The sequence below is a fragment of the Beta vulgaris genome, chromosome 5, assembly GCF_026745355.1.
Source record: "Beta vulgaris subsp. vulgaris cultivar EL10 chromosome 5, EL10.2, whole genome shotgun sequence".
In the NCBI taxonomy this organism is placed as follows: domain Eukaryota; kingdom Viridiplantae; phylum Streptophyta; class Magnoliopsida; order Caryophyllales; family Amaranthaceae; genus Beta; species Beta vulgaris.
In genome coordinates, this window is record NC_079206.1 from 39,515,157 (window position 1) to 39,587,245 (window position 72,089).

At 37.4% G+C, this 72,089-nt stretch overlaps 1 protein-coding gene across 2 annotated transcripts; it reads left to right on the plus strand.

Annotated features, from left to right (window-relative positions):
* Window positions 1-33,609: 33,609 nt before the first annotated feature.
* On the plus strand, window positions 33,610-52,860 carry LOC104893668 (oxysterol-binding protein-related protein 3B). 2 transcript variants are annotated; one of them, XM_048637456.2, is made up of 11 exons: window positions 33,610-33,712; window positions 33,838-34,001; window positions 41,978-42,071; window positions 45,326-45,442; window positions 45,530-45,602; window positions 45,742-45,860; window positions 45,980-46,101; window positions 47,670-47,846; window positions 50,195-50,339; window positions 50,682-50,860; window positions 52,250-52,860. In XM_048637456.2, exons 2-11 carry the CDS (start codon window positions 33,889-33,891, stop codon window positions 52,494-52,496), a joined length of 1,386 nt encoding a protein of 461 aa, XP_048493413.1. In that variant the 5' UTR covers window positions 33,610-33,712; window positions 33,838-33,888; the 3' UTR covers window positions 52,497-52,860. The 2 variants fall into 2 exon arrangements, with proteins under 2 accessions (XP_048493413.1, XP_010678099.1); XM_010679797.4 differs by having other exon boundaries at window positions 33,633-34,001.
* Window positions 52,861-72,089: the final 19,229 nt, after the last annotated feature.

The window sequence follows — 72,089 nt, forward strand, 5'->3', positions numbered from 1 at the left end:
ATATTTTCCTACTTGATAGCTTTATTATTTATTATTTTGGTTTCCTAAATATTGTCATGTGCGTCTTTCTTTATGAATGGTTCTGATTGTGGCCAGAAACCTACAACATTTACAGTGAACTTCCAAGAACTTCATGTGTTACCAAGTTCATTATGTGAATTCCTAGAAAGTAAGCAAAATGTACTCCATAGAGCAAAATGAAGTCAACTTTGCAAGATCCTATGCTTTGATCCTAGTGCACTTTAAAGTTAAATATTTACTTAGAACTTTGATTAAAGGACTTTAAAGTTAAATATCTACATCATTATGATATTTAATTTTGCCATCGTTTCAGGTTTATGGCAAAGGGGCGAAAGCGTGACATGGTACCTCAAGAGAATGCAACCTCGGAGGCCGAGTATGATGATGATGGTAGTAGGGCTGAATGTGAGGACCGCAGAGGTCGCACAGTATGTGCAACAGTAGGGAAGGTAATTCATGAGGGTTGAAAAATTCCACTTGAATGGAATAGAAGAAAGGTTCCATGTGGGGATCATCGAACGGCATTTTGCACTTATCTTGGTGTACTTGTTCGTGAGCGTGTAGACATCAACTACCTACGGTGGGGTGATGTTCCTAAAGAGCTAAAGAATTCACTTTACGAGTCGATAACAGTAAGTAAATGTTTTACTTTGATCAATTTGTATGCATGTACTTGCGATATTGTTAATCTCATAAGAATACATTTGTCATAATTATCTTATCGTATGTTTGATGGAATAATATTATTCTCAGTGTTATATATGATATGTATCTGAAAACCCTGTTACACATGGAATGAGCTAAAGTAAACTTCTTGTGTTATGTTTTAGTTGCACTAATAAATGACCCTTGCATTATGCAGAAAGGGTTCACAATATTAGAAGGTCGTAAACGTTGTACCTTATCGCGAGCTTCTATTGCATTTCGCATTTTTAAAGCAAGATTGAGAAAGGAGTGTAGGGAATAGGATTAGCATGAATGCATGATAGGTCTCTAGAAATTAAAAATGAGAGGAGAGATTTGTGATTATGATATATATATATATATATATATTAATTTGTGCATGATTAATTATAATGTTTAATTACTTTTCATGTTTTTGTATATGATTACTTATTTTGTAATTACCTTTATTGTAGTATTACCAAGACATTGGTCCAAACTATTCTCAGGAGAAAATTGATGAACTCAGGGAGTTGTGGATTACATATGCCGGAGATCAACACGAAGCACAAATGATGAATGAGTACTTATAACTTTTTGCCTAATTTTTTAAACCTTAATCCACTTTTTGACATACATTATATTTTTGGATCTGGATATTGATATCATGTGGATGTGACTATATATAGGATAGATTTAATCTTGTTAATGATTTAGATTAATATTGATATGTATATATAGTAGTTTTTTTTTTAGAAGTTTAGATTTATGAATATTAGTTGAATTAATTTGTAATATAAAGAATTTTGGATGTTTGGAATATCAATTCAATTTATTGGTTAAGATCTTATGGGTTGAGTATTATTATACAACAGATACAGGTATTATACTGTCAATGTCTGCGTGCTGCCTACGGCCAATAATATATGCGTGAAATGATAATTTCATTATTTTAAAATAAATATAATAGATAACAGTTATAGGTAATATATGTTATATATATTGTAGGAAAACATAACAGTTATTCAGGATAAGTGTTATATATAAATAGCAAACATAACACTTATTTATAAAATGTGTTATCTAATGGCATAACATGTATTGTAAATAACTGTTATGTTTTCTCTGGCAAACATAACACTTTCGTTAGGTGTTATGTTTACTTTACATTACATTGACTTGGATAACACCTCAAAACTGTTATGTAAAGCCTTATTTAATAGTTATCTTTTCCCTTTTTTGTAGTAGTGTTCCTTTTATGCACTGCATCTTCTGCCTCTCTTTTTTGTAATTATTCTCTCAACATTTGCTGCCTTATCATACATCTCTTGGTATCTATGGCAACTATGGGTGGAAAGTCGATCACATAGTTCCAAGTTAAGACCCCTCTCAAATTTATTGATTCTTAACTCTTCAGTTGCTACAAGGTGTAGTGCAAATCGAGACAATTCCATAAACTCTGTTGCATACTCCATAATAGACCTATTACCTTTCCCCAATTGATTAAATTCTTCCTCTTTCTTTCTTTTTAAGGCTGGTGGGTAAAATTTTGCTCTCTTAAGGTCTTTCAACTGAGTCCATCAAAAATCTTAATTATTTTTCCTTCCCTTCACATTTTCCCACTAAAGGTATGCCTACTCAACTAGATAATAAACAACAAATCCTACTTTCCATTTGCCAGGGTAATTCATAGCATCAAACAGTTTATCCATACTTCTTACCGAATCCTCAAACTCTATAGGGTTAGGTTTTCCGTCATAGGTTTTTGGATTATAACTAGCCATCTTTCTAAAATACCTTGCACTGTGTTCTTCTTCATGCTTTTTGTTACTTTTAAGCATTTCAATAAAAGCGATGTGACTTGCCTAACATTTTCCTCTCCATTATCATGGTTTGAGACTAGTTGGTTTTCTTGCGTAGATTGGTTATTTGTAGATTCCATTTTTCTAAATACATAAAAGATCAAAGTTAAAATCGAATTCTCGTCATCAGAGACAAATACTATGTGGTCTCTCTCATAAGCCATCAAATTCTCCGGATAATTCTTCAAAAGTTGGGGTCCATCTTGGCCTATCTGATACAAAACTTAAGTACTTTTCCCAGTTCAAAAATCCATTGAATAGGTGGTCATTATACTTATTGTTAAAAGAGTCCCACACGGTAGTCATTGGCAATGTTTCTAGTAAAGCAAAACTGAAATAGGGTGTAGTCATTCCACATTCACGATAAATATCATGAAATAACATTAATAAATAATAAACTATAAATACTCCAATCCTTTCTCTATAATAGGCTACTAATGTAATTATTAATATTTTATTATATTTACCTTTATTTATAACATAATATTATTTTAAAAAGTGGCTCGGATACTAAACTTAACACCCTGTAATTTATATAATTCTAATAAAAGAACATTACATGCCAGTGCTAGGATCGAACCAAATATTACATCTTTATTTATTACAAGATAAAATAGAGTTTGTAGGACATTATTGTAGTATTCCTAATAATAGACACTAGTGGAAAAAACGTCAAGGGCTTCAATCAATATAGCCCTAAGAGCTGCGTTTTTTTCCCGCAGCGTAGCAACCCTTGCGTAACATGAAAGGGTTGTGGTTTTTGATCGTAACCCTACACTCGGAGGGTCTGTGATGTTGGCAAAAACCTCAGCCTTTTATGCGCATAAAAGGTTGTGGTTTTAGTCAAAATTGTAGCCCTTTAGGCGCATAAAGGGTTGCGGTGTTGGTCAAAACCACAGCCCTTGTGACCCGAAAAATGTAATTTTTTTTTTTTGCATTGTATATATATAATATTATTTTTCATTGCAAATTATGTTATTTATACAAATATAGAGAATGTGTGTGTGTGTGTGTGTGTGTGTGTGTGTGTGTGTGTGTGTGTGTGTGTGTGTGTGTGTGTGTGTGTGTGTGTGTGTGTGTCTCTGTGTGTGTGTGTGTGTGTGGTGTGTGTGTGTGTGTGTGTGTGTGTGTGTGTGTGTGTGTGTGTGTACGTATGTAGGTACGTACGTATGTAGGTACGTACGTATGTAGGTACGTATGTATAGGTTACCAAAAAAAGCAGAACATCATTAGAACTGGACTTAATCTCTGACTAAACGTACGCAAAACAGTTGGCTGCCTACCCAAGCCATATACAGTATAGCACCTCCCCGATTGCTTCTTGTGCAATTTGACAGATGTAGCGTAAAGCCTTTTATAAGGAATATATTTGGTTAAATTAGGTCGTAGCGTGGTACTTTAAACCATTGTTTACTAATGTCTATTGAAGCCACTAGTGGCATGTCATTAATTCATTCTTGATCTGAAGTAGAGTAATGAAGGATGAGTATCATAAAGGAATTACCCCCCATATTACTCTCCATTACAGTCAAAAAATACCACAGCCAAAAAACAACCATGTGAAGGACAATATGGCTATACCACTAGCAAATAATATTAAATGTAGATGCAAACTTATACAGGTATAATGGATGTAACACCTCTGGCACAACTTTGGATGATTGGTATAATGGTTGTAACACCTCTGACACGCCCTACAAGATTTATACAGGTAAGCTTTTCTTCAAAAAAAAAAGCAGAAAACAATATAATTGCTAAATGACACACAACAAACCTCAAGGTTCAGGTGGTCTACTCTATGGATAACTGAACCTCCACGATCACATGGCCTAATGAGATAGCCACTTGGAAGCATATCAACTCTTATAAACTGAGGAGCAGTAGTGTTGGGTCCAGAACCAGAATCGGACCAATCTGCAAAAAGTTAAGCAAGTAAGCTACTGAGACTACTATGTTGTATTGGTACAAGATCAAGGAAGTCATCAACTTATTTACTAATTAATTTCCTAGTAACTGAAAGGCAAAAAATTAAGCACCTTCATCCGAGGCATCTGGACCCAATCAACAGTAGTCCGCGTCGCCTTGGAAAGGAACTCTCCCAATGTCTCCTTGGCAGTAGACAGGAGTCTGTCAAGAAACACAAACAAAGGGGTATAACTCATTACCAATGCCATAACAATCGTTAAAGCATAGAAATGGACCAATTCAATGTAATGCACTGAATCTTTACCCAGCAGGGTTATTAGTGTCTCTAAGAGAATGTTGCGATGTGGTGACAACAAACTCACAGCTTCCATCGGTGGTCATAGTCGGCGCCTGACCAAAAATAAGAAAACATTATTAAATTCAATGAGATCCTAGATTAATGCAACAGAAAAAATCTGAATTATTTCTCTACCCTAAACATCTTCAACATAACTTGCATAACTTATCCACTCTACCCACTTCATATACTATCAACACAATCCCACAAGTAAAACATTGTATATTAATTTATACCATAACTACAATGCATATATTGAAAGCAGGAAACAAAATTAAAACATAGATTGAAAATTTGCAGCTTTAGAACATTTTTTTGGTTGTATAACCCCCCCCCCCCCCAAAAAAAAAATATGTATCCACGACGAAATCAATAAATGCACAATATAATTAAGTCTCGCCAAAATTAATTACAGAAAAAGAAACCTGATTTGTAAAACAATGGTACCAACAAGGCCCAAAATTACAACATTCTTTTTCCCTTTTATTAAAAAAAGAAGAGGAATAAGAAAAGAATAAGTCATAGAGTATGAAGTTGTTCACGCATAAACACATTTTCACAAACCAACTGAGAAACATGTTTCTGCAACTGATCATTCTCTTCCATCAATAATTTGTTCATCGCAGTTAATTTCCTATTTACTGTCTGTAACCTCGACGATTCTTACATCTGTTTTTCCCTACACCCGCAGAAGAAGTGTCAAATTCTTCAACTAAAACCCTTAATTTAAAATGAAAAAATAACATAAAATTAAATTAAAATCTACCTATACAAAAATGCCTCCAACGGCAGCGACGAGTAGAGGAGATTGTAGGAACTTAGATGCATAATGCGGAAAACCAAGTATCATATACTTGAACATCTATCCCAAGATCATTGCATAAACTAGTATGAATCAAATGATAGTATAGAAATATACCTCTTGATGCGTGAATTCCTTTGCACACCACAACCTTCTAGTGGAGATCCTTTTAGAACGTCAAGTGTCGTTCCTCTAGTATTGGTCGACGAACAACACTTGGATCACCACGTATGCTAGTACGGAAGAGAGAAAGCACTCTCTTACTCTTTGAGGTGAGGGCCGAAAATGGGTGTGAAAAACTAAAGGAAAAATCAGATTTTTTTTCCTTAAGAAGATGTAATGTGACAACACCTTTGTAACCCCATATCATTATATAAGGTGGTTACAAGAGAGGTGTTTCATGAGGCTTTATTTTGCCTCATAATGTCATACATTATGAGCCTAATAAACTCATGAGTTACAACTCTTCCCATCCATCATAAAACCACCCAACCCATTTCACAAATGGGTTTGAGTAATATCCAAGTGTCATTACTTGTGTGACCTCATAGGACTCAATAATACTAGTAGTTCGCCCAATCATATTAGTCCAACAAATCACAATTAGCTTCTAGAAAAACGTTGTGATCACCTAATATTATTGAATATATTATCTCCATAATTTATCCTAATATTATTTAGTTTATTACACTTGATCGAGGACAAAATCCTTCAATCTCCCACTTGTCTAAGAACAAGTGTGTAACCTTCAAACTCCTTAACTCGCTTAATGTTTAACTCGATGATATGATAACATCATCTGTTCATCATACCAATATTCAAGTCGTTCCTTGAAATCTGAGTTCGAACTGTCGAAACAAATAATTAACTTCTAAATCCATTTGAGCACGGCCATGCATTTTCAGTTCTGACTCTTCAAGAGGCCAAGACACCAACCCTAACTCTTAGGAGGATTTTATCCAATCTTGTAAGACCAAAGTTCCCACTCAATTCATAGCAGTTCCGATCGCTGCCTTTATAACCTCCACGGCACGACGTTTTGCAGCGTCAAAAACATACTAATCCTCAAGTAAGAACAGTGTTATACTCATGTTAAAGGAATCCACTAGACATATTAATAAGAGTCTCATAAACCTTTTAGAGAACTCCCACTAGGTCTGCCCAGCGTCTATCAACTATACAAGCCTATGCAAATGACTTAGACATCTCCATGTCCCCATAGCCCATGAAATTGCGCTACTATCAATCAACTTACAATCTAGTCCATGAAACTGAATCATTTATGTTCAACCTAATGATTCGGACTACACACTAAGGTATATTATAACTCCTGTTCACTGGATAGAGTTCCATTTGTCAAATCACGTATTTGACAATCCTATCAAACATTATAAAATACTTTGAACATTTATTTAATACTAAACCAAGATTAAATAAGAACAAAAACTTTTATTGATAAACATAAACATAACATATCAAAACGAGTAGTTATAACTGTGGACTAATTAAAAGAAAATAGTACACAATTAAAACCACTCTCCTATATGCTTAAGTCCTATAGCCCTAGTATGACTCTCATGCTTAGGCTGAGGCAATGGTTTAGTCAAAGGATCAGCGACGTTGCTATCCGTATGAGCTTTGCTAACTATTACATCTTTCACTACTACATTTTCGATCAAAGGCAATGATTTAAAGATAGCTAACGCAACGGTTTTTTAATACCGTTGCAATAGACATCTATTGCAACGCCCCATTGCCGACTACATAATTGATTGGGCTACTGCAACGATTGAATTATAGTCGTTGCATTAGATTGAGAAAAGGCACCTATTAATCTTAAGTTGTTGCGTTAAAATAGCTACTGCAAGGTAAGTGGCCAAACAATTTTGTTTTATTAATTTTCTCGCAACGATTTCTCGAATAAGATGAAACTTTCTAAGTGCGTGTTTACACCTTTGATGTGATCTTGGTTCCTTAGACTGAGGTATGGCACCATTGTTATCACAATGTAAAACAATATCATCTCTAACACTAGGCACTACTCCTAGCTCTAAAAAACGGCTTCCTTTGTTGCAGCTGCCGCAGCAATGTACTCAGCTTGTGTTGTAGAATCAGCAATAGTGCTTTGCTTTGAACTTTTCCAGCTCACTGCCCCTCCATTTAACAAAAGATGAAACCAGATTGGGATCGAAATCATCTTTGTCAGTTTGGAAGCTCGCATCTGTGTAACCTTCAACAATTAACTTACTCTCACCTCCATACACTAAGAAATTATCCTTAGTCCTTCTCAAGTACTTTAGGATATTCTTAGCTGCACTCCAGTGGGCGTCACCTGGATTTAATTGGAATCTGCTACACATGCTTAAGGCATATGAAACATTTGGGCGAGTACAAATCATGGAGTACATAATGGACCCTATAGCTGACGCATAAGGAACATTACTCATTCGCTTAATCTCATCAGGTCCAGAAGGACACTGAGTCTTGCTAAGCGACACGCCATGTTGCATGGGTAGGAAACCTCTCTTAGAGTTTTCCATGTTGAACTTAGTGACGATCTCATCTATATAAGTTCGTTGACTAAGTTTGATCATCCTCTTAGACCTATCCCTATAGATCTTGATCCCCAAAATGCACTCAGTGTTTCCAAGGGCTTTCATAGAAAAACAACTTTTTAACCATGCCTTGACTGACTCAAGCATGGGGATTTCGTTTCCTATGAGAAGTATATCATCTACATACAAGACCAAGAAGACTATGTTACTCCCACTTTCCTTTTTGTAAACATAAGACTCTTCTCCGTTTTTGAGAAAACCAAACTGTTTGATTGTCTCATCAAAATGAAGATTCCAACTCCGAGATGCTTGCTTCAATCCATAAATGGATTTTTGAAGCTTACATATGCTCCTAGGATTTTCCGGATCCACAAAACCCTCCGGTTGTGTCATATACACATCCTCTTTCAAGAACCCATTCAAGAAAGTGGTTTTAACATCCATTTGCCAAATCTCGTAATCACAAAAGGCGGTGATTGCTAGGAGTATCCGAACGGATTTAAGCATGGCTACCAGTGAAAAGGTTTCGCCATAGTCTATACCATGAACTTGCTTGAACCTTTTTGCAACCAACCTTGCTTTGTAAATCTGAACGTTACCATCCTTGTCTGTTTTCACTTTGAAAACCCATTTGCAACCAATAGGTGTAACCCCATCGGGAAAATCTACCAAGTCCCATACTTGATTTTCAGACATGGATGCCATTTTGGATTTCATGGCTTCAAGCCATTTTTCGAAGTCTTCACTCATCAAATCTTGCTTGTAAGTAGTAGGTTCCTCAAATTCTAAAATCATTATCTCAGAATTTTTGGTTAACAAGAAATCAACAAACCTCTTGGTTGGTATTCTTGTTCTACTAGACTTACGAGGGGCTGCAACAGGAGAAATTTTCTTCTCAACAATTTGAGAATTTTCGTGCGAATTAGATTCGAGTGGGACAGTAGGAGGTTTGTGTACGGGATGCACGTCCTCCAACACTTGGTCAGTGATAGGAGAAGATTCCTTCAAAGGAGGAACTACTTCTAGCTCCACAACTGGCACTTGTGTTTCTGACTCTGACATAGGTTGAACTATGTCCATTTGTTGCTTTTCTCGAACTTCTTCGAGAAATACATTACTCCCACTTGCCTTTTTGGAAATATAATCTTTTTCCAAAAAGACACCACGACAAGCAACAAACATTTTACCCTCAGTTCGATTGTAGAAGTAATAGCCCTTGGTTGCCTTAGGATAACCCACGAAGAAACACTTATCTGATTTAGGGGCGAGTTTGTCTGAAAGTAAACGATTTACATAAACCTCACATCCCCAAATACGTAGAAAATACAAGCTTGGAACCTTTCCACTCCATAACTCATATGGTGTGTTTTCTACTGCCTTTGATGGGGTTCTATTAAGTGTGAAAGTAGCAGTTTCAAGAGCATATCCCCAGAAGGAGATATGAAGATCAGCAAAACTCATCATACATCGAACCATATCAAGTAGAGTTCGGTTCCTCCTTTCAGATACACCATTCAACTGAGGTGTGCCAGGCGGAGTGAGTTGTGAAAGAATTCCACAACTCTTTAAGTGATCACTAAACTATTGGCTCAAAGATTCACCACCACGATCGGATCGTAGTGCTTTAATTGTTTTTACCAAGCTGGTTTTGGACTTCATTTTGGAATTCTTTGAACTTTTCAAACGATTCCAATTTATGCTTCATTAAATAGACATATCCATATCTACTTAAACCGTTCGTAAAGGTAATGAATTACCCAAACCCTCTCCTAACTTTTGTGCTCATTGGTCCACACACATCAGTATGTATTAGGCTCAATAGATCACTAGTCGTTTCACCCTTTCCAGTAAAAGGTGACTTTGTCATTTTACCCATCAAACATGATTCACACACATCAAATGGCTCAAAGTCAAAGGATGTTAAAAGTCCATCTTTATGTAACTGCTGAATGTGTTTTGCATTTATGTGTCCTAAACGACAATGTCATAAGTAAGTAGGATAAGTATTGCTTGACCTATGTTTTTTGTTGTCTATGTTAAGGACATCTTTGTCTAAGTCTAGGAAATATAGACCATTAGAATTTTTTAGCAGTGGCATAAAACATTGAATTCAAATAAACAGAGAAACAACCTTTCTCAATTGTAAATGAAAACCCTTTGTTGTAGCCCAAAAATCAAGGGCTATCAAGATGACAAGTGGCCTCATCGGAGCCCTACACGTGGCAGGTGCTCATAAGGGTAAAAGTACAAAGGGCCAGAAAGCTGCAGGGCTAAAAGTATATCTCCTGAAGGAAAGTGTACTAAAGTCCCTCTCTTGGCCCAAAAGATGTACTTAGGCCCAGCAAAAGTAGTCTGCACCTTTGTATGAAAGTGAGGTGTACTGACCAATCAATTACTTCCACGTGTCACCATTTTATTGATTAGCCAATCAGATGCTCCCAAATTAGGGTGACATCAAGGTACAACAGTCATTTCAAACAGTATAAATAGTCCTTGATTTCAGGGTGAAAGGTACGTTTTTCAGAGCATAGTACTGTTATTCTGCTATAAATTCTTCTCTCTCTCTCTCTACTTTCTCTCTCTAAAAGTTCCTTTACATCCCTGACATCTGACTTAAGCATCGGAGGGGGAAATACCACCCAAACCTCCAAGGTGGGTCCCTTTTTTGCAGGTTGCTGGTCAGAAGTTTGTATCGGGATTTGAGCCAATCATTGTTGCACAAGTCTCCAGTTTTAGAACCTATCTTTGGGAGTTGTGATATTTAATTACTAAGTTTTGTACTACGTAACATTTGGCGCCGTCTGTGGGAAGACGCAGCAATGACGGACTGTCATTCATCGAATGTCGCAAGGAACAGAAGTTTTAGAGTTCAGGTAGAAGACACTGTGGATGACGAGAGGCCACCTCGTGGACGAGATCATGGCCATGCTGCCGTCCATCTGGAGGGTAGGATTGTGACTCCAGTCATTCAGGAGAATCTTGACCGTCTAGTGACAGCTGGTCACTTGGAGAATGTGTTGAATGACTTCCAGGCAAGAATGGCTGCTGTTATGGAAGAGCAGATTAAGAACAATATGTTATTCTTTCAGCTGAGTCCAGGAGGAGAGGCAGCAGCGCCGCTCAAAGGGAGATCCCAAGAGGGTTGTCCAGGACCTAGTCGGCCACCTCGGCCAGAATTGACCAGGCCGCTTTCCAAAGGGAAGGGGCCAGTTGTTAGTGACCATAGGAGAAAGATGGACTGGAGGTTGGTAGTCCGTCCAGGCGACAATATTCCCCCTACTGGCCACAAGATGGAGACTGATGCCAGGGAATATTTGGAAGCCAAGAGGGCAGTAGCTCAACAGTGTTCAGCCTCTGGTTCCACTCCTTATATGAAGGATCCGTCCTTAAGACTTCCGTCCAGAACTGTGGCACGAAGCCGTGGACCATCAGCTTTTCAGCCAAGGCAGGAAAAGACAGTTTTGCAGCCAATGGTGTACAAGCGTTAAGCCTTAGCTAACACCTCATCTAATCCGGTACTAAAGGAGTATCGTCAGGAGCACATACCCATTGAAGGTCAGGTTGCGGCACTCCAGATCAATTGGCCAACTCCTTTCTCGGTCAGGATTATGAAGTCCCCTCCTTTCCCAAAGTTTAAGCTCCCGACCATTGAACATTTCGACGGAACTACTGATCCAGACGATCACCTATCAGCCTACAAGCATCAGATGTATGTCAAAGGGGTGGACGATGCTACTTGGTGTAAGAATTTTCCAGCTACTTTGAAGGGGGTAGCGCAAAAATGGTTTAACAACTTGCCGCCTAACACAGTGAACAATTTTACTGAACTTAGCATTCTATTCACCAGTCATTTGTGGCTAATCGTCAGGAACAAAAGACAAGCATGCACTTGGGTAAAGTCATCCAAGGCCCTAAGGAGGCATTGAGAGGTTATGTGAAGAGATTCAATCTAGAGGCATTACAGATCCAAGATCTAAATGCGGGAGTGGCGTTTGACGCCTTCATCAGAGGTTTGAGACCAGGAAGCTTTAAGTTTGATTTGGTTAAGAAGAAGATCACTACTTTGACGGAAGCTTTGAAAGAGGCTGAGGCCTTCATCCATGCCACGGAGGTTTGTGCTGAGGCAAAACAGCCAGAGGTGAAGAAAGTGGAATAGGTTGTTCAGCCAAAGAAGAATCCGCCCAAGAAAGCTGAGACTTGGGCAATGATTCTCTGACCACCTCGTCCAAAAGAAGTAGGCGGTCTGAGCCGGCGGCCTCAGGTGAACCAATAGAGTTCAACAAAGATCAATATTCCATTTTGATGGAAATAAAGGATCAGCATGAGCTAAAGGCGCCGGCTGAAATGAAGACGCCATATCGAAACAGAGACAAAAGTAAGTATTGTCACTTCCACAAAGATTGTGGGCATGAAACTAATGAATGCAAGCACTTGAAGAGAGCACTAGAAGAGTTGGCTCGAAAGGGTAAGATGAACAATTACCTACCTTCGTCAGGAGGAAATTCCAGAAAAGAGATAACCGTCAAGGAAGAAAGATGGACGGAGATAGCACAGATGATGATGTAGTAATGGTCATCTCAGGAGGATTTGCGGCAGGAGGTCCAACAAATGCGGCCACAAAAACTATTTAAGGGAGTCAGTCAGGTTATGCTCACTAACCAGCCGAGTCTGATCCTTTCAAAAATAGTGGTCAGCGAGCTGGACCGAGGGAAGATAAGGACGCCGCACGATGATCCGCTAGTTGTGGAAATGAAGATTGCCAACCTTAGGGTTAGGCGAATTCTGATTGATACTGGAAGCTCCACTGATATAATCAGTGCTGATTGTTTGTCTCGGTTGAAGTTTGATAAAAAAGATTTGATGCCGGTAAATCATCCTATAATCGGTTTTGGCGGAGGGGTCATCCATCCCATGGGGACTGTCACACTGCCCGTCAGGGTTGGGGAAAAAGATGCTGCCAGGACGCTTTTTGTGAAATTTTTGGTAGTACGAGACTTGACCGCTTATAATGTCATTCTCGGACGACCTACCTTAAATCACATAAGGCTTCATTGTGACCCACCTAATGTTAATGAAGTTTGAGTGTGATGGGGGAAAGATTGGATCTCTCTATGGAGATCAGCAAGCTGCTAGAGAATGCTACCTCACCACTCTTAAACCTTCATCCTGGAAAGAGAGGGCAGAGCGTCCAAAGGTCTGCGAGGATGATCCGGCCGAGAAAGTAAAAAGGCCAAGTTGTTGAGTTAAAGCAAGAAGTTGAGAAAGTTCATGAGCTACCTCTCCCAGAGAGCAAGCCGTCCATGCTCTTGCCCAGCAAGAAGAGAAAATGTTTGGCAATCAAGGAAGAAAAGAATTCGTTTGAGGAGGTCATGGCTATAATGAGTATGGGACTAGAACGTCCAGAGCCGGTAGAAAGTCCGGTAGAAATTTGCTTAAATCCAGAGCATCCAGAAAGAACATTGAAAATAGGATCAGTTTTGAGTTCGGAAATCAAGGATGCCTTAGTTGCGTTGCTGCGAGAATTTGAAGATGTGTTTGCCTATGCTGTAGAGGAGATGCCTGGGATAGATCCTGAGGTGGCCGTCCATAAGCTCAACATTGAGCCAGGGAAAAGCCTATTCGGCAGAAAAAGATGCACTTAGGGCCGGCCAGATTTAAGGTCGTTGATGAAGAAGTTCAAAAGCTGCTCAAGTCTAAGTTCATCCGGGAAACATATTACCCAGATTGGGTAGCAAATGTTGTGATGGTTCCAAGCCGAATGGCACCTGGAGAATGTGTGTTGATTATACGGACCTGAACAAGGCCTGTCCTAAGGACAGCTTTCCGTTGCCTAAAATCCGGCCATGCATTGCTGAGTTTCATGGACGCCTATTCTGGCTTCCACCAGATTCCCATGTGGCCGGATGACCAAGATAAAACTTCCTTCATTACTGAGAAAGGATTGTATGGATGGCTCAGAATCCCTTGGCCTAAGAAATGCGCCGGCCACATTTCAGAGGCTTATCAACACGGTGTTTCAGCCGCAACTTGGGAGAAATATGGAAGCCTATATCGACGACATGATCGTCAAGAGTAAAGAAGAAAAAGATCATCTGGACGATTTGAGGGAAACTTTCCTCACTTTGAGGAAGTTTAAGTTGAAGCTCAATCCGCAGAAATGCGTGTTTGGCGTAGTTGCTGGGAAATTTCTGGGATTTTTGGTTGATCAGAGAGGGATTGAGGCAAATCCCGATAAAATTCAAGCTATTATGAATATGTCTTCGCCGTCCAAAGTCAAAGAAGTTCAGCGATTGACGGGTTGTTTGGCTGCTCTTGGACGGTTTCTCTCGAAATCAGGGGACAAATGTCACCATTTCTTTGCAACTATTAAAAAGAATGCCAAGTTTGAATGGACGGAAGAGGCTGAGGTGGCGCTTCAGCAAGTTAAGGATCATCTCCGGCAGTTGCCCAGATTGATCAGCCCAGCCGAGGGAGAAAAATTGTTCGTTTACCTGGCCGTGTCTCATTCGCGGTAAGCGCTGTTCTCTTGGCTGAGAGAGACTCTGCAGATACCCGTCTACTTTGTGAGCCATGTATTAAGGATGGGAGAGAGGTATTCGTCCATTGAAAAGTTCGGCCTGGCTTTGTTGATGGCCAGCCGGAAGTTAAGGCCTTACTTCTTAGCCCACAGCATTCTTGTTTATACAGATCAGCCGCTGAGGCAAGTATTGCATAAGATGGATGCATCTGGCCGGATGTTAAAATGGGCCGTCGAGCTCAACATGTTCGACTTGACATTTGAGCCTCGAAAGGCAATCAAAGGGCAAGCTTTAGCTGATTTCATTGTAGAGCTTACCCGGCCTACTGTAGAACCCGTCCAAGATCCAGCAGAGGGAAAGCGTCATTGGACCCTGATGGTGGATGGATCCTCAACTGCGAATGGATGTGGGGCAGGGATCATCTTTCAATCCCCAGAAGGAGACAAGTTTGAGTATGCAATGAAGTTCAAGTTCCAGGCTCCAACAATGAGGCAGAGTATGAAGCTCTCTTAGCCGGCATTAAAATGTGCAAAGCGGCTGGAGCCTTGGAATTGAAGCTAAAACTGACTCTCTGCTGGTCGTCAGTCAAGTAAATGGTGATTTTGAATGCAAGGAAGCGTCCATGAGCAAATATATGAATTTAGTCAAAAGAGAGATCAAGTCTTTGAAGAGGTTCGTCCTGGATCAAGTGCCCAGATCTGAGAATCATCAGGCTGATGCCCTTTCTAAGCTGGCCAGCTCGGCTGAAGGAGACGTTCCTAGAACGGTCTTCTGGGAGGTTAAAGCGGCCAAGAGCATTGAGGCCGGGGAACTTCTGTTTCTCAGTCGAGAAGATGAGTGGATGAACCCAATCATTGAATTTAAGAAGACTGGTCGTTTGCCTCTGGATCCCATTGAAGCCAAGTATGTGAGAGCAAGGGACAAGTGGTTTGAGTTGTGGAATGAGACTCTGTACAAAAATCTACAACAGGCCTCTCCTTAAATGCATCAGCCGGAAGGAGGGATTAGATGTTCTAAAGGAGTTGCATGAGGGAGCTTGTGCTTCCCACATTGGAGGAAGAGCTTTGGCAGAAAAGGCTCTCAGGACGGGCTACTTTTGGCCGTCCTTGAAAGAAGACGCCCTGCTATACGCCAAGAAATGTGATAGTTGCCAGAGCATGGTAATATCTATCAAAAGCCGTCCAATTATTTAACTCCAATTCTTTCCCTCTCCCTTTGCTAAAGGGGGATGGACATTCTTGGGCCTTTTCCTATTGCTGCCGGCCAGAAAAGTTTGTAATAGTAGCTGTGGACTACTTTACAAAATGGGTTGAAGCTGAAGCATTAAGAGGCATCACCACTAATGACGTCAAAGGGTTCATCTGGAAAAACCTGATTACAAGGTTTGGAATGCCCCAGTCGATCGTCTTTGATAATGGGCCACAATTTGAAACACCGAAGCTCCGTCAATGGTTGGCTGACCAAGGAATCAAGGCTCACTTTGCCGCAGTGGCTCATCCACAGGCTAATGGGCAAGTTGAGGCTTTTAACAAGATCTCTCGGCCGGGATAAAAAGAAGTTGGACAATGCAAAGGGGCTTGGGTAGAAGAATTGCAGCTGGTCTTATGGTCAATAAGGACAACGGCCAAGAATTCCACAGGAGAGACTCCTTCTCATGATGGTCTATGGCTCTGAGGCCGTCCTTCCTATTGAGGTTGAAGAACCCACCTTAAGGGTAATGATGTACTCAGAAGATGCTAACTGGGCAGCTCTTAGGACGGCTTTGGACTTAGTTCCCGAAGTCAGGGGCAATGCTTTGCTGAGAATGCAACTATACAAGTTGAGAATGGCAAGGGAGTTCAACAAGAGAGTTGCAAGGCGTCCGTTAAAGCTGGGAGACCTCGTCTTAAGGAAAATGGAATCGGTCGGCCGAGCCAAAGAGTTAGGCAAGCTTACCCCTAACTGGGAAGGACCCTACCAAATAATCGAAGTAGTTCAGAATGGCACCTTTCGTCTGGACGGACGTCCCGATCCTAGGACGTGGAATTCTGACACTTTGAAAAAATACTTTGTTTAGGGCATCCTACCAAATTGTAATCTTTTACTAATGCATTACAATGAAAAAGTAGAATGTATACATGTACCTTGACTATTCGTCAAGCAAACTTCATATAATACAGCTCTACTTCTCTATGACTTTGTTTGATTTGTTTGCTTAAGTTATATAATATCGTCCAAAGCTAACTAATTTAACAGAGCAAAAAGACAATGCACCTTTCATTAGGAGGATGGCTGAACATGTTATCGTCCAAAAATGGATAAATACATAGTCTTGGCCGGTTGTTTACTTAAAGAGTTAAACATCTCCTAAACAAGGTCGGCTGGAATTAGGACGCCTTAGTAAAGGTATTCTACTTTCCGTCCAAAAGCCAAAAAACTTAGAAATAACAACCTTAGTAAAGGAACAAGTTATTTCATAATTTAACAAAGATGGACGAGTTGCAATCACTCTTAGAAAAACGTCCAAGTTATTTAAAAATTATGGTCTTAACTCCTTCTTGCACAGAGGAAAGTTATAATAACTCCTCGTCCAAGAAGGGGGGCATATAAGGGCATAATTTATAAATGACTAAGTCTTTGTCAAATGACGAATGATTACCCAAGTTCTGGCCGAGCAAACTATTAACTTAGCAGATTTTTAAAACTCAAAATTTAAAACAAGTTTTTGCTTGGGCATCTGGTGATGAACGTCCAGAAAAGAACTAATGGGTCAGATAGAAAATGTTGACGAATTGATTTTATACCTATCCATCTAAGCCTGGGACATAAATAAAGGCTTTAAAACGACCGGCCAAAAGAGCTGAGAGGATCATCTGAATCGAAGTATGTTATGACGAGTTGCTTTTGTACTTGGCATAAATATGGAATTGTAATGCAAGGCGTCTTAAACAATAAAGTATAACACAAAAGAAATTAAGAAAGATAATTTTCCATAAGTTAAGAGAAGTTTACAAGCTAGTCTAAAAAAAAAAAAAAAGGGGTACAAGTGGCTCACTGCCAAGATACAACAAAGGGACAATTAAGCGGCAGGAGGACCATTGTCATCTTCGTCTTGAGCCTCCATATCTTCTTCTCCTTCTTCATCCTCAGAAGATTCTTCGAAGACGGGAGGTTCTGCCCCTGATATTGTGGCCTTGTGCAAGCTTTCTTGGAACTCCAGCCGACGAGCATATCTTGGAATATCCTCTTCTTCGGCCATCATACCAAAGGCCTGCACAGCCCATTCTTTTGAGGTATCTATGACGGTGTTCATAGCCTCCTTGGTCGCTTCAACCGTGGTCGCGACCTCAGCTCGGAGAGTTTGATTTATATAACCTTCAGGACGAGGTTTTCTTTGTAAAACTCGGCAGCCATGGTCATGACTAAGTTCCTCTCGTCCAAAAGGTAGCGTTCCAGAGACGCTCTCTCGTCCAACATTTCGGTCAGCCGAAGTAGATAACTCTTGTTTTAAGACTCAATATCGGCTGACCGCATCTCCCAGGCCAGCTTGGACTGCTGATGCAGACTTCCTGCTCGGCCATTTGAACTGAGCTAGGTCCGCAGCCGCGGTCACATCTTGGACGAGCTTTTTATTTTCTTTTCTAAGCTCCTTCGCCCAATCTTCAGTTATTATGCTGCGAGCAAAGAGCTGAAAATAGGAGGACAAAAGAGTCAGGACGAATGCAACTTGGAGAAAATATATATCTAAGTAAAGAAAATAAACGTCTAAAGAAAGAAAGATGTACCTCGGCAGCAAGTTGAGACATGTATCCTACATGCCCTGATGATGCTCCCCTCAACCCCTTAATGTAGGGTTCAGGAAAGCACTTGAAAAGCTCCAGCTTGAGCTTCTCGCGGTCGGACGATGACATCTTTCCAAAAGCCGGAGAAGATTCATCGTCAGAAAGAATAGGAGAGCCGTCAACAGCTGGACCCTTCCCTTTATCTGAAAGATTAGACTCGTCAGTACATCTGATGGGAATAACCACGGCCTGTTTGTTGGACGGACTCATCGGACGCCCGCCAACCCGTAGTGTTCTAACTACGTTTGAATAATAAGACTCACCAGAAGAACGGGACGCCGTCCTATAGCAGTAGGCATCTGGCCTACCAGCTTGGCCACTGGTCCAGAGAAAGCGGACCCGTCTGCAGCCGCGTCCGGCTGAGAAGATTGTCCTGCATCGTCCAGAACACAACCTCGTCAGGTTGTGAAGTGCAGGCTGCTCGGCAGGGCCGGCGTAGGTCACCAGGGCCAGAGAGCCAATCTCGGCCGGTTCTTCCTTGGCCTCTTCTTTGGCCGGTATATCGATCACGGCCTTAGGAACCGGCCGTGTCGATTTCTTCTTCTTGGCAGTGAATCCCTTTGCCTTCTTAGAAGGAGGAGCTTCACTGGTACCAGCCGGCCGCTTCTTCGCTGCCGCCTTCTCAGCCAAGGCTTTGGATGTTGGGGCATTTTTCTGAAAGATTGGAAATATGTAATAAATTAGAGGCCCTTCAAAGAGGGAAATCGTCCGGATGAATCCGGACGTCCTGCTCATCCTGGAGGCAGACCGTCCAGCCATCATCTGGACGAGTGGCTCGTTAAAGAGGCAGCCCGTCCAGCCATCATCTGGACGAGTTGCTCTTCAAAGAGGCAGCTCATCCAGCCATCGTCTGGACGTGTTGCTCCTCGAAGAGGCAGCCCGTCAAGCAATCAAACTGGACGAATTGCTCCTCAAAGAGACAGTTCGTCCAGCCTTCATCTGGACGTGTTGCTCCTCGAAGAGGCAGCCCGTCCAGCAATCAAACTGGACGAGTTGCTCCTCAAAGAGACAGCTCGTCCAGCCTTCATCAGGACGAACTGCTCTTCAAAAGAAGCAGCTCGTCCAGCATTGCTTGGAGCTTTGCTCAAAAAAAAAAAAAAAAAAGAAAAAAAGAGTAATCTTACCAGGGTGTCGGCCCTCTTTTGGCACCAGATTTACTGTATTCCTTCCAGAGAGTATCTGCAAATCTGGACGAGCTCATGTCTCCTATCCAAGATTTTCTCAGTTTACTTCTGGCCGAATCTGCAAAAAGGAAATAAAGAAGCAGATGTTAGACGAACGATAATAAGGCCGGGAATTCTACTTGGAAAATTTTTAGTAGTTATACCTCTGTCCTCGTCCTGCCGCAAACCGGCAGCGACTAAGAAGTTATCTGATAGAACATCTCTTTAAAGGGATCCAATTGGACGGACCCTTGAAGGAGACGTCTTCCATGGAATACTCCGAAATCCGGAAGTACTCCACCATCTCCTCGGCAGAGTTACTCTCTAGCTCCAGATACGAAGCCATCCGTCCAGTGTTAGTGTTGGATCGGCTAAAATACCGAAGCCGATTAGCAACCGCTTTACTGGGCGCTTGGACGAATAGGAACTCACCCTTCCAAGAGTGCATTTTGGATGTCTTATCCCAAGACGTCAAGAATCCTTGACGGTTGCATACACTAGCCAGCTTCCTCAACGGTTCTAGGAACCTTGGCAACGTAATGAATGTGGGTGAAGGCGGCCAGAGAAGGGTCCTTTCCTTTTAAATTACAAACGGCCAGAAAAGTAAGGATGTTTTGCCAGGAGTTTGGGGCAAGTTGATTATGTCCTATGCCATAGTAATGAAGAAGCTGGCTGATGAAAGGGTGAAGAGGAAAGCGCAGGCCGGCATCTAATGCCAGGCGATAAACAGCAAAATGGCCCGAGGGGCACTAAATATGGTATCCTCTCGGCCAGGGAGGACGAATTGGTAGCCCGGCATGGGCATAGCCATCGAAAAAGGTCTAAGGTCCGAGCCTAATCGTCCCAGCCAAGTGTTATCGGCCAAGATAAATCTAGGGTCAGAAAGAGGACCTAGCCGCCGTCTTATTTCAGACGAAGTTGTCGACGGCTCCTCTGAATCGCTAGCAGGATTGGAAGAGCTGGCCGTCTTTGGCTCATCCGAGACCGTCCTACGTATGGACGGGCTGGGATCTGGGGAGCCTCTAATTTCTTGTTCCTCCTGGACGTATTCAGGGGAAGGACTCGGGTTTGCTGGATGAGCGCTCGGACTTCGCGCTCACCCTCGTGGGAATCCGTCCAGTGGATCCCTCCATTTCTGAACTGGAGGTCGGCAGGTTAACTCCTCGTCTGACACGAGTTGTTTGCTTGACGCGCACCAGATTACCCTGCACAGGTAAAGACTGGATCGTCTGACTTTGCCGGCCATGAGAAAAGAAAAAGAATGCATGACCGGCCAAGATGGGTCCAACTCTAGAAGATGCCGGTGAAGATTGGCCCTCTGTTCTAGGGCTAGTACCAACCCTTGAGCGGCCGGGATTGTTCGATGAAGAGGACGAATCCATTTTCTTAAAAAATGCTTGAAAAAATAAAAAAGGAATAAGGAAATACCTGTAGACGAAAGTTCAGACGGTAGTCAAGGACGAGTTGAATTCTCGGATGAGTGAAGTAGCAGTTGCAAGAGCTTGGACAGGAGTAGTTTCTCTCTCTAAAAGCTCAGTAAAAATTGCGGAGCCTCTCTCTTTAGAAAATTTCTCAGCAATGTTAAAATGATTCCAGGAGCGACTAAGTCACCTATTTATAGAGGGGTGAAAATGACCCCCCAGCCGGTAAAAAAATAACCGTTGCTCTCAGTAGTTGACCTGTGGAGACCGGCAAAATGGCGCCCTTTTTTGAAAAGGAAAAAGAGCAGTTCCAGGTCGGTTAAAAGAGGAAGATTAACCGTCTTGGAGCCTAGAAAATAATAACTCCCTCTTTTAAGGGGCAAATGTTGTAGCCCAAAAATCAAGGGCTATCAAGATGACAAGTGGCCTCATCGGAGCCCTACACGTGGCAGGTGCTCATAAGGGTAAAAGTACAAAGGGCCAGAAAGCTGCAGGGCTAAAAGTATATCTCCTGAAGGAAAGTGTACTAAAGTCCCTCTCTTGGCCCAAAAGTTGTACTTAGGCCCAGCAAAAGTAGTCTGCACCTTTGTATGAAAGTGAGGTGTACTGACCAATCAATTACTTCCACGTGTCACCATTTTATTGATTAGCCAATCAGATGCTCCCAAATTAGGGTGACATCAAGGTACATCAGTCATTTCAAACAGTATAAATAGTCCTTGATTTCAGGGTGAAAGGTACGTTTTTCAGAGCATAGTACTGTTATTCTGCCATAAATTCTTCTATCTCTCTCTCTACTTTCTCTCTCTAAAAGTTCCTTTACATCCCTGATATCTGACTTAAGCATCGGAGGGGGAAATACCACCCAAACCTCCAAGGTGGGTCCCTTTTTTGCAGGTTGCTGGTCAGAAGTTTGTATCGGGATTTGAGCCAATCATTGTTGCACAAGTCTCCAGTTTTAGAACCTATGTTTGGGAGTTGTGATATTTAATTACTAAGTTTTGTACTACGTAACACCCTTCATTATCCAAAACAAGAATAGAAATAATGTTTTTGGTAATAGCAGGAACATAATAACAATTATTAAGCTCTAATATTAATCCAGAAGGGAAAGGTAGACTATAAGTCCCAACTGCAACAGCCACAACTCTTGCAGCATTTCCAACGCGCAGTTCTACCTCTCCTTTAGCCAAGGTTCTACTCCTTCTTAGTCCCTGCACATTCGAAGTAATGTGAGAAACACAACCGGTATCAAATACCCAAGAAGTAGATGTTGCTAAATTAATGTCAATGACATAGATACCTAAAGAAGAAGCCCCATACTTCTTATCCTTCAAGTACTTCGGGCAGTTATGCTTCCAATGACCTATTTGATCACAATAGAAGCACTTGGCATTTGCGGCCACCTTTGGCTTTGCTTTGTCAGTGGCTTACCAGCAGTCTTAGTGGCAACTTGCTTGCCATTGTCCTTCTTTTTATTGCTAGCCCGTTTCTTCTTGAAACCCTTTCTCTTTTGAACCATAAGAACTTCCTTCTTAGGTGCAACGGGGATGTTTTGCTCAACAGTCATGAGCATCCCATGTAACTCAGCAAGGGTTTTCGACACCCCATTCATATTGAAGTTCAACCAAAACTTATTGAACCCCTCATGAAGTGAGTGCAGAATGATGTCATTAGCCAACTCTTGGGTATAAGTAAAACCCAACCTCTCCATGGCCTCGAAATAACCGGTCATTTCGAAGACAAGAGTGGCGACCGGCTTGCCTTCGACTAACGCACACTCAAGAATAGCCTTGTGAGTTTCATACCTCTCTATCCGAGCTTGTTGTTGAAACATGGTTTTCAGTTGTCGCATAATATTGTAGGCATCCAAGCTTGCAAACCCCTTTTGAAGGCTTGGTTCCATAGTCGCGAGCATAAGGCAAGTAACAATTACTGACCTTTCTGCAACGGCCTTATGGGCCGCCTTTTCGGCTTCAGTAGAGATGGTTGTTAAACCGGGATCGGGGTTTCAAGAACATCCTCTCGACCTTCGGATCTAAGAATAATTCTTAGGTTCCTTTCTCAATCAAGGAAGTTGTTCCCGTTCAACTTATCCTTCTCAAGGATTGAACGTAAGTTAAAAGGTGAATTATTGTTGTTACCAGACATGATATCTACATAGAAGATGCAAAAGTAATAAGTATGTTTATCATAATAGCTTTTAACAAATTTTAAACACTTCAAAATAAAAGCTATGCACTTGACCAATTTTTCAATGTGTCCCCTTTTTGAATCAAGTGGTTCTAAGATCCTATCAAACATGATTTATAAGTGGACTTTGGCCTCAACTTAAAACCAAGTTTAAAAGGTAAGTAAACTCCTTTACTAATTACAACAATTGTAATTCTTAGTTAGTGGGTGATTGCTAAGGTGATGAAAGCTCCCAAGTAAGGAAGTTACCCACAACGTTGGGGAGAGCCTTCCTAATCCTAGACAGAGCTTGTCACCCAAACACAAAACGCATAAACTTTGCTACAAAATCCAAAACCTTTTTGATGATTTTGTTGGGCCAAACCAAACTAAACTTGCAAATTTCGGAAATTTACTCCACTTAGCCCAAGATTGAAAGTAACACTCTGCTTTGGCAGATGCTATTACTATCGATCAAGTTTTAGTAGGTGTTTATTTAGAATAGCAAAAATCCAATATTTTATTTAAGGGACCTAAGTAAATTATTATGTTGATTTAATTACTAGTTGTTTTTCAAAAAATTAAAAACTCAAGTATAATAAACTTAGAAAGCATTTAAAAGCAATATTTAAATGCATAAAAAAAATGTGATCCTAGTATGGCCCCTAAACCTAAAGACTACTCTTTAAGGCTCCCTTGTTGAATCACCATGGATCTCCATCCTTGTGCTTCATACGATAAGATTGAATCACCATTCTTCTTATTACTACTTTAATAAATATTTTTGGACAATATTTTCAAGCCTTTATTATAACACCCCTGAATTTCGAGTGCTATATTAAATTAAATAATACTAAAATTCTATCGAAAATTCGACAGAGTTCCATTTGAAATATGGACTGCCTAAAATTTAACTTAGGACTGGCATCCGAATTATAAACCTTTTTCAACAAATCAGCAATCCATATCCCAAATTCCCAACAACTCCACCCAGCTCAAATGCCAACGTAATTCATGTGTAATTACTCGAAATCCAAACGTGTTATTCCACGATTATTACGAGAATAATCACTAAGGAAAAACGACTTGTACCAAAACTAAATTATTAAAGCTTAATTTAAACTATTACAACCTAACCCAATAAAGATTTAGGTGGAAATAATATTTGCAACCCTACATCTCAAAATTTTGATTATATATGATAAATGCACCAGAAAAGAACTATTATAACTATATTTACGCAAAACTAGTGGACGTTGCTCTCCGCCACACCCCGGCTCTAAGCCTTCATGTACCTGCATATATCAGGCATGTAGCATCAGCCAAACAGGCTGAGCAAGATTCAATACTGTAAAGCCAAATACATATGCAGGTAGGATGCATTAATTATATCCTACAAATCATTTACTTTTGCAACCACAATACTTAATAAAAACATTATAAAATATTTTTCTTCATTTCTTTTCGAAACCGAATATTTTTCAATTTTCTTTGCTAAAATAATTTCTTACATAATCTTAGAATCATCAATCTATAGAATGGAATGAACTTTATTTCCCATTGGGCTAGATAGGCCCTTCGAATAACTATTAGACAAAGACCCCTAGTTGCACACCCCCACAAATGGCCAAATTGTAGCAGAAGATCTAAGTCCGAGGTACTGATCAACGTACCCCCCAACTATTATGTAATGTCGAGACGATCCTGACAAGGTTCCAATTCCTTAAGACACCACAAAGGCAATCCCAACCAGTTTAAAAACATAAAACTATCCATAAATATTTTTCTGTAACTATTTTATAATTCAAGATTTGAAAACAAACTATCTATATCAGGAGGAACATCCTCCTATTCAAACCAATCTCAACTCAAGAGAGATACATACCTTTATAGTCTTTTCTCGTAAATATGAAAGTTTTTGTTGAAATCTTATCTTTTGTAGACCTTTTTCGTAACTATTAAAGATTTGAGTAAGGAATCTCACCTTTCAAACTATAGCAACCCAACTAGCTCAGTCAATACGGCTCCCCAATAAAACCGGGATCTACAATATAAACATACATGTACTTAATAAGTATTACTAGATTTGGCTAAAATAGTTAATGAGTTTTTATTAAATTTAGTTTTATAAAACATCAACCCCCCTTTTTTTTATATTAAAGTAAGTATAACTAATTCTCATAACTTATTCACTTAAACCGCCATTTACCTTTCATTACCAAAGTAATTAATACCAACAATACTAAAATCTCCCTTAATTTATATTAAATCAACATTAATATTCCTATTATACTTTAGACAATCAAAAGTCCATTAGAAAAAACATTTAAAAGAAAACATTGAAACTTAAAACATTCGAAACTCACTATACTTTTTATGAATTTCAGCAGAAACTTAACATGGACATAACTTCCTCATTCGAGATCCAAATCAAGCGTTTCTTAAGCCTAAATTGGATAAAATTTGAATACAAACAACTTTTGAGAAATGGTATTTTTGCTAAAAATGCCCAGAAACTGCTTGAAACTGTGCTTTACGAAACTGGCAGTAATTTATACGAATTACACCACAATTCTCTTTGAATAATAAGTTTACTTAACATTCTATTAATCTAAACTAACTACTAAACACCTAAATAAACATTTTATTCATTCAATTCCATAACCAAATAATTAAAATCAAAACCCCCAATTCAATTTCAAAAACATAAACCCTAACTTCATAATTTTAAAAGAAAAACTTAAATTAGTTGAGGAATTCATCTTACCCACTAATATAGAAGATTGGGGATGAAAAATAACTTGCAAAGCGCCTCTAATACGAGCCCTAGACGCTCCAAATTACAGCAGCAACGAGCCCTTTTGCTCTCCCATTGCGTTGCCCACTTCTATGGTGTCACTTCTAGTGGCGGTTGTGGTTGCGATTGTCGGCAACGGTGGTAGTTGTGTGGTGAAGGAAGAATAATGTTGAAGAACTTGAGAGAAGAAGATGGTGAAGATGTTGAAGGGTGGTGAAGAAGAACGTATATGTAAGTTTTCTTTGTGTTTTTTTTGTTTCTTTTTTTCTTTTCTTGTTTTCTTTTCCCTTTCCCCCCTTTTTACATATATGTGAGTATATTCCCTCTTACTACTATTATTAGTTAAATTACTCACTAAACTTATCCCACTATAACCATATAAATTATTTACAAAGTAATTCCTAAAGATAAATGAATTTAATTATTAAATAAACTAAAATAAATGATATAGTTAATAAAATAAATAATAAACCGTTTCAAACACTAGGGTGTTACAATCTACCCCCCTTAAAATAAGTTTCGTCGTCGAAACTTGAAACAATTCTTAAACTCGTAGCGACAATCCTATCACTTTTCAAAACTTTAGCTCATTAACCTTATATGTTTAGCCAACTATCTATTATTAAAGTACGAAAGATAATAACTATATATTATCAAACTTCCACATAAACTATCAACTAGCATACTCTCAACATGCCATTAACTTTCAAGTAGCTATACGATCAAACACTTATACAAGTCAAAATTATCTTTAAATACTAATAATTGAAATGAAATCATACTAATTCCACCATCCCTAAAAGATTAGTTACGTCCTCGTAACTGTAAGCATACCTATTGAAATATTAGGTGGGAATATTGAGCTCGCATCGCATCCTCGGATTCCCAACTAAGCTCATCATCCTTGTGGTTCAACCACAATACTTTCACCAGTTTATAACTTCTCCATTCCGAGTTGCTCGAACTTTACTATCGAGTATCTTCACAGGGACCTCAACATATGAAAGGTCATCTTCTAATGCTTGCCTGATCATTCTATGAATATTATATGATTGTTCCTGCTTTTATCTCCCACATGTTATTTTTGCTAATGAAGACCTAAAGAACTCTTCTAACATTAATCAAATTAAGTTGGACAACCTGTTAGGTTCCCTGTAAATTGATTGCATAATAACATGTCACTAAAAAAGTAGTATTTTTATGTGTTTTCTAAATCAATCTATAATGAAGCGATATTTAGTAGAGGCCAGTAATGGGCAACATAGTTCCTGACTAAGTTGTACCTTCACCCCCGTACTCAATCTTTGCTCACTTTGCCCATCTATGGAGTCATGACAGGAAAATCTACATTGGATAAGTCCCTAATTTGTCCCTACGGTTTTCCCATATCCAATTAGTTTTATGATTCTTCCTAAAAAGAATTGTTGGCGACTTCTTTTAAAAACATATCTTTCAATAAAACCTTTACAGTGGGGTAGTCAAATCAAATATACGCTCACACCACGTAGGCGAAATAAAAACACACCTATAATTTGGCGACTCCACTGGGGAGGATTTTAAAAAATTAATTTTTTTTAAATGAGTGGGGGAAATTTGAAAAATAATTTTCATTCTTATTTTATGCCTTAGAATAATATACAGTTTTGCATGTGCATAGATTTTAATCAGCCACCATAAGGACAATCTACCTTGCCTCATTCAGACATGTTCTATGTGTGAGGTCACCCCCGGGGGGTTTGTGCTTTGTCCTTCCAAAAAGCTTATAGAGCAATAGTGTTGGGTCTTAATCATAAGCAAACCTATCCAACCATGGCATTGTTCTCTTGTTCCTGACTTGAGACTGGAGTGTGTCTTACACGTGGCCAGTAAGCAGGGGTACGAAGCGTGGGATCAATCTCTTAGTCACGGGCCCTTTCAGCCTTAACCTAAATCTGACTAATATGTGAATGTAGAACTGGACTTTAGGTTGAAACTTTGCATCCATGTTATATGACATTTTCATATGATTGTAATTCTTGCATGTCACTATATTGTCAAATTGCCATTATTATGTGTCATTCCTAAGATCGCGTCGAACGAATAATTAACAAAATCGTCAATTACCCAATATGTCGCCTAAATTCCCGAAAAACGTGTCAAGGAGTAGTGCGCCAAGCGCATTAAGTTGCGCCTGGCGCACCACTCCCCCACCAGTACACGAATGTGTGGCGCACAGCAATGCTGTGTGGCACGCAGTCTGTGCGTCGCACATTTTTCGTCGATTTAGTCGTCGTAATGGACAATCCTACGTTTAGCCTTATTTTTGTCTGTCTGCATTCGCGTAAAAAAAATATGGTCATTTAGAAGTCTCACCTATTTTTGAAAAAAATCAATCTTTTCATGTAAGGTCGAGTCTCTCCTAAAAAGTGCATCTAAAGTGGCCATTGTAGAATTAGAGTTGTCATGCATGTCTACCTCTTCCCACTTCATCCCTATTGTTCAAGTAACCTTTCCTATCAATCTTACTTTACCATATTTAATCAATTTCAAAATCTTACATTTATTAAAATCAATCCTAAACCTTCTTTTATTCCACCGTTTTACGAAAATATTTACCAATCATCATCATACCAGGACATTTCAATAAAAAATATATATTTTTTCAAAATTAATCCATCATCTTTTCCTAACAAAAGATAAATCAAGGGGTTCCTTTCAAAAATGAATTTCGAAAATTCAAATCCCAATCTAAACACCTTCAATCCAATACATTTCAATTCAATCAGTCTAATTCACTTGCATTCATTTTACACCCTTATGCATTAGAGTCCATTTTACATTCATATTAGGTCCGTCTAATTTGAGTCCATTCATTAGCATTAGAGTCGATCATAGGCCCATATAAGTATAGTTCAAGTCAAAGCTAAGCCCATTTGCATCTCTATATGAACCCTAGTCTATGTCAAGCCCTGTCTAAGTCTAATCCCATTTTATTCCATTCTAAGTCCAATCCTAGTCCAAGTCAAACCTATATGTCAATTCATATCCTAGGTCTAGTTTGCATCTCCATGTAAGCCCTAGTTAGTCTCCAGACTATAAAAATCGAGTCTTATGACTATAAAAGTTCATCCCTTAAATTCTAGCCTGCTTGCTTACCTGCAAGTTCAAAGTCTAGCATTTCTTAAGACCATAGGCAATTTTTGTGTCTAGCCAGCTTGCTCGCCTGTAAATGAGCATTCCTTAAGGTCATAATGGCACTAAGCTGTTCGCTAGTTACAAATGTGGAGAGTGAGGTCACATGGCAATGGAATGCCCATGTGGTGCTCTCCACATTTGTAACAGTTACCACCATCTCCGCTGCTACCACCTAATGGGAATCCCCTTACCATGTGACCTGACTCTCCACATTGGCCTCCGTTCCCACCACCTCTGCCGCTACCACCAGATGGGCATTCCTCTGCCGTGTGACCTCACTCTCCACATTTGTAACCAGTGTGTAGATTTTTAGGCTTGCATTTGTTGTTGGTCGAATTGCGGAAATGAAAAGGTCATTTAAGACCTATTTTCGCCTTTTCACGTCCAATTCGTACTTCTCGAGTCGTTTAATCTATAATTTTTTGTTTCCTCAACCTCAATCAAAGTGGGGTGGCGGTGGTGGTGGAACTCTATAGAGTCGTTCTCCGTCCCAACACCGTATAACTTTTGGTTTCCTGAACCTCAATCAAAGTGGGGGCTTCTGTAGACCCATATTCGTGTCTCCCTATTTAAGGATCCAATAATGAAACATATCATGATCTTAATTAGTCTGACCTAAGGGTAGAGCAGTCTGAAAAGTCATTCAAAACAATTTTGAAAAGTGTTAAAGCCCTATCTTAAAGCCCAATTAATAATTCATGATAATTAATTGTATTTGAGCCTAATTCTTTGAAAAGCCCAATTAGTTGATGATTAATTAATTAATTTTAATAAATAAATAAATATTTTCAAAAGATTTTATATTGTTAAAATCAGATTTTATCCTGTAAAATTAGATATCTGTAATTAAAGGATAAAAAAAATCTTTTAAACGTATTTTGAATAAAGCTGGCAAAGGCACGTTAGGAGTCAGGCTCGTGCGTCAGGCGCAGCTCTGTCCACCTGTGCCAGGTGCACCAATTCACACCTGCCACGTGGATTTCTGACTCATTCAGAGTCTTGCATCAAGCGCAGGTCTCTACTTAAGACGCGAAATTTCTTTCTTATCTTTTTCAAAATACGTGCCACATGTACGCTTTTTACTAGGCATGCCGCATCATGCACTTGACATGTCAGCTGCGCCAGGCGCAGTGTCGTTTTCTCTATAAATTAGTCTGATTCTCGTACAGATTAAGGACAGATTTTTCACACCAAAAACACTTCGAACTCGACGAATATATTACGAACCTCTTACGAATTACAACACCCCCTATAAGAACTCATACCTTTCAAACACAAATACATTCAATCTACATACTTTCAAACATCACTAGTGGAAAAAATCTCATATGATCCGGTCAAAATGGGCCTTACTGATGCGGTTTTTGATCACAACGGATGGGATAGCAGCAGTAAAATAAAATTTACTAATGCGATTCACAATCAGATCACAATATACTAACTGATCCGGTTTCTTCCACTGACCGCATCAGTTAGTGGGGATGAACAATAAAAAAACGAGAAAGCAGAATCTGCTATAAACTCTGCTTTCTCGTTTTTCTCTTGGCTCATTATGACAAACATAAATGACAACAACTTACAAAAAATAAATGAACGCGAAAATCAACATTAAACATTACATAAAATAAAAAAAAGCTGATCCAAAAAAATGAAAAAATAACATCCAAAAATCAACTCAGAAAAAGTGAATGTTACAAAAATAAAAATAAAAAACTAACTAAAAACATATGAACAACCTTAGATATAATTACAAAAAATTACAATATAAATTAGAACATAAAAAAAAGAACCCCATATCTAATTACGGAAATGAAATGAAAATCATTAAGAACAAAAATAGAAAAGGAACCTCAAACCATAGATCTAATTTATCCACTGTGAAATTTTTGTCAGATAACATCCAAAAATCAGATTAACATCCAGAATGAACCTCAAATTAAACCTCTAAATAACTAATCCAAAAAAAATAACACCTAAAAATTTCGTCGTCCTCCTTCTTCATTCGAACTGTGTTAGCATAATTCTGTCGTCCTTCTTCACTTTAGTTATAATTGCATCTTCTTCTTGAAGCTCTCAAATCGATCGCGTTGGGCTTGGGGGTGTTGGTGATTTGTTGACGGTGACGGGAGAGAGAAAAGGAGGCGTGGTTGATCCGGTGGGGTTGAAATTAAGTAGGAGTGCGAGAATTCCGGGCAGGAAAGGAGAGGACGACGGATGTTGTTGTTGTTGATGATGATCGGACGATGGATGATAGAGAAGAGGGTTTAGGGTTAAGGTTTTGTGGGGGAGGGCTATATTTATTAGGAGGTTAACTCGGCCAGCTGGGGAGTGGGGAGCGTTTGGGCCTAAATTGCTTTGGGGAAATAAACTGGTGCAGTTTGGAGAAAACCGGATTAGTTTATTTAACTGATTTGGTTCTTATCCAATCCGCATCAGTTTATTGACCCAAAAAATTGCGGACAAAATTAATTCAAATTTACTGATGCAGTTTTAGGAGAACTGCATCAGTTTGTTTGTGACATATAAGGTTTTTTTCTACTAGTGCATTAAGATTTTCACGCTTCACGATTGCTCGTCCCGAAAGTTGTGAATCAGCCACGGTATAAACCTGAAGGTCCTTAAATAAATTCTCTATTTTTATATTGAAGTTACTAACTGTTTCTTTCCTGATGTAGATCTTTAATATAGAATCGTCCTACTGTATATTCTAATCCTTTTTCTATACTTTATTTATATTATTATTATGCGTGCCTTTCATGTATATTATATGTCCGCCTGATCATTCTATGAATATTATATGATTCTTTCTGCTTTATTGCTTTTATCACCGACATGTTATGTTTGCAAATCAAGACCTAAAAACTGCTCTAACATTAATCAAATTAATTTGGACAAACTGTTAGGTCCCCTGTAAATTGATTGCATAATAACATGTCACTAAAAAATAGTCTTTTTATGTGTTTCTTGAATCAATCTAGAGTAATTATTTTTAGGGTGTTTAAAGATATGTGATAAATCGATATTTAGTAGAGGCCCGCAATGGGCGACATATGTTGATATACACAATTTGGTGGAATAATTACTTGGACTAGTTTTTCAGTTCATTGGATGGGTTGGACCAGTTCGAACGGACTGATCGATTTTAGTATTGGGCTTTCGTGGGTTGGGCGAAAAAATCTGGCCCACGACACACCCACCAATTTTACGGTTCAAGCCGAGCTGGAGTGTTACAATCTACCCCCCTTAAAATAAGTTTCGTCCTCGAAACTTGAAACAATTCTTAAACTCGTAGCGACAATCCTATCACTTTTCAAAACTTTAGCTTATTAACCTTATATGTTTAGCCAACTATCTATTATTAAAGTACGGAAGATAATAACCGTATATTATCAAACTTCCACATAAACTATCACACTAGCATACTCTCAACATGCCATTAACTTCCAAGTAGGATCAAACACTTATACAAGTCAAAATTATCTTTAAATACTAAGAACTGAAATGAAATCATACTAATATATTCCACCATCCCTAAAAAATTAGTTACGTCATCGTAACTGTAAGCATACCTATTGAAATATTAGGTGGGGATATTGAGCTCGCATCGCATCCTCGAATTCCCAACTAACCTCATCGTCCTTGTGGTTCGACCACAATACTTTCACCAGTTTAACTTCTCCATTCCGAGTTGCTCAAACTTTACTATCGAGTATCTTCATAGGGACCTCAACATATGAAAGGTCATCTTCTAATCCTTGCCTGATCATTCTATGAATATTATATGACTGTTCCTGCTTTTATCTCCCACATGTTATTTTTGCTAATCAAGACCTAAAGAACACTTCTAACACTAATCAAATTAAGTTGGACAACCTGTTAGGTTCCCTGTAAATTGATTGCATAATAACATGTCACTAAAAAAATAGTATTTTTATGTGTTTCTTGAATCAATCTAGGCTAATTATTTTTAGGGTGTTTAAAGATATGTAATGAATCGATATTTATTAGAGGCCCGCAATGGGCGACATAGTTCCGGACTATGTTGATATACACAATTTGGTGGAATAATTACTTGGATTAGTTTTTCAGTTCATTGGATGGGTTGGACCAGTTTGAACGGACTGATCGATTTTAGTATCGGGCTTTTGTGGGTTGTGCGAAAAAATATGGCCCACGACACACCCACCAATTTTACGGTTCAAGCCGAGCTGGAGTGGACTTTTCGTGGGCTCAGCCCACGACATAAGAGGTGAGACGGGCTGGGTTGGCATCTCTAGATTATTGGCCGCCAAATGGGATTGATTAACGGTCAAACTCGTCATCTGTTGCGTGGCATAGACGACTTGGACTAGTAAATTAGATTAACCTTGCCAAGTGCCAATATAAAGTCCCTCTCTCTCTCTTCCAATTTAGACTTCAAACAGAAGAACCGCCAACCAGCGCAACAACACCCAATTTCATCGCTGTTCTTAGCTCAAAAGTTCAATCTCTCTCTCCTTTCCCAATTATTTAATCTCCTCTCTCTTTCTACTCTAATCGTCCTTTAATCTCTCTCCTAATTTCTGATTCTCTCACCTCTACCTCTAACACAAGTGTTTTTAATAGTTGCCAGAATTGTGAACGAAATTAAGCTGTGATTTAGCTTTACTTACACAGATGGCACCCACAGATCCCAAGCAAGTTGTGGGTAGTAGTAGTGGTGGATTCTTCGCTTCAATCGCGTCTACTTTATCTACTTTTAGCACTGCTATGCACAAATCTGTTAATGGGTATGATCAACTCAGATTCTCCTCTGTTCCTTTTTTTTTTTTTAAGAAATTGTTCCCTCTTCTTATAATTTTTCCTGTGCATAGTTTCTGTTGTCTTATGAGTTTGTCGAATTTGGGATGTTTCAGTGACTTATATTTGAATTCGTGTAGGTCTTTGGTTTTCGTACAGTTTAGGCTTTCAGCTTCATATTTAATGGAAGTCGGTTATTTAGGATATGTGCTTTATCGTTTTTTGTTTTCAGTTTCCAGATTTTATGGAATCTAAAAACAAAAATATGGAACTTGGAACACAACAGTGGTGCCGAACAGAACCTTGGTTTTTTTTGGGGTTAAAAGTGTAGTTTGGGCCGATTTTCGTTTTAGGAGGTTTAGTATAATTAAATTCAATTATAAAGTACCCAAATTTTGGCGACAGAGAACCCATTATTTTTGCATTTAGAGATTGCAGGTGTAGCTACTGACGTAATTTTGGCTCTTTGCTTCTATTAAAATGGATATTTTCAAACTTCCTTTATTGTAATGCTGATGTCCTAGTTGGTTGGAGGCCCTGATAAGGGTTTGATTCTTGCCCCTTGCAAAGTAGGATCCGTTAATCCCCGGCTTGTAAGAGAACTTCATCTTACCTAAAACCTTAGTTTTAAAAAGCACGCCCAAGGCGTACCCGGGCGCTAGGCGAGTAGAGGCCCTGAGAAAATCGCCTCCTCAAAGGCGAGGCGCATTACTTCAGGTGAGGACAGTCGCGCGCCTCTTGCCGCCTTTGTGAGAGGTGCAAGGCACACCCCCGGCCGCTTTGAGTAAAGAGGCACATGAGAAGAGGGTTGACAGAAGATAAAATCTTTCAAATGTAAATATACTTGGCTTTAGATTCACCCATTTCAAGCAAAAGTCCTTTGTTAATGGGTTAACTTTCAGCAAAATTGAACCCTAATTTCAAAAACCCTAAATGGAGAGAAAACCCTAATTTATGGTTTGGTGGCAATTGATGACACTAGGACCCACTCCCGGTTCTTTTTTAAAATAACTAAAAATAATGATTGCTTCGTGCTAGAGATGGCCATTGGTGCGGGCTGGCCGGGCTGTTACGTGGGCCGGGTTGAGAGTTCACGACCCTAGACCGGATCATGAAATTCACGGTTTGAGTGAGCTGGTCCACGGGTTGAAAAATCTTGGCCCACACCGGTCTGTTACCGGTTTTCACGGTTTGGGAAACGGTTCAGCAGCAGTTCGTGGGCCTAGCGGGCCGACATGAATTTTTTTTTAAAGTTATATAATCATCTATTATTGTTACATAAAATCTTTAAAATTAATTAAAATATATACAATTAGTAATATTAATGAATTATTTCATTATATTTGAATTTGATTGAATTATAATATATGTAATTTGATTAAAATATATACAATTTGGTTGAATAATTATTTAGGCTAGGCTGGACCGGTTTCGTGGACCGAAATGGGCGGTTTTAGTAGTGGGCTTTGTGGGCTGGGCTGGATTTTAGTGGGCTCAACCCACACGGCCCAAGAGGCGAGTTGAGCTGGATTGGCCCGCATTGTTGGCTATCTACACTTCTTGCTTCATATTTTAGTAGTCATGACTTTTCTCTTTTTAGTTTTTACCTTTCTTTGTTTTTTCTTTTTTCTTTTCTCGGTTAACTTTTTCCTTTTCTCTATTTTTTTCTGTGCTCCCTTTTTCTTTTCCCTTCTCTATATTTCTTCTTGTACTTCTTGATAGGGCCGCCCAAGTTCTTCTCAATGATATACTCGTCAATTTTTTTTAAAAAATAAGAAAATACAGTTTTTTTTTTTCAAAAAAAAAAAAATCATGGGTAAACTAAAATTACAGCAACCATAAATTTACATTACATGGTTTTACAAAGAGTATATATAGCTTATAATTTTTAATTACAACAACTCAATTTTTTTTGAGTTTAAAATAATTCTCTAATTGATTTTAAAGTTTTTTGGCTTTAGAAGTGCGCCTTCGCCTTGCGCCTCCCTACGCCTTGTGCTTTGCGCCTCGGTGGGCCTTGGTGCACCGCGTGCGCCTTTTAAAACCTAAAACAACATTATCTTAATTCTGACAAAATAGAAGGAAGTAAGCTAAAATAATAATGGTTAGTTTGATATGGTTATGGTAATGATTTTGTTACGGTGGTAACGAAATTAAATGGCAGTGTAGTGGCTATGTCCACGGCAGTGTAGTTTTATCCTCAAGTATACCCAGCTATGTGTTTTGTTACGGTGGTAACGGAAATGAAATGAAAAAAAATACTTCCTGCCGTTCTAAAATAAATGAAACACTTACCATTTTAGGCCGCTTCAAAATAAATGAAATGCTACTTTATTTGGTATTCACTTCCCTCTATCTCTTTCTTCATCACATGGGTCCCTCCTTTTCTTTCTCTCTATCTCTCTCCTCTTCTGAATGCCCGTGTCAATGCCCTATGTTTAATTTAAAACACAACAGATGAAGTGTATACAAAGAGGAGGTAAGGTTCTTCATGGACCCCAATTCAGATTATGCACCCACGTGTATGATACTAATGGTGCTATCTTTCTAGTTGTAAAGCATGGGCACTCTTTGTCAGTGTGAGTAGGATCCTTACCACAAACCTGTGTGAATGGTATACTTATTATGATCATTCATTAACGTCTATCAAACAACTTGTAACCTTTGGAATGTGTTCTAATAATGTGATCCTTAGGGTAGTTTGGCCAATGAAATATCTGCCTCTACGATGTACAATGTATGGTATACTTATTGTGGTCATTCATTAACGTCTATTAGACAACTTATATGTGTAACCTTTAGAAAGTGCTCTAATAATGTGATCCTTAGGGTATTTTGGGTAATGAAATATTTGCCTCTACAATGTACAATGTATAATGTTAGTCCTAATTTCTTATTTGTTTGAGAATATAATAAGGGAAATCATCTCAAATGACCCTGACCTTTAGCCCATTTTCCCAAACAACCTGACTTTTACACATGTGTCTTTAATAACCCTAAACTTGTATTTTTTCATTAAAACAGACAAAAAAGTGAATGACGTTATGTGTGTTTATCTTTGGCATGTTTGGCAGTTAGTTAAAACATGTCCGCTAAAGGGAAAATGTGTTGGGAGATATGTTTTAATAATTGTCAATCTTACATAGAGTCATCTATTTTTTTGTCAATTTTAATGACAAAATACAAGTTTAGGGTTATCAGAGACAGTTCTCATGGTTATTTGGGAAAATGGGCTACACATAAGATATTTTCCCCATATAATAATTTCTATGGATCTACCACCATCTGCAATAGTGGGAAGTTACTACCCTCAACTAGTGATGACTTGATGAGTAGGTATTCCTTAGAATTTATAAAGCACAACCATGATTACTAGCATACATGGGTGTCAGGGGAAGTTATTTCCATAAGCGATGGTCCACCACCCGTATGGGGTTTTTTGTTTCTCTAGTTCTAAGAAATATATCGAATTCTTCCTTGTATTTTAATTTAAGCTTGTTTTTGGATTATTTCCTCATCACTTATTGTCAGAGAATTTAGAGGATTAGGTGTTATGCACAAGATTGTCTATGATATGATCGTTTTAATACGTATCTATTGGATGTGGGTTGAAAAGAGTTTACTCATAGTGTTTGTGGTTGATCATAGTATTTCATTATGTGAGCAGGAGCTAGATGTATTGGATTGGATTGTCTTACTTGCTGGATTGTAGATCCTATATGTTTGGTGATGCAACAACCAATTATTTTACTATTACCTTGATATTAATTTTGTATAAATTTGATAGAATTTCTTTATGCTTGCTTTTCTGAGCCATATGCATGGAGGTGGACATGAGGTTTCTGATGTGGATTCAAAGTGCTTAGTCTCTCTTAGAAATGAAGGTTGCCAAGTAGTCCTAAATCTGTTAGGACTCTCTATGTAGTTTCCTAGTTCTGTTAGGAAACTATGTGTTTTAATTGCTTTATAACTCTAGTTGGCGTGTGATGACATGCTTAGTTGAGTTGTATTAGGACTCTTCATATCTTTATTGCTTTATGTTTATCTTATTCGGATTTTAGTTATCTTTGTGGGATTATTAGAAGTATGACTTAGGGACTTGTCCTAAGCATAGTAGAAGCCTTTTGCTTACAAGGTTAAGACCATCCTACTTGTGATAGGTTTTACTTGTTTTAAGCTAGTTAGGAGTCTTAATTAGTTTATCTTTTAGTTTCTTAGTTATCTTTTATGTTTTCTAGTCCTAGTATAATTAGGTATTTATAATGCCTATATAAGACAGATTTCGATCATCAATAAAAATAGATCACGAGTTTATGAAAGTTTATTTCGTGAGTTTTAAAACTTGCATGTGAGTTAATTGCTTACAAACCATTAATTGATATTGAGGAGTTTTTATTAGTTAGTGTTAAACAACTTAATTCCAGGAGTGGTTTGAGTGTGTTTAAGAACCATTGAATTTGATTCAGGATTGAATTAAGTTTAGTGCTTGATTAATTAGGCCAGAATTGACTTAATTGAATCAAAACCCATTTTGAGAGTTCAGGAATGATCAATAAAATAGTACTTATCCTTTTGTTCGAGTGTGCATTAGAAATTTTACCAAGAAACAATCGAGATCCATTCTTTTTCTCAAGATTTTTGGAAAATCTAAAACTTCACCATAGTGTGAAATCACGTCCACATCGCATTGGTATCAGAGCTACAAGAAATAAGAGTGCTTGATCTCGTCCCAGATTCCTCCAGAATTTGGTACGTTTTGTTCCATCTCATTTTGCTACTATGAAATGAATTTTTCGGAGTTTCTTGATTTCAAATCGGACTACTTTATGTCTAGTTTTATGTCCTAAATTTTCGTGAAATTTGGAGATCCTTTGATACCTGGAATTTGGCATAGTTGAGTTATGTTGGTTGTTGGGAGCGTTTTAGAGAGAATCTTTGAGTGATTCCAATTCGACGGCTCTTAGAACATCTTGAAATTTGTTGTGTTAAAATTTCTTGGAGCTTCATCACGAGTTGAAGGAGTTGTGATTTAGAGAAGTAAGGGGATGTACGAGGGTGTTTTTCCAGTTTTGGACAACAATTTGGAGTTCGAAATCATGGCAGAGCAGTCCAAAATCATGAAGGCTATTAGGGAACTCAGCCTTAAGGTTAGCCATGTGGAGTTGGGCACTAGGCTCGATGCACTCACGAGTATAGTGATGACAAAAAAGAAAAACATGCGGCCCGAAGGAGAAGAAGGATCTGATGAAGAATGAGGTGAGAAGATTAGTAATAGTCGGAGCTATGATGAGGATATGGGACTTAAATTGGACCTTCAAGAGTTTAATGGAGATTCGGATCCCGAAGATTTTCTTGAGTGGATTCGACAAATAGAGAAGGTCTTTGATTACAAGGGATACAATGACCATAAAAGATACAAAATTGCAACAATGAAATTAATAAAGTATGCATCTTTATGGCTGGAGGGGTTCAAGGCTCAAAGGAGACGAGATGGGAAGGAAACTATGGATACTAGGTCGAGAAGAAGAAATTGAAGGCTAAGTTTCTACCTAGCGGGTACGAGCAAGAACAATACATTGAACTCACCTCTTTGATGCAAAGTAATATGAGTGGGCTTGTGGCTTAATACACGAGGGAGTTTGATAAGCTTTGCTTGATTTGTGATATGCAAGAGAGGGAACCCTTGAAGATTGCGAGGTACATTAAAGGGTTGGCGAGGCATATAGCAAGTCAAGTTGATGTATCTCATTACATCACCTGCGAAGATGTGTGCAAACTAGCCCAGAGGTTAGAAAATAGGAGTAAAGAGCAACAAAAACCTAACTTGGGTGGGGGATACAAGGCTGGTTCGAGTGGTACTTACAAAGGGAATTCTTTCCTAAACACTTATGAAACCCACTTCTTTCACGTTTGGAGGAGGGAACAAGGGTTGTTCTCAAATTAAGGAGGACTCGAAGGGAGAAAAGCAGAAAGTGTTTGTACTAAAGGAAGAATTTGAAAGTAGAAGGAAGTGTTTTAAGTGCCAAGGTTAGGGACACATAGCAAGTGAATGTCCAACTAGGTGAGCTCTTACATTGAGGTAGTATGAGGATTGAGGAGATGTTGAGGGAAGACGAGTTATGTGACTTCCTTCCTGAAGAGATGAATGATGACGAGGAGGAAGAGGATGTTTTTGCTGAAGATGAAGATAAGATACTTAGCGTGATAAGGAGAACTCTTCACATTGAGAGTGCTCTAAGGCAGACCAAACGGAGAACCTTTTTTCACATAGGGTGGAGATCATACATGCAACTTTATTGTGGACATTGGTTGGTGCACCAATGTAGCCTCGTCAAACATGGTATGTAAACTGAAACTACATACTAGAGATCATCTTAGACCTTATAAATTAAATTTGCTTGATGATATTGCTGGAATAGGTCGAAAAGCAAGCACTTGTAGCTTTCTTCATTCGGAGTTATGTGGATGAACTATGGTGTGATGTAGTACGGTGTGTGTTATTTATTGCTAGGGAGACCATGTCAGTTTGATAGCAAGGTTAGCCATGAGGGAGATACTAATGTTTATACTGTAACGAGCCAAAGCAAGAAGATTAGGTTACATCCATTACCACTCAAAGTGGCGTCAAAACCTACTGATGGGGGTACTTTGGCTTCGTTGGTAGGAGATGAAGACACTATGAAGGGCATGAATTGCAAGCAAAGCAAGAGGGAGCAGCATGTTTTACAAGCATGGCAAAAGCCACCATTCGAAATAGGTGATTATGCATGGTTGTCATTGAGTGCTCAAAAGCTTCATAGCAATGCAAAGGGAAAAACCGAGCCTATTGAAGAAGGTTCATTCAAGGTTGTGCACAGGGAGCATTATGACACTTTCCAAGTCTTGCTTGGAGATGGCGTGTGTGCATCCTTGAGTGCTCTAGATTTGCTTCCATGTTATGACTATGGAACTTGAGGACAAGTTTTTTTCTAAGAGGGAGGGAATGATGTGGATTCAAAGTGCTTAGTCTCTCTTTGAAATGAAGGTTGCCAAGTAGTCCTAAATCTGTTAGGACTCTTTATGTAGTTTCCTAGTTCTGTTAGGAAACTATGTGTTTTAATTGCTTTATAACTCTAGTTGGCGTGTGATGACATGCTTAGTTGAGTTCTATTAGGACTCTTCATATCTTTATTGCTTTATGTTTATCTTATTCGGATTTTAGTTATCTTTGTGGGTTTCATTAGAAGTATGACTTAGGGACTTGTCCTAAGCATTGTAGAAGTCTTTTGCTTACAAGGTTAAGACTATCCTACTTTGATAAGTTTTACTTGTTTTAAGCTAGTTAGGAGTCTTAATTAATGTATCTTTTAGTTTCTTAGTATCTTTTATGTTTTCTAGTCCTAGTATAATTAGGTATTTGTAATGCCTATATAAGGCATCTTTCGATCATTAATAAAAATAGATTAAGAGTTTATGAAAGTTTATTTCGTGAGTTTCAAAACTTGCATGTGAGTTAATTGCTTACAAACCATTAATTGATATCGAGGAGTGTTTGTTAGTTAGTGTTAAACAACTTAATTCGAGGAGTGGTTTGAGTGTGTTTAAGAACCATTGAATTTGATTCAGGAGTGAATTATCTTTAGTGCTTGATTAATTAGGCTAGGAGTTACTTAATTGAATCATAACCCTATTTTGAGGAATGATCAATCAAATAGTACTATCCTTTTATTCGAGTGTGTTCATTAGAAATTCGACCAAGAAACAATCAAGATCCAATCTTTCTTTCAAGATTCTTGGGAAATCTAAAACTTCACTAAAGTGTGGAATCACGTCCACATGAAGTGATGTATTTTAACTATATGTTTGTTTGCGTGTGTGTGTGCATGCACGCGTGGTTTTCTCTAATGAAGTTTCCTTTTTATTGATAACTGACTACATCGTAAAGGTTTGCTAAATTAGTTTTTTTGCTTTAATTTCTGTAATCTAGGTCGATAGGATATGAAGGCTTGGAAGTTATAAACCCTGAAGGGGGAACAGATGATGCAGTTGATGAAGCTCAAAAAGGGAGGTGGAAACAGGAGGTGCAGTTTCCTTCTTTATATTTTTTTCCCATGCATTCCTGTTGATGGCTTTTTTGGTCTTATGTGGTTATTCTTGACTGATGCCTCATACAGTCTTCCCACATTTGTAGTTGAACTGCTTAAGAATAGAAACAACATAATATATAATTTTAGGGAAAGTTCACAATATATCTTTAATCTTAATCTTTGATGCTCGGACTCGTCACTTCACCCTGCCGTACATGTGTCGACATGAACCAACCTGAGTGCTGACACGGAATACGCGTCAGACCTGGCAAGATGAAAACGGACACAGGAGTTTCTGGTAGGTCTAGGTGCTCAAGGCACCATCTCTGGCGGCCATTGTGAAATCTTCTACGATTCTTTTCCTCTATCGCGTCTTTTTCTTTTTCTTTTGCTTTGGGAGTCATGTTTTCTCTTGCTCTCTCTTTCTTCGTTTCTTTCTCTAAGTAATTAGTAGTGAGTGGGTCAAAGTAAAGTCACATGGATGATGTCAGAATAAAAAAGAATAGTAAATTCACCTGGTATCTAGTGCTCTAAGCCTCTGACTTTTCAATTCTTATCTCTTTTTGCAGTTCTTAATTACTTTAATTTCTTCACTCTTTTATTTAATGATACTCCTTTTTTCCATTAATTGTATTTTATTAATAATACTCTTATTTGTTTTACAGTAAAAAAACTAACTCAAAATATAATTTAAAAATATCTAAATATTATTTTTTCTTTAGATTCTTGGGTCGTTAAGTCCAAATTTGAAAATTGGATCCTTCTCAAACGTGTCTCGAGGCCTTGATTTTGGTATTTTCAGGATCGGACACTCGTAGTTATGCCTGACACCGCACGTGAGTCCAAGCATAATGGCTCTTAATGATTTGATAGGAGATACAATTGAAGAAACCCAGTTGTTTCCTTCCCTTGGAATATTGATGTAAGTGTTTGAAAGCTTGCTTAGACTTTAGACCAAAGAATTTTCAAGGTTGACATTATACTATCTATTAACATTTGCACCTCTATAAGAAGGAACTAAATAGATATGTCTAGTGAGTTGTAGTTGTTGACTATGTGAAGAGGCATAATTGTTCACTCCTCGCCTAACAATTTGGGCAACGATTGTTTCCATGCACCTATACTTGATTAAAGCCTTGCAATTTTGACTTCTCTTGTTAGTTTTCAAAACGAACATGATTGGTATAAGTATGACTAATTTTAAATTAAATTATGCAACCTATATCATCTGATTTTTGAAATCTTAAAATTAAAATTGAAAACTGATATCAATATTGAGCGAGCTTTTACCTTTACATTTAATCACATGGTTTACTCTATCCAAAATATATGTGCATAAATCTGGCCATCTTGTCGAAACAGAGGAAGTAATTGATATGAGTGAGTATAATTATATGGCCATTATTATGAAAACATCTCCGATTTGTTTTATTCTTCCAACTTTAGTTTGTTTCATTTGTTACTTTATCATTCTTCCGATTTTGGATCTTCTCTTTCGCTATTTATTAGTCACATGTACCCACTTTAATTGTTATTTCCACTACACCCAACCCCACAACCCGGAAATGAGAAATAGATTGCTACCATCGTCTCCATATCTATCGCGTGCCTTACCATCATTGGAAATCGCTCCACAATAGTTAAATCAGAAGTCGAAAATGGATCTTTCTTCCCTTGTCCTCACTCTTTCCATTGGTGGATCTCTTTTTCTTACTCGCCGGATGTGTGCATGGTGGAAGTGAAGGTGGTTTTATGGTGGGTTTTGGGAGGAAGAAGGAAGAGGATCTTGTTTGGAGGAGGGGTGAAAAGGGACTGGGGAAGGGAAGGAGAAGAGGTCAGAGCCAAAGGAAGGGGGGCTAAGGGAAGGGCTATGATGGCAAGGAGCCATGGGATAAGGGTAGTGAGGCTCGAGAGGCTATGATGGCATGGAGCCATGGAGCCATGGAATAGGGTGGTGGGGATGGGGACGGGAGGGGATGGGGTGGGGATGACACACAAAGTTAGTTAGATGCTCTTATTACCCCAAGAGCCTAGAGGACAGCGCGGGGCGGGCTAACTTGCTAAGGGGATGAGAAGTGAGAACGATGGCAAAGGTTTTGAAAATTCTATTGTATGGTGCACACCATGCACTTAGTAAATTTGTTCCATTTTCAACGAGCAAATGTTGTATTTCAACAAATGTTCGTTTTTTTTCAGCAAAAAAATATGTTCTATTTTTTGTAAAAATTGTTCTATTTTCGTTAAGCAAATGTTCTATATCAGCAAATGTTCGTTTTAACCTTATCTTTTAGCAGAAATTTATGTTCTATTTTTCGTGAAAATTGTTCTATTTTCGATAAGCAAATGTTCGATTTAAAAAAATATTCTTGTAAGCTTATATTCCAGCAAAAAATATGTTCTATTTTCCCTAAAAGTAATGTTCCATTTCAACAATAAAATGTTCATTTTCGTAATTGAATTCTGGTAATGTTCCACTTCAATAGATTAATGTTCATTTTCATAAGTGAATTTTTGTAATGTTCCACTTCAACAGTAAAATGTTTGTTTTCGTAAATGTTCTATTTTGTATTGTGGGAGCAGTGGCTGGGAGCACAATGCACGCATTACAAGGGTTCATGGGACAGGGGTGATTGACTTTCCATCATCTGTACGACACTTTCTAATAGGAAGAACGAATAAATACGAAGGTGGGCATAAGCATTCCATAGCAACAGGATTATGAGAAACTAATGAAAATGTGCCTTCCATCAAGTTGAATAGCATCCTTATTTTAGAAATAGCAGATTGATTGCATGTATTGAGGATTGCGTGTTATTCGTAGCATTAAGCTATAGAACATACTGCTTTGAAAAGGTAGATATGGTTGACTTTGAGTAAAAAGCATTGATAGATTCACACTCAGGCCAAAATACCCAAAGCTATAGATATGAAAAGCAATAATAAATATTTCTTCCAGGGAAGAGCTCTAGGAAAATTCGTTGATATGCCACTTTAAGTTGCCATCATGCATTTCCAAGAATGCTCAGAAATCAAGTCAGGTTTTTCGGCCGATTCTGCAGTACTTTCAAGGTCTAACATTTCCTTTTACAGATGAATATCCGTATTCCTTGAACCAGAAGGGTATTTGTATGCCTGTGCTAGTAAAATATTCAATCTTCTTCATGACATCACCATCAAATAATAATTGCTTCTAGCTGTTTTTTTTTTTTTTTTTGTAATACTAGTAAGTGTCTCATTATCTTTTTCAGGACAGAGATGGTTACTGGAAAATGATGCAGGCCTACATAGGTTCCGATATTACATCAATGGTCACTCTTCCAGTTGTTATTTTTGAACCTATGACAATGTTGCAGAAAATGGCAGAGGTATAGTCTTCAGTCTTTGCCCATGTTCTGGCCAGCAGGTGGCATAGTTGTGAACATGAATGATGTAATTCTTCTGTAATGTCACAGTTGATGGAGTACTCCCACCTGCTTGATGAGGCGGACAAATGCGAGGATCCTTACATGAGGCTAGTTTATGCTTGTAAGTTTAATACACATGGACCTATAACCCCCACCCCCCCCCCCCCCCACCCCCAAAAAAAGGAAAAGAAAAAGAACAGAAGAAGAAATATTCCAAGAGGGATTGCATTGCTGTTTGATGCTAATAAACTTCACTGCAGCATCATTTTTTATCTCGGTCTACTATGCATACCAGCGCACATGGAAGCCTTTCAATCCAATCTTGGGTGAGACTTATGAGATGGTGAATTATGGAGGCATTACATTTATAGCAGAACAAGTAATGTTCGATTCTTTTTACAGCTTTATATCTGAATAAATAAGAGATCCAAAACTCATGTTTATGCTTTTTTCTGTTTGGCTTTGTCTTCCCTAACTTTGAACTTGTATGATTTTCAGGTGAGCCATCATCCACCAATGAGTGCTGCACATGCAGAAAATGACCATTTCACATATGATATTTCATCGAAGCTGAAGACCAAATTTCTAGGGAACTCAGTTGATGTATATCCTGTTGGGAGGTAACTTGCCTATCCTAACTCAAAATCTTACAATACAAATTCCTTCTGATGCTTATGCTTCTAAGGCTAATTGATGAAAGCCTGTATTGCGTAATTCAATAGTTAAATGTAGATAACGTTGTATATGCGCTCCCCTCTAGTTGGGGATTTTGAGTACCAAAATTGTTCTTCCCGTCTTGCTACTACGAATAAATAAATCTTTTTTGTCAATTCTTACTTTCCCTTCACACTGCAGCACGTTCTACATGAAAAATATGCTTCGTACACGTTTTTGAGAGACAATTCCCTTTCATATGTACGTTTTTTTCTTAGCTACTTAATTAAAGAGCCCTTTTAGGCAATTCCTGTCTCGGGGTTATAGAAAGAGAAAGTAGTAATAAACTACTGATGTCTGTAGGTGTGAGACCAACACATATGGTGCACCTACACTACTTGCAATTGCAGAATTCACAGTGCCTTATTTCTTCTCATATTCGTTGTGTTTTCTTCTTTTGGCTGAAACTATATAATCAAATTTTAATTGGGACTGGAAATCAATGATGTATTGTTGGGCTGCCTGCTCTTGAAGTGGATTTGGGGTAAGTGAATAATTGAGGTGAAAGAGGGAAACTTCGCTGATGTATCTTGTATAGCTCCTTTCCCCAAATTAAACTGCCTGCCCATCAACATAGTGTGTGAAGGGGTTAATAAAATGCTTACAGTTTCTTCTGTTGCTAAGATGACTTGTGTATTAAATTATGTATATTGCTAGGAAACCAATGGTAATCCCTTTTGTAACAAAAGCTACAAGGATATCTATGACTTTGTCAGTCTCCTTGCATCTATTCAAACATGCATTGCTTTGTCAGATATCCCCTTTCTTCATCTACTTGCAAAGGCCCGTCAGGTCTTCCTGATGTTGATGAAGCTGTTTGAATGTGGCCTCTCTTGATTTATGAATTTATCAGAGTTTCTATAGTTCTCGAATCTGCTCTTTTGATAACATTTTGATTTACTGGTCAGAATGTCATAGATCTTAGGAGTGAGATAAAGTAATGACTCATGATTTTTGCATTCCTTATATCTTTAATGGCCCTTCTGTTTGCTCTTTGTTTTATGACTAAAGCTCGTTTGATCGAGTGCTATTTATAAAAAGAATATTGAGTAGGAAAAACTTGAATTGGCTTCAATCGATATTGCCTCGGCTTCTTAGGCACATGAGGAACCGGCCTAACATCTTTTCAATCGAAATCCTAATCAAAGACAAGTTTGACCAACTAACAGGATAAAAAAATTCCGGAATTCCAAGTGACATAATTCCTTTAGAAGAGAATGTAATTCTTCCTATTCTCCTGATAAAAATGCCAACACAAACACTATAGAGGAAGACTAAATGTATGTGCCATTATAGTTATAAGGGTTCAATTAGTATCAAGAGTTGCCTTTAAACTGAATATTTAAAGTTGCTGCTTGCTTCGTAGTGGTTTACTGGTACTTTCTAATGCTTGTATTTCACTATTTTGCATGTTTTGACGGGAATGGAAGTGATTGTTCTAACCTTTGTCCTTACAATATCCGTTTATGTCCAGAACTCGAGTGACTTTAAAAGGATATGGCAATGTACTAGAGTTGGTTCCCCCTCCAACCAAAGTGAATAATCTGATTTTCGGAAGAACTTGGGTTGATTCACCTGGAGAGATGGTCCTCAGTAACTTGACCACTGGTGATAAAGTTGTGCTGTATTTTCAACCATGTGGCTGGTTCGGGTATTATATACTACTACCTTCCTTATTCTTAAATAACAAATTTCATGTGTGTCTTGTACTCTATATGCTTTCTGGACATGGAGATCCTGCCTATTTCATTGTGGTTTGATACATAAATCCTTCACTACATTGCTGGCACTAGGGGTGTAAGTTATTTGGTTAAAAACCGAAAACCAAACCAAACCAAAACGAATTAGTAATTTGGTTTGGTTTTTTTGGAAATTCGGTTTGGTTTGGATTCAAAAAAAATATTTTTTCGGTTTTTCGGTTTGGATTGGTTTTGGTTTTGGAAAACCGAAAAAACCGAATTATTGTCACTTAACATACGAATGTTGTCTATTATTTTTTGTGTTTCTTTTTTTTAATATTAATTACGAAAATACAAAAACATTGTCACTTAAAATACAAATTATCAGAAAGTTTGGATTAAATTCGGTTTGGTTTTTATCTTGGTTTGATTTAATTTCATTTCGGTTTGGTTTGGATTTTGGAATATGAAAAAAAATTGGTTTGTTTTGGTTTAGATTTTGAAAGATAAAAAAAATCCGGTTTGGTGTTGGTTTGGTTGGTTTTGGTTTCATTTTTGGTTTGGTTTGGTTTGGATTGAGTCGAATTTCGGTTTGGATTTGGTTTGGAAATTTCAAAACCGAATTTATTTCGGTTTGGTTTGGTTTTGACCTAAAACCAAACCAAAAACCGAACTTACACCCCTAGCTGGCACTTGCAAATGTTCTTACTGGAATATGTGATGTCTTTTGAGTCCTTTTTCCACCATTCCCATGTACTTTTTCTTTTTGGTTACCCTTTTTGCTTTTGTATTTTTGCCTTCCCTTTCCTATATTTCTTCCTTTTTGTCTTCTGTTTTATTTTTTGTTTTTGTTTCTGCAGAGTTGCTAGTACTTGGTTTCACAAGGGGGTGGGGGAAGCCTGATGTTAAGGGGATTGATATATGGAGTTCTATTCCGTTTCCAATGTTGGATTCCCTATATATTGTTAGAATCATTGGGTCTTAGAAACTATGCTTCCTTTTTCTTGTTTATATTATCTTAAAAAAATTATTAATATGCTCCCACTAGAATATTTGAGACAAATTTATAGTTACACAAATATATACTTCCTTCGAATTTTTAGTTGTTCCATTTTGACTTCGCACGTTTGCCAACATGCAACTTTGGTCCTAAATATCTTAATTGTGCAAATGTAAAAATTATGTATTTTGATAATATGTATCGAGATGGATCTAATGAGATGCAACATAACTATGTATAGCAAACAAGAGTCAAGATGAAGTGGATGAATAGTGTTAAAAGTCAAAATAGAATATTAATTAGCTTAACATCGGCTGTCTACTTGCAAGTAATTTGAAAGTGATTGTTTATAGTTATTTCTGAAGAATTCTCCTAAAGTATGCTTGACACTTGATGTGTGATCAATCTTGAAAATTTTATGTTGGAAGGCCAAAGTAATCTGGGCGTCTAACTGTTGCCCTTTTCCTTGATACATATATTTCCTATGGCCCCTCCCACCCCCCCCCCCCCCAACCAAAACCAACCACCTTACAACCACAAAATGAGAAACAAAGCTTGAACTTTTGGAAGCCCTTGAGGCGAAAAGTTGATCAGTTTTTTCTTTCATACTTCCTCCGTTCTATTTCAAATGTAACATATTTTTTTTCAAGGATTCCAATGCAAACTTGGGCCATCGATATCGTCAATTACGTTTGTGTAAAATTTTAAAAAGTTGATATTTGGAAAATATACACAAAACTAACAATATCTCACTTGATAATTGATTTCTGATTACAGTTGAATAAATATAAGATCAAAGTTTGTCAAGTTTGACCATGGAAAGATATGTTGCAATAGAAAAAGAACATAGGAAGTATAAAACAATATAACATTGATCATCTTACGTCTAAGGTAGCAGCGAAGATTAAAAGTTAAGTGTTGATCTCTTTTTTAGGGTAAATGTCATGGAGGATATTACTGATTTTTGATTACATTTGAATTATTATAAGATCAAAGTTTGACCATGGAAAGATATGTTGCAATAGAAAAAGAACATAGGAAGTATAAAACAATATAACATTGATCATCTTATCATCAAAGGTAGCCAGCGAAGATTAAAAGTTAAGTGTTGAACTTTTCTTTAGGGTAAATGTATGTCATAGAGGATACTACCAAGGAATTGATCTCTTTGTGCAGGTCATCTTTATTTCTGGGATTGCTCATAATATGTTTCCTTCTGTTTTATGCATATTAGGTGATTACACATCTTGCTATTATGCAGATGCATGTACTGTCTTGACAAGTCATTACTTTCGTTTAATATAAGTTGCATATGTGTAGAGCTGGTCGTTATGAAGTTGATGGCTATGTGTATAATGCTGCTGATGAACCAAAAGTTCTGATGACTGGAAAATGGAATCAGTCAATGAGCTATCAACCTTGTGACTTGGAAGGGGAACCATTACCAGGCACCCAAATGAAGGAGGTGAGTCTTTCAAAAGGTTTTTTTTTTCTAATCAATGTAGAAAAATTTCTGTGTGATTCAGTTCCTCAACTGTGCATGCTTGCTTATACAAAATACATAGCACGGCTGCCAGTTACGTGGTTTGAACTTTTACGACTAACTTGGATATGTACTTGGAATGTTTCGTCAGCTGCCTGCCTGACACTAAAATATATTCTCATGACTTTAAACATGGATCATATATTTCATGTTGAGCTGAGCCACTAGACCCTTTTTGCAAACTTTAGCTGATAATTATCATTGATTGCTTTTATTAAAGGACAATCTATCTAAATCCTTGCTACTATTTTCGGTGCTTTTCAGGTATGGAGGGTTGCCGATGTGCCAAAAAATGACAAACATGATTACACGTATTTCGCCCACAAGATCAACAGCTTTGACACTGCACCTAAGAAGTTACTGGCATCAGATTCTCGGCTGCGTCCTGATAGATTTGCACTTGAAAAGGGTGATATGTCGAAATCTGGTTCAGAGAAGAGCAGGTAATTTTCTGGTCCCATGTTATATGCACCTAAGAAGTTTGTGCATGTAAATATTTGAGTGCAAAATGAATATTCGCCTGCAATACAAGATTTTATTCGATTACTGTAATTACAAGGTCCCATAGTTTTGGGCCTTACACTATCTTGGTAAGCAAAAAGTTTGCATTCCCAGTTCATGGCTTAAAGAAATATTTGCTAGTAATCACAGATTCACAGTATCTATCTCGAATTATTAATTACTTCATCCGTAACAAAATAGATATACTTTCCAAATAAGGGTGTAACAAAATAGATGTTACACTTCCTTTTTAGATAACAATCTCTTTATCTCTCTCCTATCACATGGGTCTCCTTTTTTCTTTCTATCTCTCTCTCTCCCCTCTTCAAAATATTGCCTAGAAAAGTGTATTTTGAAAAGTGTAACATCTATTTTGTTACGGAGGAAGTACTTGAAGCGGGTTTGGGTCTTAACCTTTCAACTTCACCTGCTCTAGGATGTAGTCTCATCTTCAGTAGTAAAATACAGGTCTCTGCCTACCAATTGTACTAAATCAACTTTGCAGCGAAGGGGCGAAGTTTCCTTTCTTTTTGGAAAATTCTCGGTCCTAAACAGCAGTATAGGCTAGCATCTTTATACATATGGTTTATACTGTACCCAAACTTTTGCTGAAATCCAAGTGTCCAACCAAAAAAAAAAAGTTGGATCAGAAAACCCAAATTAGCCAGATTCGGAAAACCCTTTATGGAGTAGGGTTAAATATGAACTGAATTCACCCAAACAACCAGCAGTTCTTTTCATTTAATGCATTTTTTGTGGATGATTTGTAAATGCATACAACTCCTTAGCTAGGTTGATTCGATATGTCTAGACTCTAGATATTACTATTAGCTCCTTGGATTATGAGTTATGACACCTGATTGTGGTTTGTCCTTGTCACCATTTGATACCTGTTTTCACTACGGCTCCGTTTGGTAGGGCGTAAAATATTTTCAGTGTAAAATGATTTTCATGGAAAACAATTTACAATGGAAAACACAATTCCAAAATTAGTTTTCCGTTGTTTGGTTCGATGTAAAAAAAATGATGAAATGAAAGGAAAATGAAAGGGAAAGTAAGGAGGTAGTGAGAGAATTGTACAAGAGAGAGAAGGAAAATAGTTTTCCTTTCATTTTGAAAGGAAAATGGTTTTCCATCCTTGGGAGAGTAATTTTACCCCAAGGGAAAATGGTTTTACACTCTTTTGCCAACCAAACAATGTAAAACTGAAAATAGAGGAAAACAGTTTTCCGGGAAAACGTTTTACGTCCTACCAAACAGAGCCTACATGGTTCTATTGTCACTCTATTATGTATTCATCCTTTGATTTCCTTTACTTTTTTTCTTGTTAGTTTGGAGGAGAGGCAAAGAGCTGAAAAAAGAACTCGTGAGGCTAAAGGGGAGCAATTTACCCCGAGATGGTTTGATTTTACCGGTGAAGTTAGCACCACTCCTTGGGGTGATTTGGAAGTGTACAACTTCAACGGAAAATACAATGAATATAGTAGAAGCGTGAAGAACGAAGGAAGCATTCAAGAGGTTGACATCCAATCAATGGAATTCAACCCTTGGCAATATGGAAAGATGGCCAAAGAGTAGCTTATTTTTTGTTGTGCGTCCCTGGTTTTCATAATTGTCCGTTGTTCACTTCTGTTCTTACTAGCCTTATAAAGAAAGCAATGGGTGTGAAAGCATATAGAAAATTAAATTAATTGTATAAAAGAATTGTCTTTGCATTTTGTTTTTTCAAAAACTGTTGTTCAGTTTAGATGTTGTACATTTTTTTATCCAAAAGCATGTTATTTTCCTTTTTTTTTTCTTTTTTTATTTTTTGGTATTCTCCATGTATCTCTATATATAATAGAGATTATTTGTGATCAAATATATATTAGAATCTTAGAACTGATGCTTGTAAAAATGATACAACTAGTGAAATTGTAAGTATATTGATTTCCTTGTAACATTCAATTTTGTTATTCTTTATTATATTGTTTAATTACTATTGTTAGGCTTGAATCTTCTTCCTATTTATGGGAATAGGACATTTTTCTTCTTGTTTCTATTTGCAGATACTAGCCCTAGGTGAGGTCCAAATTTACCATGGTCATTCTTACTGTAATGAAGTTGAAAATTTTCCTTTCGGAGTCAAGGTTTGGTTGCTAAAATAGAAACCCCATCAGATTTAGGGCCATAATTATATGTAACCCGCAACATCAGATTTCCCAAACAAGATACAAAATTCTTCTTCCAACGTATCTTAACGATAGCAAAGTGCATCCCACCACCATCACCCTATTTTCAAAAACAGAAAACCAGGACTACCAAATATCCTTCTTTCCACCATATGAAGAAGTTAACCTCTCAAACTTGTTCCACCACATGCAAATTTTGGAAAATGATAGAATCTACGTTCCCTCTGACCCATTCAATGACCCGTTTATCCCCTTTGGCTCCTTCTCTTACCTAGAAAACATCTTCCATAACCAAAACTATGAAGAGCACCACATTGAAGAAGAAGAAGAAATCCTTAAAAACCCCCAAACTCTCCCGGGTTTGTCTTCCAAGAAGTTCAGCCCATCATATTCGACCCTCTCTGTCTAAATTTGCCATAAGATTCCAAAAGCCCACAAGCGTCTCTTACACAAGAGTCAACTCTACCAAAGTTGGACCCAACTCATGTTTGGACCAACTTAAACTCAACCCACATGCATTATCAGCCACAAGCCCATTTTTCAGCTACGGATGTTGACTCTCAAACACTTCAAGAGGACTCCCTCAATCGAATTCTAACTACTCAAAAAAGAAAAGAGAGGCCCAAAAGCATCTCTTTCTCAGACTGGGATGAGTTGGGCCTAGTCATCAAACAAGCCCAATCATTAAAGGACAACAAAAAAGAAATAGACTTGATCAAATCAAATCTCCAAGCCCAGAACAACAGCTATAAAACGCTCAAAAAAACAACTACCTCTTCTTCCTCCTCCACTGATTCTCATACTCTCTCTCAAACACCTCTAATTACACCTAATTCCCAAAACTCCTTCACCTCAGCCCTATATGACTTTCCACTAGAAGAGTGGGACTTCGAGATAGTTCAGATGGACATTACCACCACTAACATGCTCTCTGGCAAAATAGCCCAAACACAATCACTTACTTCTCCTGGGAAAAAGGTTAAAAAACAAAGAAGACTCAAGACGGAGGAGTAGTGACCTCCTATAAGCTTGAGACCCCTTCACATGCTCCTATACTTGACGTGGCTCCATACTGCATCAAAATTCCACCAAGAATAGAAAAACAAGCTGGAGAGATTAAAAAACCAAGCAGGAAGGCAAGGGATTTCGCTTTTTTTGGAACACCCTCATTTTATTTACTCCAAAAAGGCAGAGAAAGGGGGCAATGGGCAGTCAATAATTGTTCTGTTCGGTTCCCCCTGAAATGGAGATCATCGGGATTCCTCTCCCAACACTTAAGGAAATTTGAGCAAGATGCAATTCGACTCTTTGCTCAGAATGCTTTCGATCTTATCTACCTCAAGATGAGGAGACTGATCAAAACAAAAAGAATGAAGATCCAATGGAAGACGAAGGGGAAAGGAATTCCAAAATATGGGTTAAGAGAAGAAGAGCTAACAGAGCAAGGAATCTCAGGAGAAGAAAGTTTGAACATTAGCCCGAACTACCCCATCTGCACACAAGAAGAGCTCAGAAAGGAATAGACCACCACACATGGTGCGGCTGACCCACAACCTTCCATGAAAGAATGAGCATCCTAAGCTGTAGGGGGCTGAAACACCTTAGTCCCCAAGTGTTAGGATTTATTTCTAACACAGCTATGCTAACGGTCTAGATTTTATTTTCTTATCTGAAACTAAAAGTCAGGTCTCTTTGTTAGAGCCAATTTTTAGTAGGCTACGGTTTCATGGGTGTACGGGGTTTGATACTGATGACAATAGAGGAGGCCTGCTTTATTACTTCCTCTATTGTTAACTAGATTCTTTTCTTAGTTATTTGCAATGTTTCAAAGTATGAGTTTTTATAATAATTTTGTGATTGTTTTCATAATTATGAGTGATGAGTTTTATTTCTAGGATTGTGGGATCTATGTATGCAATGAGGATTGGTAGATTACTTTGATTACCTTGTATTTAAGTTTCCTGTGGTTGAATCTTCACGCTAGATTTAATAATTAGGCCTAATTTATATTTCATTATTGCAATATAATCTGCTTGGAGAGAGATACCGTATAGGCTTTCAATCATTAGGCAAAGTGACCCTTGACCATGCGAGAGCGGCTGGGTGATCTTTGAGGGAGGTAATGTTCGAGAGAAATTACATGTGCCCTAGACAATTTAACTTATTAGGTGATTGTTGTTTGTCCCTGATTTCCCGAATTGTATGCGTAGTGATCCATAATTCTAGTGCTTTATTAATCGATTTATACCTTCTTGTTTAGTTATGTTATTTGCTTAGTTTAGTAACACAACCATATTCATCTGATTTTGTTAGTATAATATTAGAGTTCAGATATAATAATATAACTTTCTCCCTGTGGATTTTATCCTGACTACCACTTAGTGGACCTTAGGTTATTTTTGATTAGGTGATACGACTTCAGCCTATCAAAGACCAATTAGGACAATGGAATATTTCTTCATTAGGTGCTGCAACTGAGAAATAGATTTATATGTCTATAAAAGCCAACATTTTGATTCAAGTTGAGAATTTAAAGTCAAAGTATTCAATGTTGGGACAAAGAAGGATTATATATGGTTTGCAATCTAGCATCGAATCATCGATCTATATTATTCCCTGTTAAACAAAGTTCATTTTCAAGACCATACTTACAAGCAATTCAGCCTGCAAAATAAAGTGTCAACAATTGTAGTGTGATAATTTACAAAAGTTATTCTTTTCATCCCATGAGAAGAAAAGGCGAGGATGTAATCAATTATTTTAGCATGTGAAGAAGACACATAATTTTGTTTATCTTGAAAATAATGATTGTTTGGTTCTTTTATCCTAAAAATACTTGTAGTCATATAAATTGTCACCCGATTAGCACCCACTAACAATATATACCTCGTCCTAATTGGTCCAGACTGAAAAGGAGCAATCAAAAGCTTTGTCCAAATTAATTTTCACTAGTGCACAATCCACGATTTGCATCGGATGCCAGAACCTCATTTGCATCAGATGCGGGTTCGACGCTACATGCCTCGATGCAAATTTACCATAGAGGATCTGCGTCAGTTAAGGACACAATGAACTTCTGCAGCATTATCCGCCCAAAGGTTTGATGTAATTCTCAAATTGCGCCTCACATTTGGGGAATTCATTAGATACCCCTGAACTTTGAGTTTGTGATCAAAATACCCTTATTGCTAACGGAACCCGAACACCGTTAGTTTTTCCTCTCTTCCCTCCCACCATCCTCCATTAATGACTATATAAAGCTCCAAGTTTTCTCTCTCCTCCCACGTCCATGCCTTTCTCTCTCCTCTCAATCTTCATCATCATCATCTATCTCTTCTCTCTCTCTCAATTACTCCTATTTTCTCTCTAAAAGAGCAACACAATGAACTTCAATTTCTCTCTATGATGGCAACAATGGAAGCCTACTATCAACTCCACTTCCTTGTTGAGATGAACCTTTTAATGGGTCTTGCAAAACTATAGAAATGTCAACCACCATTATCATCTAAAACATCAATATTACAAATTACCTTTCTTAAATTCTCTAAATTTTGGGAGTTTAAACCACATAATTTGCACAAATTTCGTGAAATCCCACAAAAATGTGAGATACCCAAATTAAGATTCGAGTAGATTTAACATTCCTAACCAACAAAACATCTCTATTTCAGATATAAATTTGTAGGAGGAGAGAGAGTGAGAGAGAAGTAGAAAAGAAAAGGTACAATGAAGTTTTTAATTTGGGTTTTGTGAAATCTTTGAGAGGAGAGAGAATGGCATGGAGGTGGGAGGAGAGAGAATGACACGGAGGTCGGAGGAGAGAGAAAGCTTGGAGCTTTAGATAGTCATTAATGTAGGGTGGCGGGAGTCGGGAGGAGAGAGAAAATTGAGGAGAGAGAGAGAGAAAAAACTAACAATGTTAGGCATCCGTTAGCATTAAGGGTATTTTGAACACAAACTCAAAGTTCAGGGGCATCTAAGGAATTTCACAAATATGAGGAGCAATTTTGGAATTATGTAAGCCTTAGGGTCCTTCAAAAATCCCTCAAAATTCTCACAATAATGCTTAGACCCAGAAGATTTTATCAAAAGAATGGCCAAAAGCAATTATATTAATATGTAGCAAAAATAACACTTTAGTAGACAAGTGATGCTTGATCTGAAGGATTTATGTCCTCAACTTAAATGCAATTACTAATATATATTGGATCGTATTATGGAGATAATAATTCGTTTTATTGGATCGTCTATACGTCTTGCTAGAGAAAGATATAGAACTTCGGGTTAGTAAATATAACTGAAGCCCAATATAATGGATCCTACAAGGTCACACATTAAACTTGGATCAACAAAAGAAACCTAGAGCCCAAGAGGGCCCTAGGGTGGGGCCAAGAGTAAGAAAAGGGGAGAATTTCTAACCTATAATAATTTATATATTGGGTTAGGCAGAAAAGAAAATACATCAGATATTTTATTATTTCTCTTTCCTATTCTCTCTCAAAAGTCACGTATACTCCATAAACAAAGAAGAAGTTTTCTTCCTTTCCAACTAGCATTGGTGGAGTGTTGATCCGGGTTGGTGACCAAGTAGAGGAATCGCATCTGAGGTTCTTTATCCGGGTTATTCAAGCTTTGTGGAATTCACGCTACAAAGGTTAATTCTAAACTTATAATATGTGATCCTTAATTGTATATGCATGTGATCCTGATTTAAGTGCTTATGATTAGATTCATGAAATTCCGCTTTATAGTACTTATAGATTCCTACAGTGGTATCAGTTTTAGCCTCTTCATATAGAATTTTGGTCATAAATTTAGTTTATGTATGATTAATTTTAATTTGATTAAGGAGAGGGATTAAATTATGGATTGAATAATTAATTAAAATTGATTAAAAATTGTTTTAATTACTTGCCTTCTCAATTTATAATAGCCAAAAATTTTCACCCTATAAACCCTAATTTCGAAATTTACAAAATTCTAATTTAGATCTCTGAATTTCGAAAAATATATTCATGTTATTAATCTAATTTTATGTTAAAATCGTTTATGTATGAAAATAAATTCATGTAAAGGTGTTTTAGATATAGTATTAATTATATGATTAATCTGAAAATTAATTAAAATAGAGATTGAATTAAGCATAAAGAGTTATGTTTAATTTAAGTAAGATCACTAAATTAATTTTACAATAGGTTATAAATTTCATTTCCTTCAAATAAAATAATAAAAATTGAAGGAGGAAGAGGAGCAGCCACCTGGCTGTCCGGTGTGTCGGCCGGCGAGAAGCCGGGAGGGGAAGCGAACGCAGACTCAGGTGAGCAGTCGAGTCGACGAAGAAGGTGGCGTAAAGCCACCAACGCGACACGCGCGCAGCAGCAGTGCTGCTGGCTGGCGCTGTACCTTGCTGCGGCGTCGGCTCGCGAAAACCGGGAGTTGCGGTGAATTCATCTGAAGGGTGTGCCGTTTTTGGGCCGGCGAGATGCGGGCTGTTTCGCGTGAAAGCAGCCTTGTGCTGTTGATTACTTCACGTGAGTTTTCAAAGATTTAAAAATAAAATAAATTTTTTTTTTGGAAAAACGTTGCTTAAAATCTGTCATGATTCATGGGCAGTTACAGTTTTTTTATTTATTTGGAAATTTTATTTTGAAAAACAGAATTTTGAGAAAGATAAGTAAATTTCAATTATTTTAATTATTGACTTGGTCATAAATTTCAATACATAATCTGATTTTTTTTAATCTAATTAAAATTAGTTAGGCTAGTTTTAAGGGATAGAATCTTTAGGTGATTAGATATTACTTAAAATTTTATCCTCTTGCTTTAATTAAGAATATTTGATATTTTAATTGATTGGCAAGTATAATATGTGATATTATTATGTGGCTTTTATATTATGATATATTTGCTATGTATGACTAGTATGGCCCAAATTAAGATAGAAAATACGATCTGCGTATCGTGATGTATTCTTGTAATTTTAAATACGATCTGCGTATCGTTAAGTATTTTTGTAATTTATTTAATTTAGTTATTATTTAAATATTTTTGATACTTATGTAATCCAAAGAAGAGCCATCAAGAGAAGGCCCATGGAAAAGTGGATGGAGATCCATGAAGAGTCCAAGAAGGAGCCATTGATGCTTAGTTCTTAGGATTAGGGGCCATACTAGATCATTTTATTTTCGCATTTTATTATTCTTTAAAATGCTTATAAGTTTATTGTATGTTGTTTGTTGATGCGCTAGAGTTCACTAATTCATAACAACATAATAAACTTAGGCCCCGTAAATATTAAGGTTTGCTTTTCCAAACATAAAGTACTTATAAAACCCTTAATTAATAGTAATAGGTCATGCCTCCGCAGGGTGTTATCATTAATTTTGGGATATAAGGTAAAATTGCGAATTTTACAACTTAGTTTGGTTGTCCTTAACAAAATTATCAAAAGCGTTTTGAATTTTGAAGCAAGAGATAGTTAACATGCGATGTTTATCCATCTAAACAAGAGTTATAAATGTTATAATTAGTAAAAGAGTTTACTTACCTTGATAATGTAACGTTAAGATAAGGCCTCCGTCTGCTTAGTGTTCATGTTGATAGGATCTTGTAAACACTTATTCATAGGGGACTTTAATTTTGAATAGGTGGTCAACCTAGAAACCTTTTACATGTTTTAGGTTGCTTGATAAACATAAATTTGAACTTTGCTTTATTTTTCTGTCTGTAGATATCATGTCTAATAACAACAACAACAACAACTCCGGTTTCAACATTCGTCCTTTTCTGGAAAAGGACAGACTGAATGGTGAAAATTTCCTTAATTGGGAAAGGACCTTAAGACTCGTTCTGAGGTTTGAGGGTCGAGAGGACGTCTTAGATACCCCGCTTCCTGTAATAACTGATGAATCAACTGACGCTGAAAAACGTCGTGCAAAACAGGCTAGTGATAAGTCTATACCAATCACTTGTTTGATGGTAGCAGCCATGGAGCCGAACCTCCAAAAGAGGTTGAAAGAACAGGATGCCTACACGATCATGCAAGAGCTGCGGGCCATGTTTAAAACTCAGGCCCGAGTTGAGCGGTATGAGACTAAAGGGAGATTCTTGAATGTCACTTGAAGCCGGGTCAAGCTGTTGGCCCCCATGTGTTCGAAATGATGGGTCTTTTCGAAAACATGGAAAGACTTGGGTTCCCTTATAGGCTCGAGTTGGCTACTGACATTATTCTCCACTCACTGCTATAGTTTCAATCAGTTCAGAATGACCTACAATATGAATGAGTCTGAAAAGACTTTGCAAGAGCTGCATGGATTGTTGGTCAATGCTGAAAGGAACATCCCTAAGGTTGAACCAAAGAAAGAGGTTCTGTTGGTTCAAAAGGGAAAGGGTTTCAAAAAGAAATGGGCAGGAAAGAAGGACAAAGGCAAGCAAGTTGCCACTGTCGCTGAAAAACCTAAGCCAACCGCCAAGCCAAGGTCGCTGCGGAAAGCAAGTGCTTCCACTGTCACAAGATAGGACACTGGAAGAGGAACTGCCCGATATACTTGGAGGAAAAGAAGTCTGGGGCTTCCACTTCAGGTATATATGTTATAGAAATCAATTTGACTTCTACTTCTTTATGGGTATTTGATACCGGTTGTGGTTCTCACATAGTTAATGATGTGCAGGGACTAAAAAGAAGTAGGAAGCTGGCAAAAGGCGAGGTAGAGCTACGCGTTGGAAATGGAGCACGAGTTGCTGCACTTGCCGTCGGGAGCTATAGTCTACACTTGCCATCTGGGCTTATTTTAGAATTAAATAATTGTTTTTGTTCCTGCAATAACTAAGAACATAATTTCGGTTTCAGTTTTGGATTCTGAAGGTTTTTGCTTTGAAATAAAGAACAAATGTTGTTCCATTTCTTACATAATATATATTTAGCCAGAGCTAATTGATAAATGGTTTATATATGCTTGATAAATCATTACCAGTCTATAACATAGATAGCAAGAAAAGAAATCAAATGATTCTAACCTAACCTATATTTGGCATTGCCGAATGGGTCATATAAACCAAAAGCGCATTCACAAGTTACAAAAGGACGGTATAATTCCATCATTTGATTTCGAATCATTTGATGTATGTGAATCATGCTTAATGGGAAATGACAAAATCACCATTTACTGGAAAAGGTGAAAGGGCCAGCGATCTTTTAGGACTCATACATACAGATGTTGTGGTCCTATGAGCACAAAGGCAAGGGGAGGGTTTAATTACTTCATCACCTTCACTGATGATTTGAGTAGATATGGCTATATTTCTTTTGATGAAACATAAGTCGGAATCTTTTGATAGATTCAAAGAGTTCCAAATGAAGTACAGAATCAACTTGGTAAGACAATAAAAGCACTCGATCGATCGTGGTGGTGATATTTGAGCCAAGAGTTTGATGATCATCTAAAGGATTGTGGAATTCTTTCACAATTAACTCCACCAGGAACACACACAGTTAAATGGTGTATCTGAAAGGAGGAATCGAACATTACTAGATATGGTTCGATCTATGATGAGTCTTGCTGATCTCCGATTTCTTTTTGGGGATACGCTCTCGAAACTGCTGCACACACACTAAATAGGAGCCCGTCAAAGGCTGTAGAAAAGACTCCATATGAGTTATGGAATGGAAAACCTCCAAACTTGTCTTTTCTTAAAATCTGGGGATGTGAGGTCTATGTAAAGCGGTTACTATCAGACAAACTCGCACCCAAGTCAGATAAATGTCTCTTTGTGGGATATCCAAAAGAGACAAGGGGTTATTATTCTTAACACGTCAAGAGAACAAAGTGTTTGTTGCTCGTGATGGTGTCTTTCTTGAAAAGGAATTTGTTTCTGAAAAGACAAGTGGGAGTAAAATAAACTCGAAGAAATTCGAGATGAGCAACAACTGGACGTGGCTCACACCATGTCAGAGACGGCCCACAAGACGAAAGTCATGTTAGGAGATAACGTATTCAACGCTGAACCTCTCCACCGTCCCTTGAATTATCAAGCGAAAATCTTCAAACTGTTGAAGAGAACGTTTCTCTTGATGCTCGGCCCCGCGTAGGTCTAGTAGACCAAGGATTCCAAACAAAAGGTTGGTTGATTTCCTATTGACTGAAAATTCTGAAATTATGATTTTGGAAAATTCAGAACCTACTACCTACAAACAAGCTTTGACGAGCCCAGACTCTGAGAAATGGCTTGAGGCCATGAAATCCGAGTTAGACTCCATGTCTGAGAATAAAGTTTGGACACTGGTTGACTTGCCTAATGGAGTTAACCCTATTGCATGCAAGTGGGTGTTCAAATTAAAAACAGATAAAGATGGAAATGTCTATGTTTACAAAGCAAGACTGGTTGCAAAAGGATTCAGACAAGTTCATGGTATAGACAATGATGAGACCTTTTCTCCAGTAGCAACATTAAGAAGCTACTTGCAAGTTGTGATATTAATTACTATCTCTTACGATATATATTTTTTGGCATTTATATTTTCTATGAGATGAACTTGGTTATTTAATGTCTTATATGATATGTATGCATGTGATCTAATTCATGCAAAGTGATTTATATACATTCTGTAAAGCATCAATATGTTTATTTCTGTTGATTTATAAGTGTTATGAGAACCTATGAGTTCAAAGTAAGCCTAATTAACTATTTTTAAATTCATTAAAGGTGAAGATTGTTCTAGTTTATTTCTTTGAAGGAAAGAAGTTTAGTAGTTATTTTTTTTAGTAGGAGTGAAGAAGGCAATACATTATATTATGTGCTAAGAATTGTGAAATTAGCCATTTGAAGTTTTATGTAGTTAGATGATCTTTAATGTTTAGTGACATGAGTAAGGAAGAGAAATTTCATAATTTATGGAAACAAGTAGGAGGTCAATGGTTTATACCAGCTTGGAGGAATTATTAAGATTTAGATAAGTTATATATTTTGTTTATGTATATAGTCAGCACTGTCTTAGCAATGATATAGACATAACCTTTGAAAGGTTACAAAATAAGGAATATTATGAGGACCTTACAGGTATGCGAGGTACCATATTTGAAGTTGATTTAATTAAGGAATTTCCCTTATGCTGAATCGCAAAGATTTTAAAAGGAGTTATAGTTAAGCAAATAAAGTACAAAGTAAGACCATATTTGAAACTTTAGCAGGTTCCTTTAGATCATTTTTGTTTTCAAAGGTGAAGTAAGATATTAGAATTCTCTAAATGTATTCTAAGTTGTGTAGGCATAAAATTTTAAAAATTTGTGTTTACAAGTTGATTTTGGGGATTATTGAGAATCAAGAGAGGAATATTACTTTTGGGAGTAGTTTTAAACTTCTGCTCGAATGATAGTGTATAATTGTTGTTTTGGCAATATGAAAGATAGAGTGATTATAAGGTTGGGTATATCACTTATTGAAATAAATAAGTGACTCTAATAATACAAGAAATATATTCTTTTGGGAGAAATCTAGAGCTTAATAAAAGAGAAAAGGGGAAACCACTAGTCAATCAAGGTAATTGATTTTAGAAAGAATAGTCGTATTTTTTTAATTATGGATTTAAGCATTGAGTTTATATTATGTGAAGGAGTTAATTTTGTTGAAATGAAGATTACATGAATTTCAAGCAATATTGTTTAGTTATTGTCTTAAGTCTTAGTTGACTTATGTTTATTTTGGGAAATATATATTAATTATGGTACTTTAAGAAAAATTTGAAGATGAATTTCGAGAATTTTTAGTTTTGAGGACCTAAGTAAGAAAGTATATTTACCTCAAGTATATGTTGTGTTAGTATATATATACTAACAAGTTTTGCTTGTGAATAATGATGAATTGATTTGATTTTGATTTGTAATAAATTAGGATTAAGGATAATTTTTTTATGATATTCATTGTGAGACCTTCATGAGTTATGTGAAGCTAATTAAATTTTAAGGAGAAAGCAAACATATTTTACAAACAAAAGGAAAAACTTTTTGAATTTTGTATTTTCGAGTAAAGCTTACGAAAGGTTTTATAAAGTTCTTTTGTTCTCACTATATTATAGCATTTTTATAATATATTAGTATTTTCTCAAATAGTTTTCCTACAAAACTTGTCTTTAGTATCAGTATGTAATTCTTTATTATTTCAAAGAATTTGAAAATTTTCCTACTCAAATGGTATAAACTTTTTAGTTTGTCATAAGTTACCTTTTGTACTTATTCAAATACTTTCTTTATTATATTGATCTATTATTGAAGGCAATATATTTCTATTATTAATACCTTGAAATAGAGGTTTTTGTTTAAAGCTTAAAAATTGTTTTTGAAAGTGTTATTATCTCTCTAGTGATTTTGTTATTACTTTTCCAACAACGATTCTTAATTGTTTGCACTACAAAGTTGGAAAATAATTTTAAGTCAAGTTTTAAGCCTTAGCGAGTTACGGGGGCGTAACTCCTTTTAAGGGGGTAGAATGCGATAGAGTTTTGCGCTTTTAACTTAAAATGCTAGTTTTGACCTAATTTTAACTGATTTTATGAGTTATTAAGTGAGTCAACTAACTTTAATAGAAAGAATTTGGTATATATGTAAATTGATTGCTATATTTCTTACTTGCTTGCTGCAAGTTTCATCAAGTTTCGAGGACGAAACTTGTTTTAAGGGGGGTAATCTGTAATACTCCATATTTTTAGTAAGTTATTATTTATATTTTTATAAAATTTTTCGTTTTTAAAAAGTTTTTTTTACTAAAAAGGCTTATTATTTATTAGAAAGGCTTTTATAAGAAAGGTTTTGGGTATTTAAAACAAATTTTAGCCCAAATGAATTTTGGGCCTAACTTTGCTAAGTCTTTCATTCAACTTTCAAGTAGTTGGTTGAAGATAAAATTAAAAATATTTTAAAGAAAATATAAAAAGATTTAGAAAAGAAAAGAAGAAAAAAAAAGGAAAAACATTTTTATAAAAAGAAAAGGAAAAAGAAAATCTAGCCACAATTCACGCGGCAGCATGAAGTAGCAATCTTTGGTTACCTTTATCCTTTTTAACTTATCTTATAACTATTTTACCTTGTGTAGTTATATATTGTGGGATAAATGATATCTTTTCAAATTTTAGTTGGATAATCATAAATATTAGTTATATTTTAGCTAGATTAGTTTATCATGTTCCCTATATTTATCTTTTAGTTTCCTATTCCTATTCTGATTCTACTTATCCAACTAGTATGAATAGGGTTTCCACCCATCATATTCTTCGCACCAAATTTGAGAAATAAATCTCTTTTCTCAAGTTTAAACTCTCTCTCTCTCAGCCTACCTTTCTCTTTCTCCCTAGTAATTATTAATTTTCAAGGTGCGTGTATTTGTAGATCTTTAACAATTGTTTTGCAAGTGTAGTATCATGTTTTTAGGACAATATTTTGGATTGAAATACATGTTTTTATGAGTTTTATTATGAACTGCATCTGTTTTATATGAGCATGTTTGAATGTTTACAAATTTTATTTATTAACTTTGAATTATGTTTTTCGTTTAATATATTTATAAAGTTTGATCTTTGAATTTATAGTCAAATATTTTAGAAGGAGTTTGATCTTTTGATTCATGTTTATATATTTAAAAAGGAGTGTTTTTGAAGTATTATTATTTTTCAAAGGTTAACCCTTGAGCAAGCTATTTTATTTATGCCTTCATATGGCTAAGTTTTAAGAATCATTATTCTTTTTAAAGGAGGATTATTTCAGAAGGATTTTTATTAGTTATATGATCTTTTATGATCACAATTATAAAGAGGCAACGACTTGTTATTCATTAGCAAGAACGGTAGCCATTATATTATTTACCGATGTACTTTTTGTATAAGTCATGTGGACAAGGTAGTAATCCCTCGTAATAGACTCAGTAAGGAATACTAAACTTGGGGGTGTGCACACTTTAGGCAAGGTACCTAGGCAAGGAAAATGATTTTTTATTAAAGTTATATACTTTATATTATACAAGTATTATCAAGTATCCAGAAAAGTTTTTCGAAATTAAATATTTCAAATGTTTAAATAAATAAAGTGTTTAATATTTCACAAATACATGTACTCAGTATTCTTGCTGACACGCTTTTGTTTTGTTTTGTTTTATGGCTTTGTCCCTGTGATGACCCCATTTTGGCGAGCAAATTTTACAAGTTGATATGATGCATACTTCATATTGAGGAGCTAGTGAGGAATCATAATTAGTCAAGGAGTTGTTATTTAATTTTCTCTATTTCCATTATTATATAGTTGTACAATAAAGTTTATATTAATAAAGAGAAGATATTTATGTTATTTCCGCTGCATTAGTTAAAGTTCAGTTAGTAGTTAGTATTAAAGCCTTTAACGTTATCACGTGGTGGTAATACTCTCAAGTTTCTCAAGAAATTTTGATAATAAAATGTATTTTCCAAAAGAGAGAAATTTGGGGCGTTACATCATCTCTCATTTTTCATTTCTCATTTCCCATCTCCATTCCCCTCTCTTCTCCCTCATTTCCATGTCTCATTTCAAAAACATCATTTCTTAAAGTTTACGAGGTCCATTCGATCTGTGTTTAGGACGGATCGTGAGATTATAACTTGAGAAATCCTGACAGAGAGGATACAAGGTCAACCTACTCCTAGACTCGTCAAACGCATGCTCACATTCTCAGAAGATTCCTCTGGCTCGTCTAATCATCATCTGAAATGGGAGATGCTAATGAACATCTAAGTGTCATTATGGCCCAACTTCAAATGATGATTTCTTGTCTTGCGGAACAAGACAAAGAGATTAAAATTAAACACTGAGAGAGAAACTAACTAAGGAAAAAGTGCAAGATGACACTCCTCCGCCACCACCACCTCCTGATTAGATCGAGATAGAACTGAGGTTTGAGAAACGCGAGCAATTGATCCGGTCAATCCCTGCGCTCGAGGGTCAGGCTCATGGCAATGACATCATTGATCCTGAACTGAAAGATAAGCTCCTTAAAAAAGTAACATTGGGTGACCTCCCAAAATTTAAGGGTGTCGAAGACCCAAGTGATCATTTGAGAGCTTTTTTCATTTCTATGGCTCTTTAGCGCATGAGCAACAAATGTTTTCTTATGTTTTTCATACTATACCCTTGGATGCACATCCAACCAAATGGTTCTGATCACTGAACAAAGCCAAGCTGAACGACTGAGACTACATCATAGAAGAGTTCCACAAATAATAAATATACTATACTCAGGTTCCTATTGGCTTATGTGAGTTGGAGTTAACTAAACAAAACTCCAACAAAGATTTTGTCACCTTCCTTAACAGATGGAAGGAAAAAGCTGCACAAATGACAAATATGCTATCCCAGGAAGATCAAGTCCGACTGGTGATTTGTAACATGCAGTCTAAGTATGGGGATCATATATATCAACTTCCAACCCATAAATTCTTTCACGAAGCTCTAGAAGGTAGGCCTACTCATTGAAGTAGAAGTACTGGATAACAAGAACAAGGGATCCAAAAACAAGAACTCTTTCAAGAAGAGTAACAATAACCCTTCTAGCTCTAACATGAACGCCCTAAATACTGACAAAAGAGCTTATCAATGAACTCAAAGGACGTTCACACCATTAGGCATTACATTAGAACAAGCCTTCACTAGGCTTCATGCAAAGGAGTGCTTCAGCCTATTAGCCCTACTCCGGACCCTCCTTTTGAGAAAAGATCTATCAAATGGAATCCTAATGCCTCTACAAGTACCATCAAGGGGATGGGCATACGACATCACAGTGCTGGACTTTAAAGCATCATCTGCAGGATATGGTTGAAGACAGTAGATTGCCAGTTCCACCTGCAGCAAAAGTCAGCAATAGCGACAACCCCTTGGGATGTGCCTAAATAATGTAAGGGCATAGTCATTTAACGATATTTTTCTAGGTTGAGTCGGAGAATCCCTCTCATAGCTCTTTAATTTCCTTCCATGTCAAGTCTATGCCATTTAGGATTTTATTTTTAACAAGCTTTGTTCTATTTATTTATAATTAATAAAATAATTGCATTTTCTTTTCATTTTCATTAGCCATTGTCCATCATTTTATTTATGCTTCTAATTTAATGATGAAACTTAAATCACCTAATGAACTTAACTACTAATAATGAAAGGAAATCTGAAATAAAAAATGATTAAAAAAAGAGGACACACTTTGGATCAGGAGTTATTCCCCTCTCCCTTCCATTAACCTTTGTAGGCCATCCACATACAACCAAGGAAAAGCAAAAATCTTTTGAACCATCATCCTCATTAGCCAAACAGTCCCTTCAACATCAAAGCTCCATAAATATTCTTTAAGCGTTCCAATACCCATGACCACACTCGTGTGCAAGCCTCGCTACATTATAAAAAAGTGACAAATTCAAAGTGCGAAAAGGGAAGAAGACAAATGTCAAAAATAAAAAGAAATAAAAAGTCAAGCTAAGGGGGTTGCACACAAGTTTTACCCCTCATTCAAATCCTTCAACCCATCAAAACCTTAGCCTATACAATTCAAATTCACAATCCTTACCTTTTCCTAACCAATTCAACCTTCATCTAAACCTCAAGCCTTAAACCTTGCAAGCTTTCATCAATCCTAACTCCTTCTTCAAGGCATGTCCAAGCTCGTTAGGCAAAAACCCGAAAGGGCGGCCTAGGCAATAGTTAGGGCACAAAAAAAAAAATCAAAGTCAGAACTATCCTCATCTCGAGGTCTGACGCTTTAATAAAGTAAAAATAATCCAGTTCTAGTGATTTGATTTTCTAGAGTTCAAGAGCATAATTTCTTTCTAAATCCCAACATAGACTCGAGTTTGCACCTCGCCTCGTCAAAGCCTTTTCCCATCTACATTCATTTAAGTCACAATTCAAACTTTTTTTTTTCAATCCAAACTCTCCTTTTCTCTGAAAGACTCTCCGATGATTCCATGGTCTCTGGCGATATCCGACTTGGCCTGTATGAACTTCCCAAAGAAGAATCCCTAGCAACAACCTTCAACGTTCAAGACAAACCAAGTACATTTCAATTGTAACGCCCCCAAAATCCATACGTGTCTACCCCTGCTACGTCGCATCGACTTCGGGAGCGTTACCGCCGCGATGGAACGCAAGGCATAATAAGAGTTAACGATAACATAAAACATTGTCTCGAAAACTTAAATGCAGCGGAATTAAAATATAAATACAACTCGGGAATCATCAACGACCCCTTTCATTCAAACCACAAACCATTTATGTAAATCCTAGAAAAACCAATAATACTTATTTCAAATGCTTTAAATGCAAATACCAAAGACTAGCCCCCGTATGCTCGGTATCATGCAGCAGCTCTAGCACACCTAGTCTGCTCCCCATTGTAGCATCAATGGTTCATCGCAGTTCATCAAACACATAGTAACACACAATCAGCTATGCTGAGTACGTAATGAACCATTGAATACATATAAGCATAAATGATGCACACATGAACAATCTTAAGCATGATGCTACATTATATTACATCCTTTAACCTTTAATCTTTAATCTTTATTTGGCATCGAACGAGCACCGTCATCTTACTAGAATCATACGGGCTATTGAATCCTTAATAGACAACTTGGTCTATTAGATGATATGCAAATACGGTTTTGTTCCGTCTCACACCCATCGCCTTAGTATGCATACCCCCAAGATCGAACCTTCCGCCTACTTGAGTTATCAAAAATATAAGGACACTATTGTCGTCACAGTAGGCCTGCGTAGGAGCGTAGGACAAGTCCCACACTCCCCCCATTGTTCATCACTTGCAGGGAGTCCAGCTACAAGTTATTGCCACAATTCATTTTAATATTAACCATTCATTTCATAACCACATAGAGTCATTTACCTGTTCTCTTAGTTACAATGCTCAAATCGTATCTCTTGTAACACTCTTGTTACACTATGGATACATAGAATCATTTACATGTCCTCTTAGTTACAATGCTCGAATCATATCTCTTGTAACACCCTTGTTACACTATGGATAAGATAAAAAATGCTCATGTTTATACTATGATAGAACTACGCATTCCAATGCAACATATCGATTTCAATTACAAATGTCTAACCAGACAATCTCAACCAATCAAACGTTCCCTATCATGCTTCTAGGTTCCAATAACATAGATTGCAACCTAATCATGATACTAATACTTGGGATTAAACTGGTACGCGTACGTACCTTGTAACGGAGAATTTTCGCTGTCTTAATCGAACGTTCCGCTTATGAAATTGGGACCTAAACCGTTAAATAAAAGCTTTAGTGCTATGTCGTTGGTAATATTAACAACGACTACGTAACTAAGACTATACGGTTTAATAATTCAAAGTAAACGATAACTAAACCCCTTGTTTATGAATTTTCGTTACTTTTCTATTATAAAGAGTTTAACGTCTTTTAGGGATTAAGGCTAGTGAGCATACTAATATTAGTTAGTGTCATTAGTCCACTATCTTTACCAAATCAATTAAATTATAAGTCCAACCATGTTTTATGTCCAAAAGTCTTAGGTCCGATCCAGTATTATGTCCAAAAGTTATATTCGCAATTATAGTCAGAATAATAAAATGAACTCATTAACTTGAATTATTAATTAACTAATTATAATTTAACATAATTATGAAAACATAAATTATAATTAAACTTAATATAATATATTCAGTATATAATTGGTTTTATACCGTTAAGCTCGCCGGCAATCAAGTTCCGGCGACCGATTTCCGGCAACGGCGCAACACCACTCGCGCACTACCGCAGCAGCCGCACGGCCCGGATCGCTCGCTCATCTCACACACAATCCTCGCACACACATTCGCACCACCTTCATCGCACCAGACCTCTCGCAACAGCAGCAGTCTCGCGCACCCTCGTCGCGCGCTTCGATCCTCGTCGCACAACGCCCCGTCCTGCTCGCTCGTCTCGCACAGCCTCTCGCACGAGGACCTTGAACCAAGCTCGACCTTGCGCCCTCCTCTAATTTTCCCTTTTTATACCCTTCTAAAAGTGGTAACCCTAGATCGGGTGAACTCGGTTTAACCTTTATAAATCCGAAATTAACACAACTGACTCGTATTATTATTATTTTATTCTTATTATTCTGTAAATAATACTAAAATCCTTTATATTAACTTCTTTATATTTTCTTAATTAATACGAATAAATTCTCAAAATACGGAGTATTACATCAATATCAGATCAAGTACATTTCAATTAAGGCTCATATTCAAGGCAAGCTCACCCAAAGTGGGGGATTCCTATGTGTGGTGGTTCCTCCAATTCAAATCAAACTCCCGAAGAGCTGTAATCTGCAGACCTCGTTTTGTAGACCCTGATTATTTATCAAAACTGGTTTTCAAAAATCATTCTATTCAATCCTGATCATTCCATCATTCTACATATCTTCTAGCCTTGCAAAACCATGACCTTGTATTACTGTCTCGCACAACCTTGACCTTGCATTTCATACATTCTAGTCTTGCATAACCCTGACCTTGCATGACGTGTCAACCCTTAGCTTTACATAAAAACTTAGTCCTTCCATAGCGTCGCATGAATCCTTAGAGAGTCTCAACTTGTATTCTTGCATCATTATGTGCTATATCTGAGTTGGTTGCACATATCTGCTAACATCTTTCCCTGCACGTAATCAGATTCTTTCCTTGCACGTAATCAGATTGCTTGTAGTTACTATCCTGCATACTAACTTTCTTTTGCAGAGACCGACGTATATAGATCATTTCTAAACTGCATAACGTTTAGAATCAATCTCCGTCCCGACAACGTATACTTTGACTTTCGATTTCCTGAACCTCCGTCAAAGTGGGGGCTTCTACAGACACATAATCATGTCTCCCCAATTACAGATCCAATGATGAAACATACCGTGATATTAGCTGGCACGATCCAACGAAAGAGCAATCTAAAGAGCCACTCCAAAATTGTGTTT

Bases quoted from the DNA above. Each gene is read 5' to 3' on its own strand.
- LOC104893668 (XM_048637456.2), top strand. From the start codon at position 33,889: ATGGCACCCACAGATCCCAAGCAAGTTGTGGGTAGTAGTAGTGGTGGA. The intron at 45,443-45,529 runs GTATAGTCTTCA...GTAATGTCACAG, and splicing joins TGTTGCAGAAAATGGCAGAG to TTGATGGAGTACTCCCACCT. The intron at 50,861-52,249 runs GTAATTTTCTGG...TTTTCTTGTTAG, and splicing joins TCTGGTTCAGAGAAGAGCAG to TTTGGAGGAGAGGCAAAGAG.